This window comes from Amphiura filiformis, chromosome 4 (genome assembly GCF_039555335.1).
Source record: "Amphiura filiformis chromosome 4, Afil_fr2py, whole genome shotgun sequence".
NCBI classification, from domain to species: Eukaryota; Metazoa; Echinodermata; class Ophiuroidea; order Amphilepidida; family Amphiuridae; genus Amphiura; species Amphiura filiformis.
In genome coordinates, this window is record NC_092631.1 from 7,620,674 (window position 1) to 7,692,762 (window position 72,089).

Sequence of the window (72,089 nt, forward strand, 5' to 3'; positions counted from 1 at the left end):
CCTGAAAAGTGGCATCTGTGGAAATGAAACCATCAGGAGCATTAAATGTTATTCATAAATGCATCATCCCTAGGGTTTATGTGTCTGCCAAGGTGTTTACTGGTAACCCGACTCTATATATTACTATGTGACCAAACTATGAGAGATGATACGAGCTATTCATGTCTACTGTCTATGAAAAATTACGCAGCGTGTGTGATGCATCATCAGCTGTTGATGAGGCCCTTGTCAAATTGAGATGAGCTAACCGATACTTAAGGTCAATTTTACCCCTCTTTCTGTATGCGATCCCTAAAAAGGGGACCGACCTGTGTTCAGAGCTTTCAAAGTGATTGGTTCAGACTCTTCTGTGCATGCTGCTGTGGAGGGAATGCTACATCCACACACTCACTAACATCTCCTCGACAGCGAGTCTGTTACCTCCGCCACAGCGAGTCTGTTACCTTCCTGGCATTGAATTAAGCTGGTACCCTTTTGTACACTTGGGTGGCGGAGAGACAATAGGGATGAAGAGCATTGCCAAAGTGCACAACACATTGACACCACTGTGATTTGAACCCACGACCTTCCACTACCTTGCGATTATGAGTAAAAGTCTAAAACTGCTGTGCCACCATGTCCACACGATCCCTAGTATATTATTTTATGTGTAGTAATTTCTTTAGGTAAATCTTGGTAGATGAAAATAAGAAAGCCTCCTGTTCATATTTCTTTGTTCACTTTCCCTTAAAACATCTTCAGCAAACTTAAGCAGAATATAGATTTTGCTCTATGGATTTTACCAAACTATCATAGGGCCAGCATCCACAAATCGAACCTGAAATATTTGAATAATTATTGCTGAAACACATTCAATTGTTTATCATTATGTCAAAATATAAATCTGTCAAAAAGCCTGCAATTTTTCCCAAATGGGCACAATTAAACACATTATTATGTTTTGATGGATCCAAGTTGTGATAATATTGGATCCAAAACATAATAATGATAAAATTGATGCTTTACGCCCAATATTTATTGGTCTCGCTATGAGTTGTAAAATATTGGACTCGACTACGTCTCGTCCAATATTTTAAAACTCATAGCTCGACCAATAAATATGGGCTCAACCGATCCAATTTTATATTATAGGATTGTCATTTGGGTATCAAAATAGTCCAAAACCATTTTGGTCATTACAGGTCTGAAATCAAACAACATTTGGTGTCATACAGCTTATTCATGTTACAAAAGGTTAAACATGTAGCATTAAAGCAATATTATAACATTATCATACAAAATAGATTAGCATTTCTTTGACATAAAATGTTAGTTTTACTGTCAGATATATCCCTTTATTTTTGAGCCGAACAACTACGGCAAAGCAAAGAAAATTGAATTTACTACCAGCGCAGATAAGTCGCCAATATGTCGCACCACTCCTTCGGTCATGTTATGGTACGACCCTTTCTTGTGTAGATCACCACGCCCGACGCCAGATATCGTAGTGTGTTATGAACACATCGTGTATGCGTTCGATTAATAATTCCATCGTAATAATAAGGCGCCGGTTCGGCGCTTTATTCAAAATCTCGGATTTTGACAAAACTACAGCACCTAGAGTCTTGATTTTGCAGGGTATATTGGTTTAATAAAGTGCAATATAATCGTAAAAAATTAATTTTAAAAATCAGTGAGGGCGTCCTCAACAGCAAATGTTATAATATGGCTTTAAGTGCATCATTTTAATGGCCCACGCATATCACAATGAAGCACGCACTTAACTCTCTCCACGCTGGTGTCGACTGCAGACGACAAGTTTAAAAAAAATAATTCAAAATTCAAAAATTTCAGAAATGTAAATTTTCATGACCACATTTAGAATCAGCATGAAAAATGCATTAAAATGAGTACAAACAAGCCTAGTATTGGTTCAGTAGTTCTTAAGATAGCTCTTGATATTTTGAGAAAATATTTCAAAACTTCAACTTTTTCCGTTGAAGCGCATTGCTAGCATGCAGAGCATTAATATCAAAGTTTGTCTGGAGCATGATACACTTTTGTCCACTTCCACAAACAACACACAAGGTCGGTTATGTTTTTTCATAAATCGGGCAACATTTTTGAGACAAACAAATTGAAACTAAGTTTAACTAAAAGCCCTGAGTAGATCCTTGAAGATCTGTATTGGAGTTACAAAACAAATTGTTTTGGCTTGCTCTTGACACTCCGTTGCCTGAATCTTGCATGTGGATTTAACTGTCTGGCTGACAGTATTGACACGATGTAACGCTTTAGACGGGGTCAATAGATTCTGTTCACATTCTGTAACTGGATCAAAATGCCCAAGCCTCTAAATAAGTTATATATTGAAAACATCAAATTGCAGGCTCTGGAAAGCTTGTTTATTTTTGTCAAGTTAAGGAGAAGGAGGAGGAGGAGGTCGCTGTTTTGATCTAGAGTAAATGACACAACTTTAACTAAAAAATTTAGATTGCACTTGAGAACGTGTTGACTTTGAATGGTGTAATAAACTTACAGAATTTTACATGTTACTCAATAAAAGTTGCCATCTTTGTGGAATGAGGGTGGAGTGTTGTGTTATTGGCCAGGATAATACAATCAATGAGAATTTGAGCTTGGCATAGGTAAGGATTCTCTTCTTCTTCCAAAATGTTCAAGATCGGAAGTTCTGCAAATGTGTTCAGTAATCAGAATAAAATAGTAGAATTTCAGGATTGAATCTTCACCGCTCCAAAAAGAGTTTACTCTTATTCCTCCACTCTCATGCATTGGGCTATTCCAGTTGAAATCCATACACCCCCTGTTTGGAAGACATGGTCTTAATCTCCAACTCACAGGGTGTGGATTTCAAATGTACCCAATTTGACATTCACACTTTCTGTTATGACCTTAATGCCACACACAGGGAGTGTAGATTTCAAATGGGATCACCCATTCAGGTAACCCAATTTGAAATTTGCACTCCCTGTGTGGAAGATTAAGATCATGTCTTCCATAGGGGGTGTGTGGATTTCAACCAGAATGTCCAATTCTTCATCTCTTACAAATATCACTTGCAGCTATATGTTTCATGTGTGTGGCCGGGGTGTGTGGATTTCAACTGCAATAGTCCATTTATTTAGAGAGTAACCAATTTTCCCAGGATAGATGTACTAAGATGTTGCTATGGTTATCTATATAATAGTACACTTGTCTGACCATGCTGCATCATCAGACTTGAGATTTTATGTCAAGTATTTGAATTGATTCTCTCAGATCATACTGATGTTTTGACCTAATTATTGCAGCGACTGTGATGGACATGCCACAAGTTGTGAGACGACAAGGGGTTTGCCAGCCAAATGGCTGCCTTCTGCGTTTCAGTGTCTGGATATTTGGACACCTGCTCAAAAATAGTTAAATGCTAACAGTAATAACAGGTATTTGTAGGTATTGTTTGCGATAAAAAAAAGGCTAAAAGCATTAAAAGATTTATACAGGTTAAATCAAGTTTACGGGGGTGGAAATGGCGCACACTTGTATTCTGAGGGGGATATCATACTCATTAAAACAAGTATTTTTGCGCAGTTTCTATAATGCCATAAAGATATATTTTGGTCACATTTACTACCCTTACATAGCAAAAAACAGTCATTATTTTGCAATATTTTGATGTTTCATATTCACAGCCCTTTCAAACATACACATTTTCTGATTTTTGAAATTTTTGACAAAAAAAATAAATATATATGTGCGTATATCGCTTGCCCGTGAAATATTACTCTTTTTACATAGATTTACATGCACCTCAAAATACAAGTAACCCGCAGGAAGAATCAACAGGGACTCTGTGTGCAATACTATGTGGCAGATATAGCATGTATAAACCTCCTATATTCACCCGGCTTACTTCTACCTAATGCATCCCACTACTTTAATGGCTAGCCAAAGCTATCAGTTTTCCTATGGCTACTCCATGATGTATATACAAAATGACAGCCAGACCCTCAAAAATCAAAATTGTTCTACTTGAACGTATCAGAAATATTGCGGTCTGTGGCCGGCCATGATTTTGTTAGTATGGATTGCTATGGCCGGCCACTCCAGTACACAAATTGTATCGGTCAGTCAGAAGTGGCATGCTTCATTTTATGTCAGCATCAATTATGTAAAATTTCTCACAAACTATATTTTATAGGTTAATTAAATATATAAACTGAGCTCAAAAAGAAACTTATAATTTTTCACAAGGTCATATCTTGAAATCCTGTCCATCAAATTGAACCAAAATTACACACTGGTTTGCTTCAATACTCTACTCTTGACACATGTCAGTAACCAAGCAGTTATCCAACTGACACAACAGCAAAATGCACTGACATGGGACAGCTTCCTGGACCACATTCACAGCCCAGCCCTGTTTCATGAAAAAAGTGTATGAAAAGCAGAAAGCAGCACCGTTTTATCATCTGTGCAAGGATCTTGTGTGCATTCTCACAGATTTTTTGTCCTGGGTGCCAAATGTTGGGCTGTGAAAGTGAAGGAAGTCCAGGAAGCTGTCCCATGGCAGTGCATTTTGCTGTTGTGTCAGTTGGACAACTGCTTGGTTACTGACATGTGTTTTGAGTAGAGTATTAAGGTAATCATGTGTGTAATTTTGGTTCATTTTGATTGACAGTATTTTAAGATATGACCTTGGGATTCACAAGTTGTAAAAAATTATAAGTTTCTTTTTGAGGTCAGTTTATATATAATTGTTAATATTTTGCGTAAGATAACTGCATCCAGATGGTCTTGTTTTTAATAATTTCCACATTGCTCCATTAAAGCCATATTGTAATGTTTCCATAAAAATAGATTTATGTATTTCTTATCAGCAAAATGTTTTCACTGTCACATGTCCTTTTTTAATTTTGAGCCAAACAAATGAGGTAACACAAAGAAGTTTGTTATTTAATTCCAACACTGATGTCGCCAATGCATTGGTCATCTTGATATGTTATGAACATCTTGTACACTATGTATGTATGGTGTTATGAACATCACATACATGTTTGACTTAATATTTCGATTGTATGAAATAAATTCCATCGTTTAACTCAAAATCTCAAGATTTTTTCACAAATACACTACCTAAAGCCTTGGGTTTTGCAGTATTTAGTACATTACAATCATGTAAAAAAAAAAATAATAAAAAAAAATCGCAATTTTGAAAAAAAAAAAAACCATTGAGGGCGTCTTCCGCAGCAAATGCATTGCTTTATGGATGTAAGCAACAACTATAAAACAGAAGGAATATGGACACTAGATAAATATGAAAAAAAAACCACCACAAATTGAAAAATATAATTTTCTACACACATAGCGTGAAAAAGAGGTAGCCACGTCAAATATAAATGTGACCCAACCTGGTCAATATGGAGTAAAAAAACAACAAAATACATAAGAAAATAGACATCAAAAACTTCAGAACAAAGTATGCTATACCTTCGGTGTTTTCTGCATATAATAGCTTAATGTTTGTATAAGGTAATAATTATAGTAACTTAATTGTCAAAAATGCCTCCTTTGGCCTCCATGGACCAGATCGTGTCACAAATATACAAAATGTTCATGAAGATTATACAGATGTTTAGAAGTTCCCCTTTAAACCAAAGATAAATGATGATCAACTTGATTGTTTATCACTTCTTCGTTCAAGCTCGTATACGCTCGGCTTGACGCACAGCACACACCACAGTAGAATTAAAAAGATTTATTTGAGGCGATATATCTTTATCAACTTGAAGATGCAATTGCTTTTAAAAGCAAGCTCTCAAAGTGACTCTCTTACAAATTAAGGAATAAAAGAAACAATTAACGAGAACAGTGGGAGAGGTCACTTTCCATAAAATCAAGTTACCAAGTTGGCACCTTGCAGTGAGCCTTGAGGTCACAAGATGGCTGACGATTCCACGTTTAATTGCTTTATGTATCTTAAAGTTACCACCAATTGCTCTATTCCATTTGAATCCATACATCCCTACTATGGAAGACATGACCCTTAGTCTTCCACACAGGGGGTGCAGATTTCAAATGGAGTCATCCATTTAGGCAACCCCATTTGAAATTCACACTCTCTGTGACTGTGTGGAAGATTAAGGTCATGTCATCCATAGGGGGTGTACAGATTTCAAATGGAGTCACTCATTCAGGTAACCAGGCCGGCACGCAGGATTTTTTTGGGGGTGCTGATTTTGAAAAAGTGGACTTTTTTCCAGGGGGGCGATTTTGTGAAAAGTGGACTTTTCCCCCAAATTTTGACCTTTTTTGACCAAAAAAGTGTAAAAAATCTGATTTTTTTGCACGCTACGCTCGCAAATTCGGAAATTTTGGGACTTTTTGTATACTTTTGCAAATTTGGGGAGGTGCGGTCGCACCCCCCGCACCTCACCTGCTTACAGGCCTGCAGGTAACCCCATTTGAAAGTCACACTCTCTGTAAAATGTTGTGACTGTGTGGAAGATTAAGGTCATGTCTACGATAGGGGGTGTATGGATTTCAAATAGAATACCCCATTCTTTGAATCCAGGCTGTTTTCTCAGGGCTTCCACATCAGCAAATTAGCCAATAATTAACCAAAAGTCATCAATTAATTGGGTGGTGAGACCTGTAACAAATACTATGGTAGCAGGCTATTTGTACAGCACCTCCGACTGTACTATCTTCCGTGCCCCATTTGTTGAAGAGGAGGAGGAGATGTTTGCAGTCCAAATAGACCAGAGGTATATATAATTAGGCCTGCTAAGAATACGCAAATTTGGAGGCCAAATTGCGCATTCTTAGCAGTCCTAGATATTATCAATTTCATGCTGCGTACAATGATAGAGGAATCCTATTCTATATTTCAATTTCTAAAAAAGTGTAATTTGTAGATAATTACATTTGGAACTGATATAATGGGGTGTTTTGAACAGTGGCGGCGCCACGGGGGCATGGGGGGAAAATGCCCCCAGTCAGAACTCTTGCCCCCCTGTTGCCCCCAGAAAAAACCCAAAATTACGAAAATTTTCACTTTTTACGGTAATTTTGCGCAAACTTTGTTGATTTTGCCCCCCCTGAAATTCACTTTGCCCCCCTAATGCCCCCCCGAAAAAATTTTCCTGGCGCCGCCACTGGTTTTGAATGTCCTTTAGTCAGTGGCAATACCAGAAATAATTTTTCGGGGCAAGTGAATTTCAGGGGGGCAAAAATCAACAAATCTTGTACAGAAAGTGAAATCTTTTGTAATTTTGGGTTTGATTGAGATGAGAGGCATCGGGGAGGGGGGTGAAAAGGTTGCTAAATAATATTCTTATAATTATATTTATGATACCACAGCTTCTACGGACATGTATCGTAAACTGGAGGTTCTGGGTTTGATTCTCCAAGCAGAGTAGCTTCTTTCCAGTACATGTACATGTTTCATTCATTATTTTAATCCTTATAACAACATAATGTGGCAAAATATCAAAAATGGTGCATTGGCCATTCCATATCCAGTTGAAATTCATACACCCCCTATGGAAGACATTACCTTAATCTCACACACAGGGAGTGTAAATTGCAAATGGAGTTACCTGAATGAATGATTCCATTTGAAATCTACACCACCTGTGTGGAAGATTAAGGTCATGTCTTCCATAGGGGTGTATGGATTTCAACTGGAATAACTCAATTTTCTAAAGGTCAAAACTTGAAGCGATTTTGTAACACAAGTGTCATAAGCTGGGTCCAATGTTTTGCACAGAAAAAAATAAGGCAGTAGTGGCAGGAAATAAGGAAATTGCATGGAGTCATGTAGAAAGTAGAAAATCTATTGTGAAATTGCATCTGAAACATGAAAACATATCTTGTGGATTTTACTTACAGAGCTAATAAAATCCATGAGCACAATGAACGCTTTAAAACATTTTTGTCGCCTTAAGGAAGAACATCGATCCAGGCAAAGCAACATCAAACTGCGTGGGATATTTTACGATGTGGGATTATGTGCCGCAAAAATCGTTGAGCCCAGCTTCTAAACTGTGTGCAATAATCTAAACAGTAGGTTGCGTGGTGCACATCTGGTACGCATTGAAATTGGAAACACGGGCCTTGTTACATAAAGAATATGTAACATGAGAAAATGTGCAATATCCTAGCTTCTAGTTATTATCTCACAATAGACAATGAGAAGCAATATCAGCGCCATGAAAGACTGAATCCTGTTATATGAGTCTGTTGAGCTGCTCCATAGTGTAGGATTGCCACAATTTTTTTTCAGTACAAGAAAGGACATAGTGAGCACTGTGCCAAGGCAGTGGTGGTTGATGCTAGAGTAGCCCAATTTCAACTTTCCGTGGAAAAAAGGCACCTAAAATTGTAAAGATTTGGGTGTTTGAATTGATTTTAGCTGAGAAATGATTCTAAAGAAAAGCAATATGATCCTGATGTACTGTAGAATCCATCTACACACACACATTATGCATCTGAATAAGTGGGGTTTGTTTAGACAAAAGAGATATGAAAGGCAGACACCCTCCATGCACAAAAACATTATTTGGAGTTTGAGCAAACTGATACAGGTGGCTATACAAACATGTGCTATCGGCCATATACTGCGTCTTGAAGACGACGAGCCTGTGAAAGAATATGCCCTTTATGGGAAGAGGAAACCAGGACGGCCGCGCACACTGTACTTACAGTATGTCCAGTACCTCCTGGGGGATACTGAAGCGATGCTGCAACCAAACAAAATTGTTTCGCTTGCCCAAGATCGCAATAGTTAGAGAAAGCTTGTAGTCGCAACCAATCTAATGTTATGTTTTTGTGGAGTGCCTGACTTTTGCCTCTTTCATCAAAAACACTCATTTAGAGGCATTATGCCTGTAGATGGAATTCTATAGTATCTCGATCAGTGATAGAAGCATAAATTGCTTTGTAAAAGTGTTTTGTACAAGTTCACTGGAAAGGCACTATAAAAATGCTGACATACATTCATTCATTCATTCATTCATTCATTCGTTCGTTCACTTATCTATTTATTATATTTATTTAAATCACCCAATTGAGATAATGATCGCTGTTTGACTACACTAGTACACTTCAATTGGGTTATAGCAGTTGCAATCCATCCACCCCCTATATGAGACGTGACCTTAATCTTCCACACAGGGGATGTGAATTTCAGATGGAGTTACTTGAATGGGTGACTCCATTTGAAATCTACACCCCCTGTGTGGGAGATGTTTGACTACACTTCAATTGGGTTATAGCAGTTGCAATCCATCCACCCCCTATATGAGACGTGACCTTAATCTTCCACACAGGGGGTGTGCATTTCAGATGGAGTTACTTAAATGGGTGACTCCATTTGAAATCTACACCCCCTGTGTGGAAGATTAAGGTCACGTCTCATATAGGGGGTGGATAGATTTCAATTGGAATGGACCATTGAAGTGGTTCAAATCATTTGAAAAAGGCAGTTCAGCTCTTTGGCGATTCAACTTTTAAACTCGCCCAAAGAAAAGGAATAAAGCCCTGAAACTTGTAAAAGCAGACATATTTTTAACAAAGTGTAGTGACTTTTCTGAGGAAGCGCTATTTGAAAAGAGCCCAAATGTGCGGTCTTTCTGGCAATCCTGTTCTATGGCTGCTTGATTTGATATGATGTACTGGTGTCACATGGAGCACGGCAAAACTGGCGTAATATAATTTTGAATGTCATGTTCAATGTTACTTCATTTTTTACAAATATATTTATGACCTTGGGCCTAATTTTTATGTTTGAATGATTCTAAAATGCTGTGCAAGGAACATACACATGTTTTATGTGATACGTGAATATTCAATAAGAATAAATAGATAAATTTGTTCATGATATCTGATGTGTTTTTTTTAAAGCAACTCTATTAAACTCCTTCAGCAAATGTCAACAGCATTTCCAAGTGCTGTCTGCTTGCATTTATATGTTAAGCATTCATGGTTTCTAAATCTGTCTGCACTAGCTCAATCGTATTCTTTATTTTACCAATGAAATCGAAAAGTTCTGAATTTGTTAAATACAAAGGGTGTCAGTATATTAAATGTTTGAGAGCCATTTTAATGTTTAGAAAATATGCTAAATGTGTAAACGTAAAAACAAATAGTGACATTTCCTATGATAAATTAAATGCATATTGAAAGTCTCTGTTCACTACATTTTTTCCCCAGCCGTTTCAATGTTTAGCACATTAACGGAACTCAAGTAGCCTTACTCATTACACAGATGAATACCTGGTCAGTGATGGATCACATGGGTCATGTGCACTATACAAGATTTCTATTATGGCTGCCTGAACAGGTACACATCACCAAGGTACCTGACAGGTACACACAGAGTACCTACACAGTACCAATGCTGCTACTGTAGAGTGTCACTGCACTGGTACTACACTGGTACTCCCCTGCTGCTGCACTGTACCAGCAAGTACCTCAAGTTGGCGACAGTGTACGTGTGCAGGATTCACCAGAGTCACCAAATATTAATATACTGCGCCAATAAAGTATCCTTACACTTGGAAAAATAATCACAATTTCAAAACTGAACAATATTGGGGTAAATTTGTTGTTTTAATAGATGCACTATCTAATCCTGCACATTATGACACCACATTGAATCCAATGCGACCTCAAGAAGTAAAGTTACAAGCAATTGAATAGACGAAGGTCCAGTTTTAAAAGTGACAAACTGGCCTATACAAAGCGCAAAAAGATTCCCAACAAGCACAACAAAGAGACAACACGGTTTCTTCAATGAAGCGTTATTTAAAGCAGTTTTATTTCATTTTTACTTCTCTGTACTTTTCATAACTTTCATTTTATTTGTCAGTTCTTTTGTTTCAGTTTTCTTTTGTTCCTTTTGTTTTAAATTAAAGTCAAATGCATAAATTAGCCATTCACCACTCTCAAACCAGATTTGTGGTCTGTGGAGTTTTGAATAGGCTAGTTTGTCACTTTTGAAACGGGACCTTCATCTAATCAAATGCTTGTAACTTTACTTCTTGAAGTCACATTGGATTCAATGTGGTGTCATAATGTGCAGGATTAGATAGTGCATTTATTAAGAAAACAAATTTACTCCAAAATTGTTCAGTTTGGAAATTGTGATTATTTTTCCAAGTGTAAGGATACTTTATTGGCGCAGTATAGTTTATTACTATTAATAATTCAATAGATGGTCACAAGAGTATCAATGAATATATGAATACATCTCCTGGACCACTAACCTTAACCCTAACCCTTGTGCTCCAATAATTACTGTGTGTGCTCTGTTCAGGAGTATTGTGCTCTAGGAGTACTGTGTGTTGCAGTGCTCCAGGAGCACTGCATGTTGACGATAACTCAACTTGGCTATATAGAAATGGGCTTTACCACTGGAGTTCAGGCATGGTGGTTTATTGATGCCCTCAATTCTAATCATGTACCCCTAATGTCTAACCATAAACTACCTTTATTAGTTATAAGTACACACTTACCTAGGTGTTGAACAAAACCAGAAGAATCAGATGATGCCAAGTATTCCATCCATCATGCGTGAGTTAAACAAACAGCAATATGAAAAGGGAACAAAGAGAAAAAACAAGTTGTTAGATAAAATACAAAACACCTCTAAATTTGTTCAAACTATTTTAACTTACAAGAATAAAAACAAACAAACAAACAAACAAAACCATCATAGATGTCATCAGTTAGCTAATTCAATGCTAAATCTGATCATAATATCACACATGTCATTTCCTTACGTGCCATAAGTGGGTAAGTGCAATAGCATGTTTATAGTCTGTATACCTTCCTCGAGTCAGTCAAGTTAAATCAGATTTTGAGATTTTCTCAAAAAAGGTACATTGTTGCAGGAATCTATTATGCTATATTGGATTCCGTACATCATTTCCTTTCTGAAAATGTATAATTTTATATTCTTTTGATCATAACAATTTGAGATACATTAAAGAACAATATCAAAATTACTGACTCGAGGAAGGTATACAGACTATAGCTGCCATGTGTAGATGAGTAGAATATACTGTGTGTAAGTAGCCAAAGATATACAGGGCATTGCATTTTTTTTTGGTTCTTGTTTGTTTGTTGTTTGTTGTTTTTATTTTTATTTTTATTTTTTGCTGGTATGTTTTCTGTTTGGTAACTTTTCTGTTAAAGGGGATTGCTACCTCTGGCCTTACTGGCCTTTCGGCCATCTCCTCCATGATTCTTTGATGGTATTTTGATGTAATGATATTTTAGTGCGTATTTTTATGTGAATTGTGGAAATGAATAAATAAATAAATGAATGAAAAAAAAGAAAAAAGGCAGCTATTGCATTTATACCCACTTCTGGCACCGAACAGTCGACTTATGTATAAAGTAAATAAAGAGGAAAAATAGAGGAAAATTTGGCTAATACGTTCCTTAGAATGTTTTTTTTATCTCACATGCCTGACCACAATTCTTCATCTCTTACAAATCGTTGGTCTGGTCACAACACATAGTGACGTAGAGTGGTTTTCCCAAGTTTTCTGTTTCACATAGTGGGGTAAAGGTTTATCTTATAATAGTTAATCCTTTTTAACTATTAAAGATACAGTTCAATAGATTGAGCCTTAAACTTCAATTTCAAATGGAATCGGGCCACTGAGAGATAACAGTGGAGGAGAATCAACTCCGTTATTAGAAGCATATCCTTCAAACACGTTTTGCTCGGAAACATATTTTGTCCTTTACGTATGCCACTATGTGTTGTGACCAAGGAAATGTCAGTTACAGGGCATCAAACCATGTTTCATATTTGCCCATGATAAATTACCACCCCAGGATAGCATTAGTATTACTCTTCCATATAACTTACAATACATGAAATGCCGCCGGGAAAGGTTGCTATTTTTCATGCCAGACACGACAGGAAAGTTTGCATTTAAGTAATAATTAAACTGTATAATTTTTGATATGTGTTAGATATTATGAGTTAGTATATGTGACGTGTTATGTCAAAACCAGACACTTTTGGGCAGGTTATCAATTTTGAGGTTTTTACATATCATAAATATAGACATATTTTCCTCCACAACGCTGTTTTCCCCAATGAAATCGGACATTTCTAAGCGAAGATATTGAGTTCGTAAGTTATGGTATTATAAAATTGGAAATTGAGATATTAGCCTTTAAAAATATTATTGACAATGTTGAGAGTAGGAATTACCTTTAAAAATGTCTCAAAAAATACAGGATGCCTGTTATATTCTGGTCTGAAACTATCAGACAATATTCTAAACATTAATAACATCACAAATTCGCAACAAACATAAATTTAAAAAAAATCAACCTGGGCAGATTTTTGGCCATTTCTCCATTTACGATCCTGCCCAAAATTGTCTGCTTTTGACATGACACGTCACATATGGACTTTGTGAGATTGTGTCACACTGTATATGCAGGATAAGTTATTTCATGGGAATTGGATATGTCACATCATCAAAATCAGTAAGAAATACGCAATGTAAAGTTTAAAGTCGGCACCAAAAATCTTCAAATACATTGTCTTCAGTCTTTATGCTCCTAAATAAAGCAGTTAGCTTGTCCAAGGAGAAATGTGCTGCTCAAAACACAGGTGCAGATGTGCCAATAGTGCAGGATATGTACAAGATGTGCGAGTAAAATGAACTCTAGATGCTTAGAGAACCTGGTGGACTGCAGAAGGCTGTAAAGCTCTAAGGGACGCACCATTAGATTCTCAGGGGGGCCGTCGAAGGCGGCGGAATTTTTTTTTTTTCGATGTTGGGTGGAAAGTTGACATTTATGAGAACATTAGAACTTAACAAAATAATATGTGATTTGCATTATGAATAAATTCCTATCTAAATGTTAGTTTTCACTGATCACATTGTTCCCTTTCAAAGCTGTTTAGTATCAGTGAATAGATTCATCAGGTTTGTAAATCATATCATTGTGATAAGGGAAAGTGGATCAGATGGTCACATCTGATGAAGTCCTCCGACATGTAGGACGAAATATTAAGAGTAAGTAAAAACTTACTGGTTTTGTCAAGCGAAAATTGCTTATTGCTTTTTAGTATCAAGCCAAACCAATGAAGTAAAATGAAGAAACAGCACCTACAATGTGTGTTTTAACTCGCCTATTGTATTATTATTGAGCAGAGCTTCATAAATGTTGGGATATAAGATGCAAGATGAATAGTTATATGCTCACAATTTATACGTCACTGATTCAATGATACACACATGTATGAGACATCAATTGATCAGTGAACTTGGAATAAAACTGGAGATCTCCAGATTGAATATAAAATCTTAAATTTTACTGTAATTGAAGCACTTCAGGCTTAGTCTTTCACACGGTATTTTAGTACACCATTGGGCATTGCAATCATGTAAAAATTAGAAATTCAAGAAAAATTGATGGCGACGCTGCGAAGCACATCACAATGGTAAATACGGCCCATGGAACAATGTCCTATATTGAAAGTTTGTTTCAGTTCATTCATTTTTGTCTCATTTATTCATTCTTTTCCTTCTTTCATTTGTTCATTCATTCATTCATTCAATCGATCACTGTCATTCATTCATATATTCATTCATTCAATCAGATATTTCTCACTACACCTCTCTACAGAAGGTTATCATTGACTCACTAACAGCAAGACTCACAGCTACTTGCTCAGTAGTATCTCTCCCCAGAGGAGGCTTAAAGGCATTCCTACAATGCACTATGATTGGGAAATTTGATCAATATAACCTAATTTTAAAGGCAAAGTCCCCATTGCCACACACACAAAATGGTAATTTTAAAACTGCAGCCAACGAGCTGACTTTCTTACAGGAAATATTCATATTGTCCCACTGCATTAATTTTATTCATAAGTCTCGATGTTTTGAATGTTAAATAAAAGGACGAAAACACCAGATATTTGCACACAATCCCAATGCAAGGTATGGTCAACTAAACCACATGTGTACAAAAGCCAGACATACTAAGGTCAGAAACCCCATTGGGTTATGGGAATGCCTTTAAACATCCCCTGATCTCTCTCTCCCCAATGTCATTCACACATGCAGGCATTGACCTGCACTCAGCACAGAGTAATCAATAGTGATTCACAAATGCTCAACTTCAACCTTTTTTCCTATCAAATAATATGTTTTCAAGTGATTGATTACGGAATAAATTCAACTATAGAGTCAGTCGATCAGTCCCTAAACCATATGTGTGTATACTCAAGGAGCCAGCGGAGTGTCTTTGCTACGGATTCAAAAATGATGTGCTGGATCTATATCAATTGAATATAGATGGGTTCACTTCTGAAATACGTCCAGGCAAGAGTAACATTCAGTGCAATTTCCGAAAACTATTCAAAAATCATTCATGTTATGTCAAGCTCGTGGATTTCATGAACCATGTATGAACTTGAAAAGCTTTACATGCCTCTGCTTTATTGCTACTTAAGTAAACAGTAGTAACCAAAATATTTGTTATAGCTTCAATTAATATTTGCGTATACCGCGGCTGTTTTCTTTCCATTTGGGAGTCGCATGAATTATTACTTTCTACTGAAGATAGCAATCAATTGGAGCTATTTTCGGTGGATAGTTTTGTGGAGTGTACTCGATGTCTTCAGTATAGATAATAACTTTGGGATTTGACTGTTCACACTTTACTATCTTCAGTAGATAACTGAAAATATTCCTATTACTATTTCAGCAAACTTGCATGCATGTGGAAGTACCAAGTATGCTAATTCACAACATGACAGATTGCGATATGCAGTGAAATATGCTTTTTTCTTTTCAATAAAGTCATTATAGCATACATAGGACTTCAAAATATAACCACAACTCCCACCCCACAAAAAAAAAAAAAAAAGAAAAATATTACAGCACATAGCATTGTTTTAGTTGACATACAAATCACATAGTTTTTCTTGCAATTTTTTTTAAAGTTCTGAGACAAACTCATTTTTACTTTACTTGACCTCACATAACTCGATGCTAGTCAGGCCATCAGTAACCAAGACACGTAGCGCACACATTTACTTCCAAATAATTTGCAATCCAAACCTTGCATCACCATGATGATAAGAAGGAACAAAATGAAAACAAACTCTTAGGTATTTCTGAGAAACCTTAATCCTTGTCCCGTTTTATGATCACACACAGTCTCATACTTTAGGTTCAAAAACAATTCAGTCGTCAGTATTCCATGCATTATGTGTTATGAATATCATTACCATTTTGAGTGTGAAATACTCTCTTTAAGGTCTTGTCAGGGATAAGGCACAAACCAAACGTTCAAAGATTCATCTCAGGTTCAAAGTCAGCCTATAAACAAAAGTCCTTTCTTTGGGGGAGGGGATCAAACAGTCCGATTACAATTGTAAAAAACTACAATCCTGGACATAAGTAGTTCGAACACTTGTAATTGTGTCAAAGTAGGACTGTTTGAGACCGTATTTCTGATATACTTGACATATTAAAATTTCGCATTCTTTGACGTGAAGTCTGAACCATTTCCTACTACTATAACCCTCCCCCTGCCCCACCAATCAATGTTGGATGTTTCTAGGGGTTCATGACCAAAAAACAACCAACAACATTGATCAGGGGAATGGGGGGCATATTCGAAGTACCCATGTTAAAGTGTTCGAACAATTTTGACCGGGATTGTAGATTAAACATCGCTTGAAATACGAAATTAATGAAAATGCCTTGTTGGTCTTCTAAACACGGGAAAGAAAACAGAATTCAGTGTTTTTGTGGAAAACCAGTTTATTTCATATCTTCTTGGAGAATACTTTGTCAGACTAATCAATGTTATTTTAAGCTTTACTTTGCCTTAAACACTCCAAATTCATGCTAACAATAATGGTCTGCCTATAATGAGGGTGCAATTTTGCGATTTGAAAACTGTTGGATACTGGTATTGCAATTCACAAAACGGAAGTTGCTTTTAAGAAAACGGCAAAAGTTGTGCCTCTAACATACAGCATGGTGCCGCTTTAAGAATGACAAAACTACTTTCATAACATGTCGGTCCCAGTAAGACATGACTGGAATGCGTCAAGAGGTGATTAACGTGACGTAGCATCTTGACAAGAAATGTCTGCTAGTTTGGTTGAAGATAGTACAAGTGTCCATATGACAAATGGATTTAATCCATGCATGCAATGCAGGATGTAGGGATACCAGACATAAGCATCAACAATGCAGTAACAATACAAGGCCCCCAGGTTCACATCTTTGCCCACAAATATTTTCAATCTGCATGGTTATTTCTTAGATATTATTACTAAGTGTATAAATAAGCTGCATCTGTCATAAGGGAAAAATGCTCTGAAAATGTGGTACTTTATAGTACTGGCCTTTATGCAGGTGTCATTGTGAATCTTGACCCACCTTCCTCAAGCCACGACAAGCTATACTTTATACTGGCCATTATGCAGGGGTCATTATGAATCTTGGAACCACCCTCCTCAAGCCACGCCAGTCTTCACCATCTTACTGATAGTGAAGCTTGGACTGGTACTTTATACTGGCCTTTATGCAGGCATCATTATGAATCTTGGAACCACCCTCCTCAAGCCACGCCAAGCTTCACCATCTTACTGATGGTGAGGCTTCAACTGGTACTTTATACTGGCCTTTATACAGGTGTCATTATCAATCTTGGGCCCATGCACCCTTCTTAAGCCACACCAAGCTTCACCATCTTACTGATGGTGAAGTTTGGACTTAACAAAATGACTTACTAGGTGAAACTTGTACTAATAAATGAATGGTAAAGGTGAAGCTTAACCTAAGCTTTTAGGCATTATGGGGAACTGATGGTGAAAAAACGAACACATGAATGGTGAGACAAGACAATGGAAAACTATTTGATGCTTGGTCAAGCTTGCAGATTGTTTGGAAAGACTTTATCAGCAAAAGAACACAGTAAACAAGAAATATGAGACATCTGTCCATAACAAAAGTAGAAAGCCTGTTATCTCAAAAAGATACATGACAAAATCTCACATAACATGCCTGCAGACAATGCATTGAAATTGGCCGTACATATCCAATTTCTAACACAGACATGAATGCAAAGACAGGTAAAGTATGTGCTTTTCCAGTCTTGGGTTATTCCAGTTAATATCCATACACCCCCTATGGCAGATATGACCTTAATCTTCCACACAGGGAGTAAGGGAACTCCATTTGAAATCTCCTGTGTTGGAGATAAAGGTCATGACTTCTATAGAGGGGTGTGGATTTCAACCGAAATAGTCCATTTTACACTATCAGACCTGGTGTGCTTAGTTTTGATAATGAGGCAAACACAAGGACCAAAATATTTTAAACAAGATCAATTAAAGAGTTCCAAAGAAGGAAAAAATATCCGTAGGCTACATTTTGAGAACCTTAATACTGAATTTCATATCCCTTGATCAATTGATATAAAATAGCGGTTAACCAGTCTTGACCTTCTTCCACTTTCATCCAGAAGGGAACTCGGTGATCTTGGCTTTTTTCATAGATGCAAGTTGGGCCAATATGATTTAGATGTAGATAAGTTTGTTGTTTTTAAAGGTAAAACCAACAGAACCATCCCACCACTAGGCTCTCTGCGGATCCTCTTATGTGCTGCGGATCCTCTTATGTTATCTTTTCAGAGGTGTAAGACTGAATCCCACATACAATCATACTTCAACCGCATTGTTCCCTTGTGGAACCAGCTGCCTCTGGAAACCAGATTATCCAATTCCATTTCTTTTTTCAAATATCAAGCTCTGGATTTTTTGAAGTCTCAATTTTATTCCAAATTTGTTCCTTCTGATACCTGCACTTGGTTTTCTACTTGCCGATGCCCCAATTGTAGGCCCATTTAAGGTCTTGCTTCTGGCATTCCATTCTTTTTTCCAAATTATTTAGGTCTTTCCTAGGTGGGATGGTTCTAGAGGTGAATTTACACCTGTTTATCCCAGCCTATTCGCTGGTCTTTTAACATGTTTTTTAAAAAAAAAGCTTTTATATTTATATTTGTCAAAATTTTGATGTGCAATAATTATATATGTACCAGTGATGAAGTCTAATAAATAAGTAAATAAAATAGATTGCCAATTTACATCAGTGAGAAGAAACAAGATTTTCTTTTCATTAAAAAAATAACTATACTACTTCAGTGCTTGTTCTTAAAATGCTTTATATGGTGTTTTGGTATATTTGACAAAGGCAATAAGTTTTTACAATTTTGAAATTCAAATGGATATTTGTTAAAGTAATTTATTCATATTATGCTATGTAAGGTATAAAAATATGCAAAACAAATGCATCCATCCCACTAAATCATAATATTTTTCCCAGATACGTCCAGTTTTTAGCAAAATGATACTTGTGTTGTTGTATATAATTATTTGCAGTACAGTCATGCATATATTTATTACTATCTTCAGTAGATAGCACATTTCTGATTTGCCTTTAGTGTTAACATCATACCAGGATTTGTGTTAAGTGACCTTGCCCTTACATATCACAAATGTTATATACAGTTCCAGGGGTTGAAGAACAGGTGTGCTACAAGTCGCACTTCTGGAAATGTTAAGGCAGGCTGTCAGATGTGCTATTAAATTGCACTCTGTAAGAAGTTTAGGAATTGAGGTGTGCTATCAATTACACTCAGACGTGAGATTTAAGGTGTGCGTTTGCACTTGCACACCTTAAAAATCAATCCATGCAGTTCTGGACACTTCAATTATCAAGATTATGTTTTGCTGTTTCCCATAAAATGTCAATAAAACACAAGCTTGTTGTAACACTTCATGAATAAATCCAGATGTGTTGCTTCCTCTTTAATATCAGTAAAAAGTACAGAACAGATAAATATATTATATAATAAAACAGATCACAAATTTGATTACACAACATAAACATTTATGTAGTAAAATTCATAATCTAATCTTGTTCAAGTTTGCAGACTTGTTACATCATGTTGCATCATGCATACATAATAAGTGGTTATTGAAAAAATTCATGCATTGCTGCACTTACGTGCACAAAATATTCATGATCATAATGCACTTTCATAGCTGATCATCATTTAAAGGGATATTAATAGGAAATATTGTAGAATTATGTTAAAATATTTTCCTATTAACTAGTGGAATATAAGTTTGGGGAGTAAGATGTTCTAGGGGACAGAGTTGCCTCATTGGCTATACCATTGCTTCATAAAAACCATAATCCTGGCCTGGAATCTTGGTTTAAATCGTCCACCAAATACAAAACTACATGTAGCAAATAACACAAGGATTTACCAGTGTAGACATGTCGACAGCTCAGTGCCAGAAGTGTGTAAGTGCAATAACTGCCCTGTGTATATTTGGCAATTTACACACAGTATATTGTTCTCATCTACACATTGCACTTACCCACTTTTGGCACTGAGCAGTCGATGTACATTAAGAATTATCACCTCTAAGAGGTCAAAATGTGGGCAAATATTCACAAAATTAGTTAAAATTGTGAATTTCAATTATCATATTGAAAGGAAAAATAGCCTACTAATCCAGTCAGAGTAAAAATAAAGGTGTGAGCAGTATTGAATAATTTCAAACAGGCTTTCACCAATGGGATAAATATCTACCCATATCCATCAGCACAAGTTACTTAATGGCCGTGTTACACCTTCATAAGATCAATGTACCTTGGGCTGCACATTATCGCCAATTCTTAAAAGCTTCACACAGACTTAATCATTGATTATCATGCTTGATAATAACATTAACTTTGTTTTTCTTGTTGGGCATGTCAAAATTGTAACCCTGTAAGCATCGATTAGGTTGATAAATGAGGCATTTTTGTGGCCGTAATGTGTATAGGTAAAGGGACGCAGACCTGTCATGGTCATGTCTGGAATTCATGATCTATTGCCATGCTGGTGTGTTGTAAGTGCGTATGTGGTGGTGTGAAATGAGAGGCACTTAGCTGGCTGCAGACACATTTGAATGATTAACTGTTTGATACAAATTAGATGCAGTTGAGTTTGGAGACAATCTATTTTTTTCCTATACCATTTGGGAAATAAGTCTCAAAAATAAGAACTAAGCCACAACTGAAGCTAATTATTCAAGAAGAAAATTGTACTTGAGAACTAAGAATTTACAGGATAAATGTCCCCCTCCCCACACTTTACAAGATGGATCAATGGCATTGCTCATTTAGTCCAGTTCCTTATGCAGTCAAGTTAGCTAAATCAATAAGGCATTCAACTATGGTATGAGAGGTTGCAGGTTCGAACCCTGACAGTAGTTATCTACGCTCAGATGGAACAATTGAGTTAACATGAAATTCCCCTGGACAAGGAATACTGCTAATTGTTTCATTGTAACCCGTACGAAACTCAGGGAGCTGAACCCGGGAGGTAAATAGCAAGTGGCTGATCCTAGCTGTAAAGGTCAATTATGGAATTCTAGGGTGTGCACTTCTAAGCAGCAAAGTCCCCAAGTTGTTGTTCGATGGTTTATGGAATGATGTGGGGCTGTAGTGGTCAGTGACATCCTGATGTGTGGTGAGGCTTGTGAATCAACATTTAGGCGTTGTGCCTGAGCATAGCGCACTATAAATCGTTGGTCGCAACACATAGTGGCGTAGAGTGATTTTCCAAATTTTCCGTTTCACATAGTGGCGTATAGCTTTAGAGCTAACTATTATCCTATAACAGTTATTCCTTGTTAACTATTAAAGACACAGTTTAATAGTTTGAACCTTAAACTTCAATTTTAAATAGAATCGGGCCACTGAGAGATAAAAGTGGAGAAGTATAGACCCCGTTACTAGTAACATATCCTTCAAAAACGGTTTGCTCAGAAACGTATTTTGTCCTTCACGTACGCCACTATGTGTTGCGACCGACGAAATCATTGCTCTTTTTTTCCAAATAGGTACTTGGTCCAAATCCCATTTAATCCAATAAGGCACTTGGTCCAATTCCCACTTTGTCCATTTCCCTTTTCACCAAATTCCCACATGTCCTATTCCCATTTTGCCATGAATTTGATTCAAGACCAGATATAACTTGTCCTGTTTTCTCCTTTAAAGTATGTTACAACGATGAACATTTGCAGCCATTTAAACTCTCTCTACGCCAATGTTGACTGCAGATGACAAGTTTCAATTTTTTTTAATTCAAAAATTTCAGAATTGTAAATTTTCATGGCCATATTTGGAATCAGCTCTTGATATTTTGAGAAAATATCTCAAACCTTGGGCTTTACTATCTGCTCCGGGATCTGCTCTTGTTACAAATCTTTTAAGATTTGTTAAAACATCTCACCCACAACATAGACTATAATCGTTTCTTGTGTCAAGGTGGAACTAATACCATGCTGGATTTCGCAGTGGCAGATTTGAATTGAGCACTAACCTAATCCTACGGGGTAGGCCTATACACACACATAGATGGGAGATTTGTCCATACGCTGGCAATACAACCATGTAAATGCATTAATTCAAATCTACCATTGTGAAATCCAACATGGCATTACTCTTAACTTGAGAAGATCGAGACACACTATATAGAGCAATTTTGTTTTCTTTCAGGATTGTACTTTTCAAGTCAAATTCGTCTATAAACCTGACATGGATTTCCGGCACAGATTGCTTCTTTTAATTCTGTTGACTGTTTGATGAATAAACAGCCATGGATTATGAATTGTTCGTAGAATTGATGTTGTCAATATCCATATGAAATATGTCTAAACAAATCCAATCTCACATTCTATGAGTCTGTGGAAAACATCTGGCATTGTATAAATGAATTTCAGCCAAGCAGAACTATTTCACCAGAATATATCATCGCATATATTTCCAAGTATTTCGATGAATCATGTATGCAGTTTCAAGGTTGATAAACCTTCTCCGATACCAATATTACAAACACTTATCAGTCCCAGAAGAACGCCAAATATGGATTAAAAGACCTTTGACCTTGGATGTACAACAGCATGTTATGATCTAATGGGAAACTGTGCACATCAACAAACACCATTTCTATCAAAAAGGCAACGGCTCTCTTAAAAGTTTTTAGCCATTTTTCCTGGTAGCATAAGTTCCTAAAAGGAATAATTTTCCCTGTCCCTGAAATGAACAGTTTACCAATTTTGTCATACAGCCAAGGAAGGACAAGAAGTCAATTAGACCAGTCCAGCTTTCCAGGAAGTGACTTTTGCCTGAGGTAATTGGTTGTCAAATGTTGACAGTTGGTAACAGGTGTCATGTTGGAAGCACATTTGGCCATTTTCCCCAGCTATTAAAAACATTGGTATTAAATAGAACCTAATGGATATCTGGGACTTTTAAAATTGCTAATAGAATGGATGATTTGCATAAACATATTACAGAGTTCACTTTAGGTCAATGTATTAAAAAAGAAAGTTGTGTATTTGTCTGTACACTGTCTTGGGAAGGCTTTGTCCAACATTGAATTGGGGGGGGGGCAGAAATCATTCCAAAGAACCAAAAAGTGATGACATTAATAAGAATAACCATTTTGATGATTACAATAAAATTGAGATATGGTGACAATAATATTCAAATTTTTCTTAGCTTGCATTACTTTTTTTTTTAAAGAAGCCACTGTTATGCTATTAAGGGATCTAAAATGAGCGTTTATTGCGTTTCGACAGTATTTTTTGTGGGACATGAGAGCACCTCGGACCTATCGATTGCATTCTGAATACTGAAGCATGTCTTTCTGATATCAAATAATTTTCATTTTTGAAAATCACAATATAATACAAATTTTATGACAAATTATAAAAATTGGATATTTTTCAAATTTTTGATATATAACAGTCCTCAAAGTAAATTATATAAATCTAATGATATATTCTTAAAGTGTATGTAGCAGGGAGGAAAAGCCGACGGTCAATTGAAAATTTTGCTTTCATATTGAAGATATGGATTTTTTCCCAAAAAGACCTAATTTTTGTTGGTGTTTTGGGGAAAAAAATCCATATCTTCAATACGAAAGGTCAAAATTTTCAATTGATCGTCGGCTTTTCATCCCACCTACATGCACTTTAAGTATAAATCATCAGATTTATAAAGTTTACTTCAAGTACTGTTAAATATCAAAAATATCAATTTTAATGATTTGCCATAAAATGTGTATTAAATTGCGAATTTCAAAAATCAAAATTATTTGATATCAGAATGACATTCTTCGTATTCAGAATGCAATTCGATATGTCTGATAATGCTCTGATGTCCCAAAATAAATACTGTCCAAAGGTACATACCCCAGCCCTTAATCTTTTTACCACAATGTTGAAACAATTTGCTTGCTCAGCTGTCTGTGGCCTAGGGGTCATGCCCGGTCTCAGCCCGCCTCTCCTCATCTCCTCCTACTAGCCATGCTAACAACATCTCTCTCAACTGGGTAAGTCTAATCACATGTATTCTAGTTGGAGTAAGCTAAAATTGAAGAGTTGGGCACAAAACCTGATATAATCAAAGGCTGCCTTATTATATATGACAAGCCAAACATGAAAACATTTATGCAGGCTGTATCAAACTGACTGGTTCCCATCAGTTTCCAGTGATAATTGGACATCAAAATGCAACATGAGATCCACTTCATTTGTAAGCTTTTGTAGATTAATTAATGTTATATAAAAAGGTCCACTATAAATTGTGGTCATTTCAAAACGATCCAATGTTGTATATGGATGAACCAGGCTTTGCAGTAAACATGCCAACTGGTGGTTACCAATCATTTTGATACAGTCTGTAATACAGCCTGTCTCAAAAAAAAATTGCACAATTTTTGTTGAGACAGGCTGTAGGTGCCTTTTGCCAGAGTGCCTGAACATGTTGCAATACAAAGCCAACTTCATGATGTATAAGATGGAAGTTATAACAGTTACATATTAGGAAATAAATGAGTCTTAGACAGTTTTTTGAATTTTAAGTCCACTTGGATGACATAAATTTGATGGCAGTGATTTCCACACATGAGAAGCAGTAGCTTAGAAAGCACATTATAGCAAGTTCTCATATTCGGAGGGAAGGAAACATGGAGGGATGTACCGGTACTCCTGAAGACTGCAATTTTGTTGATTTAAATATTGAAGACTGCAATTTTGCGGCACATTTGTTGATTCCCCTGAAATTCACTCCCCTTCCCCGATTCAAAGACAAACAGGCAAACTTTAAGGCAATACATTGAAAAATAGGCAACCAGTATAATTTTTGAAGTAGTGGTGATGTGTTATCTCAACAATATTTTTTCAATAATGTAGTGTTAATCCTATATACATTCAATGAACAAGGCCTTTTAATAATGTAGTCATCGTATAGCTTTAGCATATGGTAGCGCAGTGGTCCAAGACTTCGACTCATATAGTCGCGAGGTAACTCAAGTCTGAGGGGTTAAATTTTAGAGAAAATATCTTAAAACTTTTAATTTTTACGTTTTTGTCTACCACTAGCACGCAGAGCATTTATACCGTACAAAAATACACACAGCAGCCTTTGAACATATTTTCTCTTATCAATTGTACAACATAAGCCTCCTTGTGCCAAGGATTTCTAGCAGGATTGACTAGCAGAGTGTTGTCTTCAGGGAGGATTCAATGATCATATGGCACACACTAGGATCCACAACATGTTCATCTATCAGGGCACAGTTCTTTAACCCCAATATAGTTGCACATTCATTGAATGAACTTTGAAATTTTAGGTTCAAAAACTCATACTCTGCCACTTGAGGTCAAATTTTGCACTATGATTATTTAATTGAGGTTATTGAACTATGGTATTGGGATGAGGCTATTGTGGTCCATAGTGACAGTAAAGCCTTGTGTCTTCACCTATCTGATGACACATACTGAACTGGGACCTAAGAAATATTAGATTGGGTATTGAAACGGGTAATTTTACACATTTTCTAACCATGTTTCAAAACAGAATTGTCTGCTCATATTTCACTGCTGATCTGTATGCTACACCAGGATTTCAAAACAAGCAGTGATAACTGATTTGCTTGACAAAATTAATTGTCAAAATTTTGAATTTTTTAAACAACGGCTCCTTCCTTTTCTTTGCCAGTCAGGCACTTGCACAAAATTGGGGACATTTGAGGATTTTTACATAATTTTCTACTTACAGGATGCAAGACTTTGACTCCTTGATTTGTGAAATCCTGTGCACATATTGGGCTGTTCCATTTGAAATCCATACACCCCTATTGAAGGCATGACCTTAAGGGATCTAGAATGAGCGTTTATGGCGTTTCGACAGTATTTTTGTGGGACATGAGAGCACCTCAGGCGTATCGAATTGCATTCTGAATCTGAAGCATGTCTTTCTGATATCAAATAATTTTCATTTTTGAAATTCACGATATAATACAAATTTTATGACAAATTATCAAAATTTTATATTTTTCAAATTTTTGATATATAACAGTCCTCGACCTCAAAGTAAATTTTATAAATCTAATGATATATTCTTAAAGTGTATGTAGCTGGGAGGAAAAACCGACGATCAATTGAAAATTTTGACCTTTCATATTGAAGATATGGATTTTTTTCCCCAAAAGACCTAATTTTTCTTTGTGTAATTTGGGGGAAAAAATCCATATCTTCAATACGGAAGGTCAAAATTGTCAATTGATCGTCGGCTTTTCATCCCACATACATACACTTTAAGTATAAATCATCAGATTTATAAATTTTACTTCGAGTACTGTTAAATATCAAAAATATCAATTTTTAATGATTTGCCATAAAATGTGTATTACATTGCGAATTTCAAAAAATCAAAATTATTTGATATCAGAAGGACATTCTTTGTATTCAGAATGCAATTCGATATGTCTGATGTGCTCTAATGTCCCACAATAAATACTGTCCAAACGTTCCCTTAATCTCACTCATAAACCCACTCATGTTACTGTCTATGCATGGTCTGGCCTGCTGTTTTCCTGGGAAACGTTGATTTCCAATGTGGGGCTTTAAACACCAGTAAGTACTGAGTAATGGTAATAACTCAATTTTCAAAATGTCCTACATCTATATCTGAGTGGATCATATACACTTGAACTGCATCAAAAACTTAACGAGACACAAACCTACTCTTACGCACAAAAGTAACAAATGTAACATATATCTTAAAACCTTTTTAATTTCTACCTTTCATGCTTCAATTCAATAACACACATCCTTAAAACACTGTTCGTGCAATATATGCTAGCATTTTGTTGCATACATCATCAATTATACCAAATCTGACACCTTTTTTGGCATTAATGCTTCTCATCTATCATGTTTGTGGTATTCTCCGCTTAATTTTTCAGGATCTCGACCTAGTTTATCAGCCCACATATGTAATTCCTGAAACTTTTTTTTTCCTTTAGATGAGTATCTAAAATTATAATGGTTAAAATGTATTGTCCTTCATGCCTGTTGAATTCTTGAACTGACCTGGATTGTATATTATATGTGACCATCCAGCACAACTGAGCCCTGAAGTCGCCAATCATCATTTTTGAGATATTCAACCAAAATATTCTGCTTGAAATTAGCTTTAAAATGATGTAGATCATGTCTATAGTACTTGACATTTAAGTAGTGAAAAATCAATAAAACAGTCAATAAATCCTTTGTTTCCTATTGTTTATTGTTAAGTTCAATGGAGCATATCTCAATAGTGGCACTGGCGACATCCAGGCTCAGTTGTGGAGGATGGTCACATATAGGCTGGGCTGTTACAATGGGCTATTCCAGTTGAAATCCATACACCCCCTATGGAAGACATGTCCTTAATCTCCCACACAGGGAGTGTGAATTTCAAATGGGGTTACCTGAATGGGTAACTCCATTGGAAGTCTACACCCCCTGTGTGGGAGATTAAGGTCATGTCTTCCATAGGGGGTGTATGGATTTCAACTGGAATAGCCCAACTTGTATAATCCAACCTCCTATCATACCTCTTTTATACAGAACTCTCTCTCTCTGTAATCTGGCAAGGGCCAGATTTACCTAGGCCAGGCCAAAATTTGGAGGTCCCAAACTCGCTGTGAGGAAGGCATGTGCACTCAAGTCGCAAATTTCAGACTATTTTAGCCCCAAATGAAGGTGAATTTTGTTAGTTGAGGGGCCAGTGTGTGTGAAGTGCGTGTGAAGCGCGCAAAATTTTACAAAGCTACCTTATTTTGACCCAAAACATGGGTTCAAATAGAAGATGCACAAGGCAATTTGGGGGCCCTGGGCCCAGGCCCATCTGTCCCAATGGTAAATCCGGCCCTGAATCTGGCCATGTGAAACATACTTTGGCACCTTCATTTCATTATCTGCAGCATTTTAGCCAAACAAAAACAAACACAAAATAGATTTGTCTCATGTCCCATGGGAGTTTGAAATCTAATGCAGTATTTATTTTTTATTTTATCAATAAATCAGGTGTTCAGGGGCCCACTATGTTATGCCAATTGTCTTCATTTTTTGAAAATAAAATAAAATTTTATTTTTGAACGTTTTCACCATCAGAAATCCAATGCATTTTGAGCGAGACATGAATACCCTCAGTTTTGTCCCATGTGTGTATCAAGATGGTGGTCGAGTCCTGGTTCTCTGGTTTTAATTCTGTGGGATGTACTTGTAACTTTTTTTTTAATTTGCTGAAACTTTACTACTATGGCATAGAAGTATACAATTTATTGTCTAATTAATTAACTAGAGTGGGTTTTGACACCAACAAATCTCTGGCAACTGATCCTGCTCAAAACCTATATAATGCCACCCACAAACAAAAAAATGGGTATAAATGACAGTTTTGTACAAATTGATTTATTACCTGGCCTGCCCACTCATAGAAATGAAACTACTCAGCTTTGATCCAGAAATCTCAACACCCACTCAAAATTGTATTTTTATGTAAATGTCTTTACAGATTTATCACGTTTTTTGTCAATTATTTTCAAAATGATCTAAATTTCAAAAGGGTTAAATTTATATGGTTTGGGATTATGGGGCATTTTGGACATTGACTATGGGTAGATGGCTGTTTGTCAAGGAGGTGGAAAGGGGTATTATTACAATAAAACCTTGTCTATAAGCATAATAGAGTGTTTTTGATGAAAGCTAAATTAATCCAAGCGCCATCCATCGACAAAATTACAACATTATGGATATTTAGCAAATAAATTACAGATACAAGCTTATACAAACAAGTACTATTGTAAGACCAATCTATTGCATTGGCATATTTATGGCTGCTTCGTTTTAATATAGCCTTCATCAAAATCACTCTATATGCTTGTAGACAAGGTTTTACAGTATATCTTTGAAATTTCTTTTTGAAACAAATCTACATTTTCAAAAATACAATTGATCACTTGACAGAAACCATATTGCAAGCACATTATGCTAGAGATATGGATGATATGTGACATGATCAAGGCGAATGAGTCACATGTCGGCAATTTTCAATTAGAAGTTTTTACATCATTTTCTGGCAGTTTATGAATGCTACATTTTGATGCAAACCCCATCAAAATCAGACATCTGGTTACCGAGTTTTGAGCAATTTATCAAAGGCTGAAAACAATATAAAACAAAAGAATTTGAACACTGTTTTTACCAATATCTCAAAAACAATATTAGCGACATCCGACTCATTCCTCTTGATCATGTCACATAATGCTTTAGTGATATGTTAATTTATACCTGTCTATAAGGCTGCGTTCACATAGAAGTATACTATTCGGGTATACGGTGCACGTTTTACAGGTGCACGCGTATATAGTTCAATCGAGCAAGGCAATTTCATAGTACCGGGTCACATAAGGCTACGATCGCATAGAAGTATACTATTCGGGTATACGATGCACGTTTTGCAGGTGCACGGGTTTAGATTAAATCGAGCAAGGTAATTTCATAGGACCGGGTCACATAAGAGCTATTCGAAAAGGCCGTATACCTGCGTATAGTATAGTATAGTGGGAATCGCGCGTGTTCGATTTTAGTGCAGCGTATACCGTCCAAATTTTAAAAACCTAAACCATATGTGGGCAAATTCATTTTTTTAATAGATGCACTATCTAATTCTGCACATTATGACACCTCACTGAATGCAATGTGACCTCAAGAAGTAAAGTTACAAGCATTTGATAAGACGAAGAAAATGGGTAAACTGACATACTAGCTATTAGCTATATGAATACGCTCATTCGATCAGGCTGAGTTCACATAGTATACTCCTATATGAACTCAGCCTGATCGAATGAGCGTATTTTCGATAGCTTAATACTCTATACCGTATACTTCTATGTGAACTCAGCCTAATGATGGTGCCTTGTAGCTTCCCAGGCAAGTCACTTTTTGGTGTAATAATTCATCTTCATCATAAATCTTCAAATGTCATTTATGTTAATGCGCACAAAACTGATACTACCATTCTGTTTCATTACATACTAATGCAGTCAGTAGCATGATTAGGATTTTCCAGAGGGGGGAGAGTCAACTTTTAACGAGGGGCAAGGTTTGTCGAAAATGGTACAAAATTGTCAGGCTTTTCAATAAACATCAAAATTGATGGGTACCAATCATTTTGATACAGTATATATGGGGTGTATGGATTTCATCTGGAATAGCCCAGCGGCAGCATTTCTGGTGTGATATAATAATTGATGTTAGGCAAAAAAAAACATGTTTGTTTCCTGTAGCAGGTCAAAAAAGTCAAATGCGAAATGTGTTTTTTTTTTAATCCATGTCTTCAAATGACAAAAATATCTTTTTTTGCTGCAAATTGGAATGGGAATTTACAGTGGGTCTCTCCGACACACACAAAACAAATCATATTCAAGAATATTTATGATCTCCTTTCAACCTGCAGATTAAAAAAGGTATTTAAAAAATGTGTGATGTTTTTTCCAGTAGTTTTTCAATATGTTCGTTTGTTGTGTAATGTGCAAATGTTTACTCCAGTAGTGTTTTATATTATTTTTGTGATTTTTCTGGGTTTTTTTTTTGAAAAGTGAAAAAAGAAATTCTAATGCGCAAAATAAGCCTGCGCTACAGGAAACTTTTTTTGCCTTATAAATTCATCTGTATGTTATCAGAATTCATCATCATAGTTCCATAAGACATGCTGGCTCATACAATCCATAATACTTTCACGTAACAAACAAGATGATCTTTCCTTCCTAAAGCCTCCACACGGTAAAATTTAAGTGACAAATATCACACACCCAGAACTCATCAATTCCTACAAAACCCATGTCATCGATGCTTCTTACATGCATTTTTTAGCTTAATTATTTACAATCTTAACAGTTTTTTTTGGCACATTCAGTTGCGAACTGCCTCTACGGCAACACAAATGCTACTTGATCTGCTGACTGTCATCAACTTGGTATCATTTGGTGACACAATTTATTGGGACAGTAATATAACAACTACTGTTTGATCGTTTCTAAACACGATAGGAAATTCTGTAGCAATATTTTGAAAAGGTGGCATAGCACCTCTTTCTAAATGTATTGATTAACAACAAGTCATCACACTTGCTTTTCTTGTACCGAACAAAGTAGTGTTTATGGCAGGTGTGCATCTTGCAGTGAATTGGAACAAGAGCTTAACATGTTAAGCTGACATATCTCTCATCCCAAGGGACACAGTTTCATGACCTATATATGGCTATTACTATGCAGGCAAGCCTTCTCTACTCTGGTTACTGCAATGATAACACTCAATGCAAAAAAGTCTCAAAAGTTGCAGGTACCTCCCGCTGATACCATGTATCAAGTTACAAATGGTACTATCTACTGTTCATAGTATGTTACTCAGGACTTTATCTACAGTTGATACTAGTTACTAATACCAATAGAAAGTAACTGAAGAAAGACTACTTTCTTCAACTATTCATCAATACATGTTATCTACTGCTGATACCGAGCTACCCGGTGCTGTCTACTGCTGATAGCAATCTACCAATTCTATCTACTGCTGATAGCAAGCTCCCAGTGCTATCTACTGCTGATAGCAATCTACCAATGCTATCTACTGCTGATAGTAATCTATCAATGCTATCTACTGCTGATAGCAAGCTACCAGTGCTATGTACTACAAATTGTTAGAGATGTTATTTTACACAGAATCTAGACAGATTTGATTAGATTGAAAAATACAGCATATTGCTTATTATGACAAGTTACCGCTAAATCATCTGCTGATAACAACTTACTAATAAATACCATCTATGTACGACAACTGCAATATCTCATAATCAACACAAAACGTTACTCTACATTGCTCAAGGTCAACTGGCGAGCTCCTCGTGTAATAAAAATAGAATGAAACCATATGTGATGCGATCAAGCAAAATCAGTCGGAACTCGGAAATATTGATTTTGAGATATAGCCAAACAAAGGAGACATTTCCCTTTGTTTCCTCTTGTTTTGGAAACTCTTTAATTGCTCAAATCTTTGGAACTGGTTGTTCAATTTCAATGGGGTTTTCTGCAAAATTCAGCTTTGTAAATGCTTTTTATTATCCTATAAGAAACTGAAAATTTAATATTTCTGAGTTTCGACTGATTTTCCTTGATCACATCACATATGCTAATATGCTATGCATTATTTTGTTGCATCTAATATATACTGTCCTATCACTCATGTGACAATATGTCTTAGAAAATATGTCTTGTTCTCATTGTTCCTTTATTAGTTTTGATTTCTCTCATTAGCCACTGAATAGCCAAAGAAAATGCATTATGGTATCCCACAATGCAATGTTGTTTGTCACAAATTTCATGAATAGAGGTTATACCCTAAATTTAACAACATTTTGTCATTATGATAATTTGGAAGGCATGAATTTTGCAAAAATATCAACACAAACAAAAGTTTTCCATGTTGGAAGTTGCGAGAATATCTTAAAATCATAGTTAAATTACCTGGAATTGAACTTGTGAACATTTATAGTGTAGCAGGTGTTTTTTAATTACTTGACTTGAACTTGGGCTAATTTTATAGTCCAGTACCTTTTATTTCATTGCGGAAATAGTAAAATTCTAATTCAAGGTCTTTGACCATGAATACTATAAGCAATGAAATGATTGTGACTATTTTTGTGAGAGACATAGATTAGCAAAATATTTTTATCATGCAAATACTTCTTTTTCTTTAAGAAATATGTCAATTGTGTTAAAATTAAATGCTACAACAATGATGGTTCTGTTTAAATTGCAAACATTTTGTGCCACAAAAATATTGCACTTTACAGTACTTAATTTGACAGTAAACCAGAGTGAACAATGTCCTATGTATAGATGACAATGACCACTCCGTACCCTGAGGTGTCCAGTAAAGGTTAGACTGGACAGCTACGCACAGCACATGATGTATTGTGGGACGCGATGAACATGGTGCACATCTTAACTGAATAGTCTGTCTCTCAACCAGGACTGGTTTCCTTCCTCTGCAAGTCATCAATAAATTTCTTACATTTTGTGTCTATATTTGTACATTATAGTCCATATGGTAAGGTAAAGGTAAAGGAGGCGATCCTATACAAACAGTGATCGGAGTGCCCATCTTTCTTTCACTGACGATTGGGCCAGACTCCTCCATGTAATGTTGCTGTAGGGGGATCGCTACACCTCCTCCACAGCAAGTCTGTTACCTTCCCAACATTTAAGAATGCCGGTACCCATTTATACACCTGGGTGGAGAGGAGTAATTGAGATAAAGTGCCTTACTCAAGGGCACAACTCGATGGCGTTGCCAAGGCTCGAGCCCACAACCTTTCGATTATGAGTCGGAGCCCGTTTCACTCGGCCACCGTGTTCCCATAATGGACTGACAATGCATTCAATGTATCTTTTTTGTTTGTTCATATATTTCCAGTTTGTGCTTTTGTAGAAATTGCACCAGAGTATATATAATTATTATATGAATAAATCAACTCTTGTCCAAGAAAATTTTTATGTGAACCCAGCCAATATTTTGGCCAAGTCAAACAAAATTTCCAGCTTACTATGCTCACAAAAATGGGTGCACCCTTATTTTTTCAAGCTTATAGAAAAGTGTTTTGAGTAACTCACATGTGTAGTAAAATTGTACATAATTTACAGGATTAAAATTCACAGATCTACATTCATTTAAAGTAATCAATAGCCAATTTACTTGTACTATAAATGGAAATGCACTGTGGAGGACAGTTGTTTTAATAATTGGGCAAAGATCAAGCCTATTTGCAAAATTAAAGGCTTTAATCAACTTAATTGTACTAACACATGATATTGATAGCACTTTTATGATGCAAAGAAAATATTGATATTAAATTTAAATTGTTTTTCCAAGAAATAATCAAGGATCAATGATGATTTTGTAAAATTCAATATTTTTAATTCAAAATATAAGAACACTTCACCAATTAATTGAATTTTTCTGATTACCCTGGCAATTTTTGACTTCAAAACAATATCGTACAAAAAAATAAGATTTTTTCCCCATAAATTGTTTCTGTTTGTTCGTGAAGATGGCGAGTTGATTTGATTCTGCCACTGGATTCAGCTGCCTAATTGATGCAATCTGATTCTGATGATTCACCAGTGGAAGTGAAATTACAGTGCTTTGAATCCCTGGAAAAATTATTCATTTATTATTATTTCACTGTCTGATGTTTCCTCTTTTAGTTTTGAGCCGAACAAATGAGGTAAAACAAAGAAAATCACTATTTAATTCCAATATTGCAAAGGGCAACTATATATATATTGCACTTTATATAGGGCAGCTATTGTAAATGTACAAATGGGACCTTCTTGTCCTAAACCATTGGCTTAGGAAGATTTTTCAACATGGGGGGGCTGAAACCTGAAAAATATTTTGGTGGGCCACCCTGAAGGGTGCCGGGGTGTCAGAAAATTTTGCAAAATATAGGTCGCAAACACCCATTTTCCCTCTATTTTATCACAATTTTTAACTTCACCTAGGATTATTGGGGGGCTGAAAGGTATTCCAGCCCCGGACCAAAATTGTTGAGGGGCCTGAGACCCCCAAGCCCCCGGTTCCTAAGCCTATGCAAACTCTTTACATCCAAGATCTAAGATCCAGCTATAGTGTCCAAAGTTGGATATCTTGCTTGCTTGAGCCTCACACACACATGGTTATAGGCGACGTTGCATCCATGCAACTTGTTAAGTCGGTTTAGTTTACCACTTATCTCATGACGTGAACTACTTTCTTAAAATAAACATGTTATACTCCCTTAATAATACATTCTGAGCCATGTTGATGTGGGTACTATTACTTGACATCATTTCAGTTAGGTGTATCTGGCCATGATTTCTTAATGACAACTCCCTTAAAAGGGAGAGGCCACATTAGTGAATACTGGTGTATTAGACCAAGAAAAAAAAATGTTTGCTTGCCCTCAAATGAATTTTAAAAATTGGGTCGGTCAGTCGGTATTTTTTTAAATTTTTAATTACTTATACACACTAAAAACTACGGGGTTATATTTTCCGTGGTCATTTTGAATTGACCACGTTTGGGGTTGTTTTGACCCCGTAAGGGGGTTGTACTGTTTTAATTTGACCACATTCACGAGGTCATTTTAACCACGATTTAACGTGGTCAAAAACTTAGGGTCATTTTGCGAAGGCCGATACTGTCGCGCATTGATATCAGTTTCAATGTTCAGCTTTGAAAATCTCAATTCATAAATGAGTTTAAACATGAGCTGCAATTAATGTTTTTTGATTACTAAATATAGCTAATTTTTTTACCGACGTTGCCCAATTTTACAACTTTATAATGACTTGCATTTGAACTATTTGCACGACGGTGTGCATTGGCTTCCAGCGTCACATCAGCACCATATTTGTTCTGATTGTGCAGCCTGAGCGGATTGTCGTGTGTCTGCATGATGGAATATGAAAAGTTACTTGGGAAAGTGGGACTGCAAGGATGCATAGACCCATGTCTATGAACGCAGATTCGGACAATTTCATGCTGTCGTGGCCGGATGTCTTGGCTGCAGTTGTTATAAGCTTACATATCAATGATATCATGTAAGCTTATAATGCGTGAACTGTCATGAGGCGTGTCAGAGACACACTTATGTCCTGGTGGGACCAGCAATATCAATACCATCCATCGCATCATACTAAAAAAATCCAAACAACCCCTAAATGTGGTTATTGAGTAACCCTATTATAAACAACCCTTTCAAATGGGTCATTTCATTTGACCCCGAAATGTTGTTATATTTTGACCCCAATGGGGTTACATTTTGAGCAAAATATGTGGTCATTGAAATGACCACAGCCAATGGGGTCAACATTGAATAACCCAAATAAGGCAACCCTTTTTTCATTTGACCCCGAAATGTGGTAATATTTTGACCCCAATGGGGTTACTATTTGACCCAAATACGTAGTCATTGCAATGACCCTGATCAATGGGGTCTAAATGACCCTGTCCGTGGTATGGTGTTTAGTTGATAACTATGCTGGGGTCAAAAATGACCCCGTTTGGGTCATTTTTTGACCCCGTAGTTTTAAGTGTGTAGCAAACTCTACTGTTTGTATTAATTAAGGCTCAAAATATGAAAAAACAGACAATTATGGTGTCAAAATGAATCAACTACAATGTTGAACACAAGCTCTAAAGTACATTTTTTTTACATCTTCAGAATGCAAAAATTTGAAAAAAAACCCTTTTCAGGAATTTCCAAATATAGGGTCGGTATTCTTTTGTACAGTAAATATAAAAAAACACCTTTTTTTCTGATTTCCAAAATTAGGGTCGGTCGGGTTGAGGGCAAGCAAACAACTTTTTTTTTGGCCTTAGTATTGGTCATGATCCCTCAATAACAATTCTTTTAAAAGGGAGAAGCAACAATGAAATATTATTGAATATACTGGATGGTATTGGTCATGATCTCTCAATAACATACTCTCTTAACAGGAAAAGGCAAAAATAAAATGTTCTTGATTATCTTGATGTTAACTTTTATTTTTTTTTAAAGTGTTTTGAATTCCACTAGAAAATTAGTGGGAGTAACATTTGAAATCATTGTCGTAAGTAACTGTTATTGTTAACAGGTAATGAAGGGATGACTTGCAGAGAATGGATTGGAAAGTTGGTGAACAGGTCCTGGGAACAGGTCTTCCTCCTGCAGTGGAGTGATGTAGGAAGAAGAAGTTGTATTTACCCATCACTATTTAGGGAGTCTGAACAAAAGTATTGATGTCAACTGTCTATTTCTGTTAGGGTATCTCTGTATATAGAATTGTATAAGACCTACTCTCTGAATCCCTCTGAACCTTTGTACAGTAGAGTATTATTGCATCTTGTATGCTGCCACTGCAAAGTTGGGAGAAAAACACCCTCATGGGAAAAAACCTATGACCAAGCCAGGTTCATTTATAATTAATTCAAAATTGATCTGTAAAATAAGGTAGTACTTTTGAAGTAGTCCTAAAGAGACTGTCCATTTTTTATGTTCTGTTATTGAGGCCTACCATTAAGACAAATTTGGAGTTGTATCACTCCAACGGTTTTAATATGAGAAGCAAAAACGTGTATAACATTGCCCCATATATGATAGTACATACTTTCGGTTGTGGTACTACACTTTTGTTCTCAACATTTAAACAAAAAATATCTCGGGTGTTAAATTTTACCGGGAAATGAGATAAATATGAGCTTTCTTCTGATATCAAAATCTCAGTTTTTATGAAGAAAAAAATGGGAGACGAGGCAGTCGATCGGGTCAAGGACCTTTAAAAGACATTTCTAATTCAAATTTCTAATTCAAAATTTTATCCTTTCTATAGTTAAATACATGTGACCTACGTAATTACTAACATGGACCTTAATTGACATGTCACATACAATGAAGTACCTCTTAATTAGTTTTCTGAATAATGTTACTATGCACTTGCACACTTTCAGTGTAACTAAATGAACTGTTTTAATCTAATTACTTACATGCAATACACAATTGTATACTATTCATTTCAGAATAGTCACTGCTTAGAGTTGAATTGCTGAAATAATTCCTTGGATATTATGCTATTGTATTTTCAGAGACATTGCTTAGCACTGAGCACCAACAAATTTGGAGAGTTTTTACAAAATGTGTCAATATTGTTTTTGGCTGTTAGTGCTTTCTGGCATTTAAATGTTTTTCTTTTGCATATTACAAATGTTCTAGGCCTATATATTACAATATTGATCAAATTCATCCTCAAGGTTTTAAATATTTGACTAATATTATCTAAAAATGTTATTCAAATTTTATCCTGTACAAATGAATGCATAATGTAAATAAAAATCCCTTACAAATGAATACATAATGTAAATAAAAATCCCTTTAAAAAGACAAGTTCTGCTACGAAGCACATGACACTGATTGATCTTGGCAATCCGACATTCAAGTTAGCATTCCTTATTTTGTTATCAAGGTAGAAATGGATCATCATCAGCAAACAAAGTTAGATGAAAAAATAAAGATTGATTGTTTTGATTTTGTGAAGGCATTTTTGCATTTAAAAAACCCCACACACAAAAACTATTCTAAAGTTTTCTAAAACAAATATTTTTACTACTTTGGATGGCCCCACATGCACTTTCTGCATATATCAACACTTAAAGCTTTATGGCAATATTATATGTATTTTCATGCTTGACCAAATAGTTCCCATAAAATGTAGGCCTATACGGTTACTCTTCAGTGCAAAAGTGGAATATAAAAAAGTGCAAGCTGATACTAAAAATCGAAATTATTTTTAAAAAACCCAGATGTGTGCACCTAATAAAACCTGAAGCTACTGTTTTATTGGATTTAAAAATAAAATTATCTTGACGAAATAGTTCCCATAAAATGTTTTCGGTTATACTTCAGTGCAAAAGTGGGATATAAAAAAGTGCAAGCTGATTCTGAAAATCAAAATTATTAAAAAAAAACCAGATGTGTGCACCTAATAAAACTGTAGCTACCATTTTATTGCATTTAAAAAGAAAAATGACCTTGATTGTAAATTTGTGTGCACCTAATAAAACTGTAGCTACTGTTTTATTGCATTTAAAAAGAAAAATGACCTTGATTGTAAATTTGTGTGCACCTAATAAAACAGTAGCTACCATTTTATTGGCGTTTGTTTTCCATCCTGTTAATAAAATATTTAAAACAAAAATAGGGACGGGGGTCCCAGATAGGTCGTCCAAAGATATGAGACCATTATGTTTTTCATTTTCAGCCTATTTTCAGCCTATTAAAAATCATGCACATGGGGCGGAAATTACAACCTATCAAGTCATGGGATCTCCTTATACATTCCTCTTGTGTGTCAGCTTTATTTGTCTCAATATTAAGTGTAAACAGTAAATACCGCAAGGTCATGCTCCCCTCCCATCCGCCTTAAGGGCTGGGGTATGAACGTTTGGACAGTATTTATTGTGGGACATTAGGGCAAATTCCTAAAACCAAAACAAAACATTGCGACGCAGATCATTCCTGACTTACGCAATTTCATCATCACATCAGTGTCTTTATTATTTGTTTGAAACCTTTCCCAAACGTTTGTGCTATTTATGCATAAAACGGCTAATCTATCTTTACAAAACGCGTCTTTTTTAGTAAACAAAAGGCTAAAGATGGCATTATGAGATTTATCTTTTATCATTACACTCATCCGCTCAACTGCCACGGTGGCGAGTGGTAAAGCGCTAGACGCGTAATCGAAGGAAGTTTAGAATCGCTGGTTCGAGTCCCAACGAAGCCTGTGGAAACTTTTTTTTTTTTCTTCAAAATTCATGATCGCATTCGAAATGAGTCACTTGTCGGTAAATCATGTATCGTATCCTTAAAGACAACAAATTGTAACATCTCTACTGAACTCTCTCCACACAGGGGTCGACTACAGATCGACAAGTTTTAAAAAAAAATTCAAATTCAAATTCAAAATTTTAGAATTATAAAATTTCATGGCCATATTTGGCATCAGCATTAAAATGAGTACAAACAAGTCTAATATTGGTTTAGTGGTTCTTAAGATAGCTCTTGATATTTTGAGAAAATATCTCAAAACTTGGGACTATGGCCAGCAAAAAGAGTATTAATAGGGACATTATCACATGTATTTGAATGAGGCTTCAACTAAATCAATACTGCTGTTTTCCTTGTTTTGTTGCTACATTTTTCCTTAAACAAGGACCGTCGGATCCGTAGCGGTCGCTCATGGGACAAGGAATTCAATTTTGCAGTTATGGTGTCTTTGAAGCAGGTTTAAGTTTGACCCCTATTTTGACCTGTAACCCCTCTGTGAGCTTAACCTTTGAGGGCGCTCATCTTGCCAGAAAGGGTATTTCCATCCACACTAAAAAAAAAATCAAAAATGGTGTTCGAAACCAATTTGGACACTTTTGATGTCCAAAGCGATTTTCGAAATAAGCGTCTTGACATCAAAAGTGTTCGGAAACCGATTCGGACACTTTTGATTTGCAAACAATTGTCGGGGAAAAGCGTCTTGACATCGAAAGTGTTGGGACACCGATTCCGGACACTTTTGATGTCCAAACAATATTTGGGGAAAAAGCGTCTTGACATCAAAAGTGTTCGGAAGCCGATTTCGGACACATTTGATGTCCAAACGATTTTCGGGGAAAAAGCGTCTTGACATCAAAAGTGTTCGGAAACCGATTTCGGACAGTTTTGATGTCCAAACGATTTTCGGGAAAAAAGCGTCTTGACATCGAAAGTGTTCGGAAACCGATTTCGGACACTTTTGATGTCCAAACGATTTTCGAGAAAAAGCGTCTTGACATCAAAAGTGTTCGGCAACCGATTTCGGACACTTTTAATGTCCAAACGATTTCGGGAAGAAAGTGTCTTGACATCAAAAGTGTTCGGAATCCGATTACGGACACTTTTGATGTCCAAACGATTTTCGGGAAAAAAGCGTCTTGACATCGAAAGTGTTCGGAAACCGATTTCGGACACTTTTGATGCCCAAACGATTTTCGGGAAAAAAGCGTCTTGACATCGCAAATAATGCCAGAAGAGTATTTGCATCCAAAAAATCTAAATTTCAAAAATGCAGAAAATTGTTGAAAATCGTGTAATGCCCCTTTAATGACCTAATTAGCATATTTCGGAATGAAACTCTTTTCCAGTATGGGGCCAGTATAGGCCCTCCCCTTCACCAAGTACCATAGCCATGCGACAAACGATGTTGACGTAACAGCATTTTTTAGCGTTTGTTACTAAATTGTTAAAAATCGTGTAATGCCCCTTTAATGACCTAATTAGCATATTTCGGGACGAAACTCTTTTCCAGTATGGGGCGGTATAGGCCCTCCCCTCACCAAGTACCATAGCCATGCGACAAAGCGATGTTGACGTAACAGCATTTTTTAGCGTTTGTTACTAACGGACTAACGGACGGACGGACGGACGGACGGACTAACGGAGAGACATGGTGACTTATAGAGCTGCTACCCGCAGCTAAAAAAAAATTATACCTTGTGACAATTTTAATGACGTATCCTTCAATTTAAACATAATTTTAATGGTGTAACACTTTCGCTGAGATTACATGGGCCTTTTTAGCAAAATCAGTCATTTCTTGTGCGCAATCAATTTTTATTTCACTCATTCAACATTTGTATACATTTCATATGCTGATAATTCCCTGATAAGATTGGAAGCTAATTGATAGCTTGTACTAATCAAAGATTCCAGACATGGAAGTGAAGTCATTTTGATCTAGACACATGACGGTTGTGTGAACCCTGATTTTGGTAGAAATAAATGTGTTTTTGGCATTTTTAAAAATTTTATTATGTGCACTTACCTATTATCATAAGGATGATGTTAGACAATTAGTATTCCAATCACACGATACAGTCAGAGGAATATGCAAAACAAGAAAAGATAAATTTACAAATTATTAGTTCCATGTTTGAGTAGAGATCAGCATAATCATCATTTTATTTGACACACTATACAGATTCATACTAATTTGATGAACAACAAGAAAAATAATGACAGACAAGATGTTTGAATCCATACAAATGCTTGTAGATAGGTAGGTAGATGGGTTGGTAATAGAAGCAATGGGCTATTCCAGTTGAAATCCATACTCCCCCATGGAACACATGACCTTAATCTTCCAAACAGCGAGTGAATGTCAAATTGGGTTACCTGAATGGGTGACTCCATTTGAAATCTACACCCCTTGTGTGGGAGATTAAGGTATAATGTGTTCCACGGGGTGGATGAATTTTAAATGGAACAGCCCAATGTATGCATCTGAGCAATTAAAAAAGTTATAAGAGAGAAGAAATAAAATGATCAAAGTATTCCACTCACACATGAGATCTGGGAATCAAAGAAGGAAAAACAATCCTTGTTTTGGCAGTGTTGACTCCAGAATCCTATGTTTAACTCTCTCCATGCGGGTGTCGACTGCAGACGACAAGTTTCAATTTCTTTTTTAATTCAAACATTTCAGATTGGTAAATTTTCCAAAATTTCAAAAGGACATTGCATTCAGAATGCAATTCCATGCATCTGATGTGCTCTCAGGTCAAACATGGGTGACTGAGGCCGTAAAAAAGGTTTAATTTTGAGACCCAGATCTATCACCTGATATAATACAGTAAATACCAATATTTTCACAAGTTCCACTTAAGATAAAGGTCTCTACTGTGTTATATTAGGCAACAGCTGGGTCTCAAAACAATGCTTTTATTCTCTTAATTCAATCACATTTTTTCTATTGCTGGTAGACTGCATGTAGAATCTTTTCTCAATTATACAGCACCATACTATCATATAATAACACATTGTATATCACATTCTATATTTATTGTTTACACTCATTTAGATCTCATTGTTTGAACTAAACTCAACCCATAAAGTATCGAAACGATTATAGATGGTCAGATATACCGAGAACTAAAATATATAGCAAAAACTTATTTAATGTATATAAAGTGCAGCTTTCTCGTGCGCATTTTGATACCTCTTTTGTTGCTCTACGATATCATTTGGTTGAGTTATGGGCACTTGAGTGGCTTCAAGTCGGATTTTGAAAGTTGCACTTAGCTCCTATTCAAGCCACATGCGTTCGTCGTGTACACACATGAATCCAGGCAGTGATAGACAGTGATGGTGTCCACACCAAGTATTGAGATGTCAGCAGAAAGAGTTCATGAGATAAGTCAGAGATAAGTAAAGGGTAGCAAGTATTGAAGTAGGATGTCAAAGGATTAAAATAAAGTCAAGTTCATGGTTAAGTAAACAGAGGACATCGATGTCCTTTGTCTTGATTTTGTGTGTGTTTGTGTACACGACGAACGCATTTGGCTTGAATAGGAGCTAAGTGCAACTGTCAAAATCTGACTTGAAGCCACTCAAGCGCCAATAACTCGACCAAATGATATCTTAGAGCAACAAAAGAGGTATCAAAATGCGCAGGAGAAAGCTGCGCTTTATATACATTAAATAAGTTTTTGCTATATATTTCAGCTTCTGATATATCTGACCATCTATAATCGTTTCGATACTTTCTGGGTTGGGTTTATATATATGGAAATTTTGTATAGTTAATAATAAAAGGACACAAAGGTCTTGTATAGTTCATAATAAAAGGACACAAAGGACATAGATTGAACTTTGTTAAATAATAATCTTAAAGTTAAAAAGTGAGCTGTTGTAAACTGCTTATCCACAAAAATAGCCTACTTAACTTACTTTGATTTATTGATTATGTCCATTTCTGTATACTGAAAGTGCAAGTTTGTATACTGAAAGTGCAAGTTCGTTTGAGTTATAACCTGCTTGGAATAAAGCCAATATTTTCCTGTTGTATTTTGTATACAATTTGTGTATTAATGTAAGGACAAGCTGTGTTTATGACATGTATGATATACAGTAAACCAAATAATTAAGGTACCAGTGTTGTTCACCCCTTGTATATCCTAAACAAAGACAGATATGTCATAATTGGAACCAACAGCCAATAGCTACATCTTTTAGCTCGAATTTAAGACCTCATTTGTTGAAATTGTTCAAGAAATAAACACACGACGATCCAAAAACCCAAGGAAGATGCCAATTTAAAAGTTGCAGTTTGCTCCATATGATGCCTTATTGATTTGTACACAACACGTTCGCGAACAAGCGCCATGTTTCCATTGATTAGCACGTTAAAACTAGCGTTGTGCTTTCATTGATTAGAACACAAAAGTGCAACTTTTGATTTTGTTTCTTCATTATGTTTTAGATCACTGCTTCTTTAATTCTCAACCAATTTCAACAAATAAGGTCTTAAATCAGAGCTAAAGAATATACAGGTATGACTGCTTGTTTAATGTTTGACATATTTGTCTTTATTTAGGATATACAGGGGTGAACACAACTGGTACCTTAATTTTTTGCCTTACTGTAGTATTAATCAAAGGAGGATGATCTGAAAGAAGAAAATAAGACTATCAACAATTCCAAGATGAGTGCAATAGCTCAAAACACCTGTGTACCATTATAAGCATTAAAGATAAAACGCTACATCGATACTGAACTTGAGCTCTATTTCGCAGAATTCTAATCTTGCATCATATCATATTATCATAACGTTTGCAGCTTTCTAGTCCTAAAAACACCACTACAAAGGACAAAAAGGACATTGTCAACGTCTAGAAACACTAGAGAATCATCAGCATTTCACCAATAATGATGGAGAATGACTTTGAAATATACAGTTCAAAAAGTGAGTGTTGTTGACCAGTTTAAAAGAAATATTTTGAGCTCTATAGTTAATTATTATTAATTATAATTATTTGTTTCAGAGAAATGATTTTTCATTATCTAAATCAATATAGCCTATTATTGAAAAATAACACTTTGACGTTTTGCAAAAGTTCATTCTACAAATCATATACTTTGAAAAGTTGCTTGATTTATTGTTACTAATGAGTTATGTATGTTTTACAAAAGTGTTGTTGTTTCAACCCTCTTTACAACATAACTCAAGAACCACAGGACCTACAAAAGTATATCTGTGATATTTGAATTCTTCTATGTACTGGCTATGAAATGATCAATTCAATTTTTGCCAAAGCTCACTACCATTCGCAAGATGCTGTGAACTACCAACTCGCAAACAGTTTACAATAGTTGCTAACCTGAAATCAGATTTCAATTCAGCGATAAACACCATTATTTCATTGGGTAAATTTGTATTTGCTAACAACTCAATAATTACATATTTTGAAGGAAGAAAAGCTTTAAAAGATTAATGCAAGCACCCTTACAATAACTTGAACAAAATTGTCAAACTGAGTAAGGCAGCATATATACCACTCTGTTTTTAATATTTTTACAAACACACACAATATAAACAAATGTATTGATTTAACTTGATTCATTACATAATAGAGTGAATCGACTGAATAATTTAACCTTTTCAGTAGTTCTTATGACAACATGACCTGATTTATCATCAAGCGAGGGATTATACACTAAGGCTAGTTCTGACATGACCAATGTATTTATTCCAACTTGATGACCACTCCACTACTAATAAACATGATATCCCATTTTATCAGATGCCTCCAAATAACCTTTATTGTAGGATGAGAATATCTTGCTAAATTTATGATAAGGGATAAAGTTGTCATTCTTCTAGGATTTTTTTTTCAATAAAAATGATAGTTTGCAAGACAAGATTATTTCTTATTATTTGCTTTGGATAGCAGTTGTCAAAAATAATGTAAACTGCTATCACTAGGATCCACAACAAAATCACCTACAAGGGACACAGTTCTTTAACCCCAATACATTTGTACATTTATTGAATGACCTTTGAAAATTTGGTACAAAAATTCATACTCTGCAACTTAAGGTCAAATTTTGCACTATAATTGTTTAATTGAGGTTATTAAACTATGTCATTGGGATGAGGCCATTGTGGTCCATAGTGTATGAAATAGATCATCTTATTCATAGAAACTTGAATGAAATGGTGACAGCTTGGTCCAGTCTTAGTGTTGCCATGATGTCTGAATGAGATAACATTACAGTCACTAATGGGGATGTAGTTATATCACTATATGATCTGATGATATTGATGTACATATCTCCGTCTATTGTTTTTCTTATCAGTGTCGTGAATAAGAAGAAGTAAGTATGTTTCATGGGTCATTTGGGCATTTAGGACTGAAATTCTAAAGGCCCTTCCTTGTCATTTGGCTGAATTGGGATAAATATGATAAAAATAAATACATAAAATGTTTTATCAACTCCTACAGCAGTCAACATTAATAGGTAAATTTTCACGGGAAAATTTTCTGGACACGTGACCAATGCGTATCAATGTGAGTGTAACCTCGAGCCTGATCTCTGACCCCCGACAGTGACCTCGCTATTCAAATCTTAGTAATTTTGAATTGGAATAGTATTTTTGACTGCAATTTTGATAGAAATTTGTGCATTGCAAATTTGTTGAATATTATGTTATCTTAATTTTTTCACAATATCATCAAAAGGTAATTTCAAAATTATCTATCTACGGAAAAAAATATTTATCTACGGAAACTCTTACGGTACCATAGCATTATTAACTTGCGACAAGTAACTTATTTTGCCTCAAAGGAGGAATTCTTCCTATTCAAATACATTGGAAGAACACCCGCTGTGCTCGGGGTCACATTCCATAATGCTAATATGTCTGCGCCCATGGGTGTCACGTGTCCAGAAAATTTTCCCGTGAAAATTTACCTATTAATTCTGACTGTACAGTTTAATTGATAAGTCTGAGATTTATGGGATTTTAAAGATGGATTTAAACAGTATTTCAAGGAAACTCAAGTCTCTAATCATGCAAATGTATATTTTAGAAGATGTTAGACTCAGAGATGAACAACAGAAAGGTGGAGTCTCTAACCAGTTTATCCATGCTATACAAAGATATTTGTTGTGATATTCCAGTTGAAATCCTTAAACCCCCAAATGGAAGACATGACCTTAAACTTACACACACAGAGTGAGAAATTCAAATGGGGTTACCTGAATGGGAGACTCCATTTGAAATCTACACCCCCTGTGCGAAAGATTAAGGTCATGTCTTCCATAGGGGGTGTATGGATTTTAACTGGAATAGCCTATTTGGTTTACCTTCCTATGACCACACGTCACTTTGGTCCACTCTGAGTGACACTTATATACAGTTGGGTCTTGCCTTAGAATTGCTAATAAAAACACTTTACCTAAATAATAAATCAATCATCATAACAGGTTTGCATTGCTGTTAGTACTATGGAAAGCTGCAGCTACAAAAACATGTCAGCCAGCAATTACCAGTGTCCCTGCATGGTCAGTGGCAAACCGAGACTGGGTAAACTGCAATGAGAGCCTGTGATATTTGGCTTTCTTATTTGAATACACAACATTTTGGCATTGCATCTGTAGAGCATGACAAATATAAAGCAGTGTAGATGCTAGCATTTGTATACTCATTTTATTAAGGTATCATAAGTATGGTGTGGGTAGATATGTAGCATCTAAATTTCTCCTTTATATATTTTGCCATCTTCAGTGACCTTCAGTTATAAAGTATTGATATTGCCCTGAAAATGTGAAACTTTGTAATTGTTGTTTTTATTGTTATTGTCAGAGCAATAATCGTTGGCCTTGATCCTGACTCCTGGGGGCAGGGGTGAGAATTGTGTATATTAAAATGTCAGGTTTATAAGAATATACTGACATATGGAAGATTAGATAAGCATGGTGTGAACTACGCTTACAGGATCCTCCCTATGACCACCCGTCACTCTGGTCCACTCTTGAGTGACACTTATAAAAGCCTGGTCTTGCCTTAGAATTGCTGATAAAAACACTTTACTATCACCTGCACCTGTATAACATGACAAATAGAAAGCAGTGTAGATGCTAGCATTTGTATACTCATTTTTATTAAGGTATCATAAGTATGGTGATGCAGCATCTAAATTTCTCCTTTATATATGTTGCCATCTTCAGTGACCTTATAAAGTTATTGATATTGCCCTGAAAATGTGAAACTTTGTAATTGTTGTTTTTATTGTTATTGTTATTGTCAGAACAATAATTGTTGGCCTTGGTCCTGACTCCTGGGGGTAGGGGTGAGAATTGTGTATATTAAAATGTCAGGTTTGAAAGAATATACAGACATATGGAAGATTAGATAAGTATGGTGTGAACTACGCTTACAGGATCCTCCCTATGACCACCCGTCACTCTGGTCCACTCTTGAGTGACACTTATAAAAGCCTGGTCTTGCCTTAGAATTGCTAATAAAAACACTTTACCTAAATAAGATCATCAATCATCATAACAGGTTTGCATTGCTGTTAGTACTATGGAAAGCTGCAGTTACAAAAACATGTCAGCCAGCAATTACCAGTGTCCCTGCATGGTCAGTGGCAAACCGAGACTGGATAAATTGCAATGAGAGCCTGCGATATTTGGTTTTCTTATTTGAATACACAACATTTTGGCATATGACAGCCTGGGATATTGGCTTTCTTATTTGAATACACAACATTTTGGCATTGCACCTGTAGAGCATGACAAATGCTATGTGGTGTGGATGCTAGCATTTGTATTCTCATTTTATGGTATGGTGTGGGTGGATGTGCAGCATCTAAATTTCTCCTTTATACATTTTGCTCATTTTGCTATCTTTGGTGACCTTTGACAGTAATATAATAAGTATTGGATTTTCTATTCTCCCTAAAAAGTGAAACTTTGTAATTGTTGCTTTTATTACTTTTATTGTCATTGTTGTGCCATAATTGTTGTCAGAGCAATAATCGTTGGCCTTGATCCTTACTCCTGGGGGTAGGGGTGAGAATTGTGTAGATTAAAATTTCAGATTTGACAGAACATTACAGACATATATGGAAGATTAGATAAGTATGGTGTGAACTAGGCTTACATGATCCTCCCTATGACCACACGTCACTTCGGTCCACTCTGAGTGACACTTATAAAAGTTGGGTCTTGCCGTAGAATTGCTAATAAAAACACTTTGCCTAAAGATCATCAATCATCATAACAGGTTTGCATTGCTGTTAGTACTATGGAAAGCTGCAGTTACAAAAACATGTCAGCCAGCAATTACCAGTGTCCGTGCATGGTCAGTGGCAAACCGAGACTGGGTAAACTGCAATGAGAGCCTGCGATATTTGGTTTTCTTATTTGAATACACAACATTTTGGCATTGCACCTGTATAGCATTACTAATGTAGAGCAGTGTGGATGCTAGCAGTCAGTATACTTCAATTGGTCTACTCATTTTATTAAGTATCATGCAATTAAGCTCTGGAAGAATATGCCATATTTAGATTTATCCATTTTATCTCCAGTGGTTTTTAGCAAAGTAGCATAACTATCAATTTGTTCAAAAATAAATTCTTAGTTGAACTCCTATACTAATACTGTTTGTCGGCTGTCACCATCTTCATTATCTAGGCTGCCAAGCACTGACATGGACCTGGAGGATGAAAGTTCATATTTTTGTATGTATCAAAGATTAGCCCAGTATGTATCAAAGATTAGCCCAGTTTTTAGTCAATGTGGAAGAAGCATATCCCAAAAAATTACACCAGAGAATGTTCTCCAAAAGGGAATTTGTTTGACATATTAACTTTTGAGCCCTAGCAGGGAAGGCAATGTCCCTGCTAACCCTCTTGCCAGTGGGTCTGATCATTGTCATCATCATCAACATTTTAATCACCATCTAAATATTGTCATCAAAATTACTTCACCATTATTCTCACTATCACCATCCTCATCCTACTCCTCCTTATCAACAAAATCATCATTGTTTTCATCATCAGCATCATCCCATGCACTCACTGTCATCATCAGTAACATAATATTTTATCATCATCATCATCTTCTTCATCAACAGAAGAGGTGAAAAGTACAAATCCAAGACTAGTGAGTGCAATAGCAAGTGCAGCATACCTTTGATCACACCATGCCATTGCCAGCCGGGGTTATTAAACCTGCAATTTGGTAGCCCAATTTGGCACCTTGAAAGTGTTGCCATGACTACAGAGGTCTCACAACTTTTGGGCAACTTTGAAGCTTGAGCGGGAAACATTTACTTTTAGCTCATTTTAGCCCTTTTCAGCTTGTCAGTTTTTGAAGAATGATTTTTGAATTATATTGACAAAAAATCATACAATTTTAGACCAATATTGACTCAAAATGCCCTCTAAAAATTGATTAGTATATTTTGGGCGGATTTTTGTCACTTTGTGCAATGTTTCAAGTATTGTGCCCAAAACATTGGCTGTTGTTGGCAACCCTGTTTTGGTTTAAGCATGAGATTTAGGAGTACAGGAAAGGTTCCCTTGGGGAGAAGGAAAAGAGAGTATGCAGGCAATTCTCTTAGTTTTGATTGGAATCAATTAGGAGCCTCTCCGGCTTCAATCCCATCAAAACTCTAAGCAGGTATCTCTTTGTAATGCAACAACATCAGTTCCAATCTCATTTCTTGATAAATCTAGTTTCAATTCCATGCAAATTATCCCCACATATATTTTGACAAATGATTGCATAGGTTATGTATACAACGTCTAATATCACCATATGCTTGGTATTAGCCTATTCTGCACAAGGTTCTCAGAATAATTGACTTCCAAACCAGTGGGGAGGGTGAGCGCTTCCTCAGAAAAATATTTTTGGTTAAAGTTGGGAGGTAAAAAATTGCTCATTCTCTCTAAACTGAACCAAATTTTCAACAACCGGGCCTTTGCCACTCCAAACGATATGGTTGGTTATGCATCTTTTATCTGTAAGTAGAATCTAACATCAATGCAACTAATTAACATACCTGCCATGTCGATATTTTCCATTCAACTCAATTTAGCGAATAAAGCTATTGGCAATGTCATGCAAGCTTCTTACTTCCACACAACTGCTTGCCACACAGCTCTTCTATAATTTATAAACAACACCAAAATGTATTAATATCTTCATTTTCCCCCCAAATACAGCAAGTTATAAATTATTATATCTTCGCTATGGATTAATGCATTTCTTCATTACTAGATATCAATAACATTTCCTGTTGTTTCATAATCTTTAAAACTGTCACTATAGGCACACAACGAAAATTATAAAAATTAGAATAAGGCCAAAAAAAAAACAAGTTTGTTTCCTGTAGCATGCGCATTACATTTTTGATGGCTTATTTTGCGAATTAGAATTTTTTTTTCACTTACAAAGAAAAAAACCCAAAAAAACACTACTGGAGTAAACAATTACACATCACACAACAAATAAGTGTAGTGAAAAATTACGGGAGGAAACATCACACATTTTTTTAAATACATTTTTTAATCTGCAGGCTGAAAAGGGATCATAAATATTCTTGAATATGAAGAAATATGATTTGTTAGTGTGTGTCGGAGAGACCCACTGTAAACTCCCATTCCAATTTGCAGCAAACAAGCGTTTGTTTTTTTCCTTTGAAGACATGGATTTGATAAAAAATAAAAACAAAAATCCGCATTTCGTATTTGACTTTTTTGACCTGCTATAGGAAACAAACATGTCTTTTTTTTGGCCTAAGTTGCCTTTGGAAAAACTATTTTATCCTTCATATTTACGCAATATTACTAAGTGTAGGTATACATAAAATTGCACTTCAAAAGGTGTCATGAAGATAGGCTATGCAGTAATAAACTAATCCATACATTATCATCACTATCTAAGCATTTCCCCCCAAAAAAATTATCATTTCAATAACAAAATAGCAGTGTTAATTTTATTTGTATGTTAATTTTTGTATATATCTCAATAGCGCTGTTTATCTTTACATCAAGTGTTCATTCGTTGCTTTGTTAATTATGTCATTTTATGTAACACTAAGCAAGTTAGCTCAGCTTTTATTTGTATAAGGACCTTGTATAAGGATTTTTATAAGGATCTGTTACAAAACACATAATAGCAGTGTAAAGAGCAACACATTTATATTATTGTTGTCACACATCTTACTGGACTGCATGTTTTCTCTACACTTGATTTCTTCATCTGACCTTAATGCTCTGCATGCTAGCTTCAACACAAGTCAAAGTTTTGAGATATTTTCTCAAAATATCAAGAGCTATCTTAAGAACCACTGAACCAATACTAGGCTTGTTTGTGCTTATTCTAATGCATTTTTCATGCTGATTCCAAATATGGCCATGAAAAGTTATAATTCTGAAATTTTTAAATTTTTTAAAAATATTTGAAACTTGTCGTCTGCAGTACCTGCATGGAGAGAGTAAAACTAGTTGTAAAAAGAACAATTGAGAAGCCCTGAAGTCATGAAGACATTTGAAAAGCACCCTTATTGTACAGTGAGTCAATGGGCAAGCATTGCACACCATGTGTCTATACAGAACTGGCAAGTGCAATGTATAAAATTTCTTGACAAATTCCCAGAACCTGTCAAAAGTTAATGTTAAATCGTCTGTCACATCACAAACTGTTCTATACAAAAACGGATAAAAGTGTTTCACATACAGAGCTATTCAATAGAGGTTATCCGTGTTCTATAAGCTGCATATCCTATCAGCGACTGCTATACCTTGTTCATACATACTCAAGATATAACAACGTTTCTGATTGGATTTGGGACCTTTTTTGCTGGTCATAAATTCCGTTTATGACCAGTACGCAGGGCATAAACAAGCTGCGTCACGCAGCGTTGGAACCCAATTAACACGATCCACAATTTGCCAGTGTTGCATACACGTGCATGTCACCGCGCCCATCTCACGCGGAGCGCAAACGATGACGCGTATCACGCGTTGACTCCCGGCCGTTGACCTCATGAGCCGAGCAGCTCGATCCTGCAAGTAGGCCTACTCATTTTCTTCCAATTTATGAAGGAAAACGGTATGGAAATGTTATTTAAACTTGTAAACCCTTATTATTTTCATCTGTATTGAATTGCTAAGAATGTTGGGTATGTATGAATGGGGTTCATTCATAGGATTGAGGGCATGATCGCTGTTTATGCCCTCAATCCTATGAATGAGCCCCTAATTTAGGGCTTTCAAAAGAAGTACCTGCATGTGCAACCATGACTGTTTCAAAATAGTCCGCCAAAGTCATGCAGGTAACTCCGAGGTCATGCATTGAATTGGTTTGAATGAGGAATACTACGGGAATCAGTGCCTTTTGTTAGAGGTCACACATGAGTAAAGTGGATAACCTCTATACTGGTTTTGGATTTAGCCTCAAACTTACTTATTACTAAATTAATTTCCTCAAAGGGTATGTTTTATAAAGAAGACACTTGAAAGTTTTAATTTTGGTGAATTCTACATGCCAATCACTCGAGTAACATTGTGTAACATGCTGTTAAAGTTATAGCTCTGTAACATGTGAAATGATTTTGTTTAAATTGGTATTAAACTTATAGCTCTGTATGTGATGTGTCCAACAATATGTGTCCTTAAGGACGTACTGTAAATGCAGGATGTACATAGACCTTCAAGGTAATTTAATATCTATCTAACATGATTAGCATTTTCCAAGAAATAAGCAGTATCAGAGTTTTGAAGATGCAATGCATTGTGGGACAATTGACCTCTGACCTATAAGGAAAATTGGCATGATTATTAATTATTCATTTATTATTGTAATAATGTTATCATTACAAATATTTTAAATAATTGATTTTTGAGAAATTACTTAAAGGGGGGTAACCCTATTGGTTTTGGATATGGATTGTCTTTAAAATTACATAATAATATCAAATATCGCCCCCTTTATGCTGCTTTGTGAAAAAACGAGAGCATTTTCGGCGTAAATGTGAATAAATAGCCAAATTTGCAATCCAATACCTTGGTATACGTGAATTGCATTCTGGGTAGGCAAGCAACAACAACCATTTCCGTTCGTATGACGAATTTAATGCTGACATGCTGTAGCCTACAATCAATGCCCGGCCCGTATTGAACGAAAAATATTTGTTTTTTTCGTACCGTTTCAGAAAAAAGGAAACAAAATATATTTCCCTTGCAATATGTACATTTCAAATGAATATAAAAAAGTTTGGGTTAAAAATGGAGAGGAAAAAAACATACCGACACCGGATTTTGAACGGGAATACCTCTTGGTAGAAACATGAAGGCGCTAACCGACTGAGCTAATCGCCCGCTGCCTCCATCGTGGAAATTTTATAATTAAATACGGCACACCGTCTAGACGCGTCTCCTCAGCAGTTAGTGTGGTTCGCTTTTTTTTTTTTATTTGTATGACGCGAAACCAAAGTAGCTGTTGAGGCGACTGATATTACGAGCTATTTCGCTCATAATTCCCGCCCAGAAATCCAAAGTATTTACCATTGTTTACAAACTGGTATACCTGTAAAAGCCGCTGTGTTTCATGATTTCTCCGAAATACATCGACTTGGAGCGCCAAATTTCAGGATAGTAATGAGAAAAATAGTATCTATTATGTGATACCAAAACCTCATCAACAATGAAAAAAATCGGGGATGATGCTGTCGATCGGGTTACGGACCTTTAAACAATACTTTGCAATCACAAAAAAGAATTTAACCGATAGGTCAAAGTTCAGCTTTACCAAAATTTGCCAAACTGTCCCACAATGCATTAGCAATTTAATGGCGATATCGCTTCTTTGCTGCACAGTGAGAAATTAGAATCCCAATTAAGGCTGTTTCCTACAATATGTCAACCATTTATACCATTCCTATATATCACCTGATTCATTGCTTCAATTTGCTGATTGTAATTTTTAATTTAACAATTTACTACCTACAGTTGTAATTAAACAATTTGGTACCCCAAGTTCATTTTGAAGATAGCTGTGATCGCTTTAACTTGACCCTGAAATACTGATATGAATGTTGCTCTGATTAAATTTATAATTGAATTATTATAATTCCTCATATTATATTTCTTTGCTCACATGCTGTGGATCATGTGCTGGAACATATCACACATTTACAATAATAATGTGTAATAATGATACTCAATAATAATCATGCTCTATAGCATACTAATAGCCCCCCTGATATGACTGAGCTCCAGGGGTCAATGAGCAACATGAAATAAACATAGTATATCAACATCAGTAAAGGTGAATTAATAAGAAACCTTTATAACATAAGAGGACATATTGCAGTTACTGTCCGTTTTCCTATACACAATACACAGTGCTCTTACCATTGACGTGTGACCTCTACAAATAGCGTACGTTAGAAGTATGGGGATTTGCCTAGTTAACGTCGCTGTGTGAAAAATAACCGGCCAATATTAAAAGTACTCTTTAAAAATTCTAGAAAATATAGTTTTGTAACATGTCCTAAATTTTTAGCTAATTTAGATGTTTGGAAATATTCGTACTTTGGTGTTTTAGTGTATGTTATAGGTAATAGTACATTGCCTAGTTAACGCCGCTGTGTGAAAAATAACCGCCAATATTAAAAGTACTCTTCTAAAATTCTAGAAAATATAGTTTTGTAACATGTCCTAAATTTTAGATGTTTGGAAATATTCGTACTTTGGTGTTTTAGGAAGGATATGTAAACGACAGATAACACCAAAAAATATGAAGAAATTATTTCCAAACCGTGTTAAGTCTGCAAACCACCATGCTTCTCATTTTCAAGAACGCTGGTTAACAAAAAGCACGTATTGTCTCATTTAGTAAACAAAAGCCTACACAGAATTGTTCTCTAGCGTTCGCTTTATAATCGTTCACCCAACTGAAACTATAATACCAGCTCATTGCTCCATTGTACGTGTAAAGCAGAAACATATGTTGTGTGTATTTAACCAGAGAAGATATGATTTAATCAGTTGAGCTGTTTTCAATGAGTGTTATCTTGGTTTAATAGCTTTTAATGGGGTTTAAGTCCTGCAAAGGTCGTGGTGAATTCTACTGTAGACATGACTGCATCATGATGCATTTTTTTTGCTGAGCTTGAATTATGGCGGGCCCTCACGCCCAAAGCCCGTGAAAATGCCCCTGGCCCTACAATACCCTATCCTGCAGGCCCACAAGGCTCGTGAAATTTTATCATGGAGACTCAATGCTGACTTCAGCATGAATCCATGGCGAAACCTACTGCTGATTGCGAGTCTTAAGTCTTACAAAGTGTCAGATGTGGACTAGTACAGTGCAACATAGGGCTATTCCAGTTGAAATTCATACAGCCCCTATGGAAGACATGTCCTTAATCTCCTACACAGGGGTTAAAGATTTCAAATATAGTCACCCATTCAGGTAACCCCATTTGAAATTTGCACTCCCTGGGTAGAAGATTAAGTTATGTCTTCCATAGGGGTGTGTGAATTTCAACTGGAATGGCCCATTAAAATGTTACAATTTGAGTATGGGCCCGACCCTTAAGAATTTGTGTGGACCTGTAGATTTCGAACTATTGGAGATGTTGGCTTATTTCAAGCACTGATTTCTTCAAATTTACACCCCCTGTGTGGAACATTAATGTTATGTCTTCCATAGGGGTGTATGGATTTCAAATTTAATAGCCCAAGCTACACAGCAGAGAGGAAAAGGAAACTACTTTCCTGCAAGGAAAAGAGTCAAAACATGCGAGACATTAAACCGAGTGTATGCAGCCATAATCGTATGCCGAGCAGTGATCATTTTCTTTCTGGAACAGTAAATTATCTGTGAAATGGTAAAACCGGAGATAGAAATTGGGGCATTGAGATCATCGCTAAGCTTTGTCACCTCTTTGAGGTTTAGACGGGTAAGATTGGATGATGGCATGATGTTGTTTATCATGAAGAGTTAAAATGAATGATTAATTATGTGCATAATAGCACCTGCCAAATACATCTACCTGGATATGTTGTGGATAGGATACATTTTGATGTTATTTATCTGTGCTTCTTATGTAGTCTATCATTGTATAGAGGCCTTTATGCTCCATCGGGGTTTAGCCATGCGGGATTATGATTTGTAGCAAGAAAGAAAACATACTTATGTGGCGACTTTGAGGCTTACTTGGATTCCAAGAAACGTAAACTTCTAACACCTGTTTTGCGGTGGTGTTTCTTCATTGGCTGTTTTAGTCATGTGACAGCCTAAAACTTTCAGTTTTACTACGTATTTTTGTATGTTTTAGAAATCAAGTCATGGTTATAACTTTTATCACTACTAACCCTAACCATACCAAACATCAAAAAACCTCAATTCAGAAAGCTAAGGCACAAGCAGGTGATGCGATTGCGTCATCATGCGAACAGTCATATCACATGACGACGGACAGCTTGGCCGGCCAAGCTACTAGTACTCCCCTGTGGCAAGGTAGGCCCGTGTACAGGCGTGGCACCTGATGGGTCAGGGGCAGTGGCGTAGCCAGTGGGGGGGGGAGGGGGGCCGGTGCCCCCCTCGCTCGTCATGGTCGTGAGTTCATGTAAGGCCGTCGGTAGACGGAAGGTGTTGGTGAAAAAAATTTGGGTTAACAATAGACAATTTTGTACTCAGGGTGACAAAAAAAAGGGGTTAATTATAAAAAAATGAAGGAAAATTGTGAATTGAAGTGAATTATACATAGAAAATTGTGTTTTTATGTTGGTACCGCCTATTATCCTTTTTTTTTTTTTTTTTTTTTTTTTGCTCTTCACTTTTTAAAACCATGCAAAAAATTTTTGGGTCAACAAATCACAGCTTCCGTCGGCAAAAAATATTTCCGTCGGTACATTTACAAGTTGTGCCCCCTCGGTTCCAAAATCCTGGCTACGCCACTGGTCAGGGGCTCAAAACTGCACCCGAGTTTTCTCTTCTTCTTCTGTCTTCCTTCCTTCCTTCCTTCCCCCTCGCCAAAAAGCAACTGGGGCGTTAGGGTTAAGCAATGAATTAAGCAAATATTCTGCAAACAATGAAAGATGAGACATTTGAGAAGCAGAAGTCACTGCATGCTAGCCATATGCGTCAGCATATATAGTTTTGAGAAATGTTTTCAAAATATCACGAGCCATCTCAAGAACCACTGATCCAATACTAGGCTTGTTTGTACTCATTTTAATGTATTTTTCATGATGATTCTAAATATGATCATGAAAATTTAAAATTCTGAAATTTAAAAAAAAAATTTAAATACAAATTTGAAACTTGTCGTCTGCAGTCGACACCCGCGTGGAGGGAGTTAATCAAGCAAAACGATTCAGAAGATCAAACCTTGCCACGTATATCACTTATCTCAGCTTTTTGTTTCTAAAATTGACTTCTTGATATTACCAATAGGTTGCCATCAAATGTGTTGTTTTGATGCAGACATTCATATCTCCGGGATTTGAGCATATTGTTACATATTAAATAACAGAAATACTGAAATGAAAAAATGTACTTTATTAACTTTACTCAACAGATCTTGTCACAATTGCGAATTTCAACTGCTCAGTGCCAGAAGTGGGTAGGCCTAAGTGCAATAGCTGCCATGTGAACACCTGGCAATTTACATGCAGTATATTGTACTCATCAACGCATGGCAGCTACACATGGCAGCTATTTGCACTTACCCACTTCTGGCACTGAGCAGTTGATTTGTAATAGAGCGAAAGTATCTTTATTTCTTCTGGCTGTTCTTATAAATAATCAAAAACAAGACAACTCCATTGTATCACAAACCCAACTCTTTTCAAACTTTTGAACAAAGTATACACCACTTAAAATTGGCATATACCTTATCAAAGCAATAGAATGCATATCTTCAAATGTCAGGCATGAATTAATAATAAAGAAAAAGAGACTTGATAACTCTGTACTTGAAAGATGTATCAACCGACTGCCTGTTTGTAACTTAAGCGTGTTAACACGATCACTATGTCAAGCTAGTGTTAACGATACATGGTAGCAATTCTCTCGCCATGAATAACCAAGTGTCACACGATACGTTTTTTTTTTTTTCCCGTGGAGCGTCCTTACACGGAGGCTAGTACAGTTAAAGCCTTTACCACAAATTTAAGCTAACCCCATTTTTTTTCAGTATCTTCTTTTAAGCTCATCAAGAAGAGTCATTAAGCTCTGCCATGAGTGCACCTCTGAGGTATAGACTCCGTAGCAAATTCCCCCCTTTAACTCAGTACATAAACATTACATTTGACAATTGACAGATGAGCCAGTGCTTACGGAGACTAGGCATTTCCTAGGAAACCGATTGGGTTGTAACCAGGTCTCTGTTATTGCGTATCATATATGTTGGCGGGCCTGTGGTGAAGATTTGTACATTTGTAACAAGAGCTTCGTATAAAATGTGTAAATGTTTGCCTGTGTCGTGTTGTCATGGTAATTTGATGCATTGAGGCCATAAGACGATGACAAAGTTAAATCCTCAGCGAGACTCTACCCCAATCACTTGTGGCTCTTGGTTTTCTCATGCAATTATGTTTTATTTATCTGTTTGCTTTGTTAGTGTTTTACCTGTAGAAAAGTCCTAATCACACAAATGGGGTTTAGCTAATCTATTCTTTTACCTGTTTGGGACATTAACCTAAATGTGCCACATATTTTAACCAAGTAACATTTAAATAGTACTAATTTTAGCATGAATGTGCAGAGTTCTTATTGGTTTTGGTTGTTTCTTAATGTTTCCATGGCTTATTGTTCCAGATAAATGTGCCAAAAGATCTGTGATATCATGAATATGGTTTAACATAATTCGTACTCAGATAAATAAAGATAGTGAGGAAAATTAAACTACTGTTGATAGCAATAACACTGACTGCCATCTACTGCTGATAGCAATAACACTGACTGCTATCTACTGCTGATAGCAATAACACTGACTGCTATCTACTGCTGATAGCAATAACACTGACTGCTATCTACTGCTGATAGCAATAACACTGACTGCTATCTACTGCTGATAGCAATAACACTGACTGCTATCTACTGCTGATAGCAATAACACTGACTGCTATCTACTGCTGATAGCAATAACACTGACTGCTATCTACTGCTGATAGCAATAACACTGACTGCTATCTACTGCTGATAGCAATAACACTGACTGCTATCTACTGCTGATAGCAATAACACTGACTGCCATCTACTGCTGATAGCAATAACACTGACCTCTATCTACTGCTGATAGCAATAACACTGACTGCCATCTACTGCTGATAACATTAACACTGACTGCTATCTACTGCTGATAGCAATAACACTGACTGCTATCTACTGCTGATAGCAATAACACTGACTGCTATCTACTGCTGATAGCAATAACACTGACTGCTATCTACTGCTGATAGCAATAACACTGACTGCTATCTACTGCTGATAGCAATAACACTGACTGCCATCTACTGCTGATAGCAATAACACTGACTGCCATCTACTGCTGATAGCAATAACACTGACTGCTATCTACTGCTGATAGCAATAACACTGACTGCTGTAACTATTGCAAAAGTAATATTGTATAATCAATATGCGGCGTGTACCTTTTTGAGACCATTCTTTGGAAAACTCAACTACATGTAACATAACTCCTCCATGCAGACCTTAGGCTTTTACTAGGCTATTGACTCCTAGTCATATTACTGCTATCATATCATTTGTGTAATGATGACCATGATTACTTGTGCACTGATATCACTTAACTCTTTGAGGAGTTGATCTTTTTGACTGAGTGAGATCATATGTGACACGATCAAGGGAAATGAGTCGGATGTCGCTAATATTGATTTTGAGATATTGGCAAAGAAAGTGTTAAAATTCTTTTGTTTTATATTGTTTTCAGCGATCAACAAATTGACATAACTTTGCAAAGAAAAGTCATATCAACATGGGGTTTTCAGTTTCTGAAAGCTCTAAATGTTCTCCTTAGAAACGTATGTAAAACTCATTTTTGACCAGGGTCGACATGTGACTCATTCCCCTTGATCATGTCACATATGAACCAATATAGAACATGGTCAATATCATGGACATATAATTTTGTTCACCGGAGGGTTTAAGGTCTTCACAAGTAAATGCTACTTCTCACTCATCAAACAGCCAAAATCTTTGTACATTTCATTTTACCATGTGTAAACAGTTTTTGCTTCAATTTGCGTGTGGTAACTGCTTATTTGTGAAAATAAATATCCTGCAAATACAAAATGGACAAATTCACTTGTTCCACACAATAGCCAAACATAACCAAGTTTTCTTAATGTATTAGTCAAATATCTCTTATATATATGTTCTTGGATTACCCACATTTCCAGATAATTTTCAGAACATGGTTTGCAAATTGTGTATATTAATTTGTGGCTCTTTAAAAGTGGACATCATGTATGTGCATTTGTTCAGATTTCACACCACCAAATAATATTACATGGTTAATTGTTTCAATTTCATTTCTCAGAAAAAGTAAGCATTAAAATGAGCAGAAATGTGCATAATTTTGGCCAAATTTGGATTGGTCATGATTAGTAATGTTAAATCCTGCAAGTGTACCACAGATGGGAGAGATCGAGTAATCTTTAATGATTTTAAGCAGCCCTTTTCTTCTGTTTTCTATACGGAAACACCGTGGCATGATTTTGCATGTAAATTAGGTAATTCCCGGACATCATAGTCGTAAAAAATAATGATGGTCAACCTATTATTTATCCCAGTCAGAGGGATCAGGTAAGGCTGATTTCAACCATCATAGCTGTAGATAAGAACTGAGTCGCTTCTGTGAAGAAAAAACAATGTTTTCTGAAGGCAAATTTAGCATATATCTCTATGGGACTATGATTTGGTGGTGTGAAATCTTTAGCTCTATTATTGTTGCATTTCACTTTCTTCAAATGTATTTTATTATTGAAAAATTCAATTCAATGGGGCAATGGAAAGTATCAAAATACAGAGTTTTGCTCAAGAGAATCTAAGACATTGTTTTGATAACAGAGTAATAGCGTTTTAATGCCATATCTCCCGCCTATTGAGACTCTATGAAGAAAGAAAGCCGAGAGATACAAATATGGATTAGTTCTGATTTTGTTTATTTAAATGGGATTTTTTGAGTAAGTAGAAAAAGCCCGGTAAATTGATCTTAGAAAATGATTACAATAATAGTCTGCAGTAGATTGATGGGCCTGGTTTTAGATACAAGCAGATATGAAATACTTGATTGATTGTACAAAATGATATTTTTGTGGTGCAAACTGCAAAAATGTTTGCATTTGCACAAAAAAAAGGGTTAAATTCATTGATGCATGATAGGAAATTTTCTCAGCATACATTCTAAGAGACTGGCAAAATTAAAGGTATGTGATCCGATTGCAACCCGCAATGTTTTCTACTTTACATAACTGCCCACTACCCAAACAAACATTTGCAGGTTTATAGAAGAATAAATTCTAAAATAATACATAACTTTTGGGGTAGTAAAGCTCCAAACTACCACATTTTTGACATTTGCTTAAAAAGTTACCTTTTTCAGAGTCATCATTGAGCAGCGACATAGCTTGCGACACCATCACGGCGTCTTCATTCAGCGTAGTGATGTATTGTTACGTCACTGCTCAATGATGACTCTGAAAAAGGTAACTTTTTAAGCAAATGTCAAACATGACAGAGTCCAATATCAGTATCCATGCTGCTACCACATTTTTGTTCATACGTCTACACAAAACATATTTCACTGAAACATTTCGCTAAGGTTATGAGAAGAAGACAAGCTTTCATCTGCTACCAAAATCTGTATTTTGATAAAGTAGTGTGGGGGATTGGGTCATCCTCCTTTAATATTCAATATTTTATTTTGTATATTCATTCGTAGCGGTAAATGAAAAAAGAAAGCAAAATTAAACTTCTACGCTACTCAAATTTGGTACACTCACCGGAGCACTTTCACCAACAAAACTGGTGTCTTCAGCGGATGTTATTGCTCTGAAGATTTGTTGTTGGTAGAGATGTTGAGAAACCCCCGGGAGAAACACCCGATGACGTCACAGGTGTAGATGACGTCAAACGAGGAGATTTGCTATGTTATTATGTGATTTTATTATTGTCAATATCCACATTATGTCCCTAAAGCACACATTTCAACAAAGTTATTGCTATATCATGGGTTATATAGTAAGCAAAATAATGATTGCATGCAACTAAATGTGAATTTTATATTACTTTTATACCCAACTCCCTGTCATGTCTTTATAAAGTTGTCAAAAACATTGGCAAGAAAACTTGTTTTTCTTGATGATCATGAAAAATTTGCAATGCATTAGGGACTGAGTTTAAGTATTATCTATAAAAATGTGCAATATATATGACTGGGCCCTAGATAATAATAGAAATTACTGTGCCTCTCAATATTCTAGACGATACATTGTCAATGAAACCAAAATGGCTGTCTTAAGAAACCGAACTGGATGAAACTGTTTCTTGTGGTGAGATAATGTAAGTCCCAAAACAACACCAAATCTGATAATTTCGATTTTTTCCCCCCTCAAAAGTAGAATTTTTGCTTCTGGCAGGGAAAAACTAGAGGTAAAACCATTGGGATGCTTACCATGCTCCTGATGTGGCCACTGATTTGTGGTTTATAAATTCATACAATATGTCTCAGCCATTAACTGGCATGTGTGCATGTGATTTTTAGCCAGCAAACTTACCAGCTCAGAATCAAAGCTTATCTCAATTGTAATTCTAAATCTATGCAACTAACTGACTAAAGATTCAACTGATAATGCTGCTATTAACGGCTAAAGATAATTCTGATGATTTTATGGATGCTCAATACAGTCATGCTGTTTGTCAACCTAATATAAAGTTCGCCCACTATACCTAGAGGCTTGATTTTTGTTGATAGTTGTTTGTAGATAGATTTCTGATATCCGGTACTCAATAAGGGCACCATATCATTAGTAAGGTTACTACTCCCTTGATCTATGTGTAGGTAGGTATTATTAGCTAACCACAACATTATCTTATAGGGTAATGAGGGCTTGTCTATTTGATGCTTACAGGGACAAACCACACAGTCACACCTCTACATGCAGCATGAAACAAATCTAAATGTTTTCATCTACATGTCACACTCAAATCATTACAGAACTCAAATTGTTGAATTTTAATTTACCAAATCTTAAATCATATTGCACCTCCTTATTTGAGTTATATTTTCAGTCATGTAAATAATAGCTATAATTTTTGTCAAAGCCAAAGTAATGTAGCTATTCCCCTGCCAAGAAAAGAGTACAAAAAGCACAGTCTGTCATATAGAGGTGCTGTCAGCTGGAATGAACTAGAAAATAATGTCCAAAACTCTGCAACTTTATAATACTTTCAAAAATAATCTTAACCAGTAATTCCTAACCATACATTTATCATTTTGATTTTCTTTTTGTAAATATGTGTAAGCCTAGATAATAAGCTTTTGTAATTGCTTTATTATTTTGTATGTTAATGCACGGCCCCAAGGAAGAACAACTTTAGTTGAATTAGACCTCGGTGCTGAAATAAAGTCTAACATACTATACACTTGAATTTTTGTGCCTAACAGTTGAACTATGGAGAAACTGAAATCATAACTGTTTGGACACAGATCATACAAAATTTAATCTATACTCCAAGGGAGTCTCCGGCAATCATAACATTATCCCTTATATATTAGACAAATAATTATCAAGCACAAATCACATGGTTTTATTTTGAAACACACTCATATTGATCATAAAAACGAATAAAAACTGCCAGCTCTCAATCCGCGATATTCAAAAAACCGGTGCTGAAATTGTCTAAGTGCAATGACGTAATGGTTATTTAATGGTTATTTGTGCTCAATTGTCAGCAGCCTTCATTGTATACTGGGACGTCATTGCACAAGATAATTTCAGCGCCCCGGAATTTTGAATATCGCGTATTGAGAGATGGATGTGTTTATTGGTTTTTATGTCACTATGAATTTGTTTTAAATAAAAACACGTCATTCGTGCTTGATAATTATTTTTCTTACATACAGCATAATGTTGTGATTGCCGGAGACACATACACACCCTGCAATATTGATTATAATTTATAACTAAAAGAGCTAATTTGTATGTTAATACCTGAAAATGACACAAAGCATCCATCATGCTCCTATGTCATAATACAAGTCATAATATTAATAGATGATTCTATTTGGGGCTATTCCATTCAAATCCATACATCCCTATGGAAGACTTGACCTTAATCTTTCACACAAGGAATATAATGTGTTTAAAATTAAGTTACCTGCATTGGTGACTCAATTTAAAATTGACACCCCCTGTGTGGGATTATTAAGGTCATGTCCTCCATCAGGGGTGTATAGAAATCAACTGGAATAGCCCGTTTCAACTCTACACTCAGCAGCATTCATCATTATACAAGGATAATATGGGATTTTGAACGAGAAATGCTCCTCCATCAGCCTGAGGCAGGGAAACGTAGAAGAGCAACAAATGGGCCAAGAGCTAGAGTTGTATGAAATTAAGACGAGAAGAGAAATAATGCTAAAACATGTCCTTGTATTTAGGCTAGGATAATAGGAAAGTCATTGATAGGGGCTTATGCTAGATAAATATTGCTATTTTGCCCTGTAAAACACAGCTTATCTTCCCAAGATGAAGGTGTTGATAAACTACCTGAGGAAAAGATATTCCTTATCATTATGTCTCTACATTCTTGACAGCGTTGCTACTGCTGCAATTTAGTTACAGAACTTGGCTACTTGGAACTTGCCGGGGCTAAACAAAAATCATACCACAGCTTGGGCCATTACCAGGGTGTAGCAGCCTTACTGCATAATTATGTTAAGTTAATTTTGAGTAATTTCAACAAAATATATGAGTATCAGTAAATATCTTTTTATACAAAGAGATTTGAACTCTTCAGGAGTGATCAATGTTGATAATTTCTTGTTGTCTTGTTGACGGATGAAAGCTAAACAATTACTTTACCATCCAATTACATGATTTCAAACAGTTTGCTGCCAAAATGCACCCAAATTTGGGAGATTGGGAGCATTAGTTCACATATCATTCAATATTGGGCTACATGTGAGAGCTTTTGCCACAGCTTATTGCAGCAACTCAGCACTAACAGTTTCTGGCAATACTGGCTTTCAATGCATATAATATTGAAGATAATAGGTTGAAAATTCCCAAAAAAAGATCCTCAATGATAAAAAAAAAATCTTCAGGATAACATTTCAAATTGCAAGATAATATCTGAAATCTGTGCCAACGTGTTCATATGTGTATGTATAATGTTCTGAAAAAAGAATGAATTTCTATACTTTTCTGAAAAAAGAATGAATATTTGGCCGGTGATGGTGATCTTTTGTATGACTAAAGATATAGCAGTGTAAAGAGTGTTGTTATTTTAGGTGCTTATACTTGATAATTACAGTATAATATGAAATATAAATAATTTAACCTAAAATATAAAAACACTTCCAAGTTTTTGAAATAAATCCTAGTAACATGCCAAAAAATGCCAACCCAGATTTAAAAAGTTGACTTTTCTGTAAAAACATTGAAAATCAGTCCTATTTTGAAGCAAAATGCACAAAAGGTCCACTATTTTAGTTATATACAGTGTTCGAATTAAGGAAAAATAAATGGTCGGACAACCAGATTACAATTTCTGGTTGTCCTTCAATGTTTTTGGTTGTCCGTAAAATATTTACACATGTATAAACATGACTATATGCAAACTTCTGTGGGCGGAAATTTCATGATGCAAATATTATCAAATATGCATCACCTTCACTGGCTGCTGGAAACACAACCCAAATTCTCTCATCACTTTTTCAAACAATCATCAAATATTTAGACAAATTTTGAAGAAAATACCATTGTGAAAAGTAAAACGAAACCGATTCAGATTGAAATCAATCCTAGTAACACTGCCCAAAAATGCCAATCCAGATTTAAAAAGTTGACTTTTTCTGTAAAAACATTGAAAATCAGTCCTATTTTGAAGGTAAATGCACAAAAGGTCCACTATTTTTGTTATAAACATTGAAATCAGCCCTTTTTGAAGGAAAAATTCACAAAGGGTCAACTTTTGAACCTGCCACACCCCACAATAACTCTATGCTTCAGGCCTGCGTGCCAATGATGCTCAACATGATACACACTGGATAAGCAAAACATAGTCATATGTAACATAAAGTAGTAATGTAAAATACATGTATAAACGTGACTATATGCAAACTTCTGTGGGCGGAAATTTCATGATGCAAATATTATCAAATATGCATCACCTTCACTGGCTGCTGGAAACACAACCCAAATTCTCTCATCACTTTTTCAAACAATCATCAAATATTTAGACAAATTTTAAAGAAAATACCATTGTGAAAAGTAAAACGAAACCGATTCAGATAAGATTGCAACATCCCAGCTAGTTTTCACTTAAAACGCCTCCATGCATATAAAAGTAATTGGTTTTTATTTACTTGACGCATTAAACAACGTAATTGGACTCAACGATACACCTGTACCTGGATCAAGAATGAATCTTTTAGATGAGATCAGAAACCGATATTTTACGACTTTTATCTTATTTCTCATAGTTCTTAATTAGATGAAATCAATCCTATTTTTTTAGCTCAGTCTATCTATATGTGGCGTGATCTCACGAAATCAGAAAAAGTCGGCGATAATTAAATCGAGATATAGACAAAAACAAAGAGCAAAAATACAACAACATCATACGGAAATGAAAAAATAAAAAAATCCATAACTGTTCAACTAAGTCTGCCAGTGATTTGGGGATTTCAACATTGGTAAGCTTAGGTACTGAGCAAATTAGAATGATAATAAGTCAATTTTCAACATTTCCGACTTTGCTCTGATTGGGTGAGATCATATCACATATGACCTTGTAGCTCCTTATATGAAACAAATTGTGTAATGGGATGAAGTCGTATTTGTGTGAAATTGATTTTCAGAGAAGGCTTAAAGAAGTATTCTTGTATTTATTGTCATCTGCAACTGCAACATAACAATATTCATATCTAGCAAAATTGAAAGATTAATATTAAGATTTTCAGCATATGTATAGCCTGATTAAAATGAGTAACTCGGTAAAAAAAGGTATATTGATTTTGTTACGCAAATGCCTCATCTATGCACCTATGCTCATGTACTAAGCACAAAAATATTCTTGAAATAAAAGCAATTTCTTAGAGACACTGAAACTAAATTATAAAGTAATCGATAGATTGAGAATTTTGTTCTGCATATTTTGATGTCATTCGGAGCAATGTGATTGCAATTTGAATGAAAAAAGATAGCATTTCAGTGGCGTACCGTGGCCGCCCCTTCCCCGGGGGGCTGAAGAAAATCCAATTTGCCGCCCTTCCTCAACAGCCCGAAAAGGTTGCCCCAATTTTTTTTACGGTCGTTTGAAAAAGTGAAGAGCAAAAAGCAACACCGCACCAAAAGCAACACATTTTGATGTATAGTACAATTTTTTCACATTTTCCGCCCTTTTTTCTTTACTAATTCTTTTTTCCGTCCCTTCTTCTTCCGCCGCCCCTCTTTTTTCCGCCCCTTCTTCTTCCCGTCGCCACCTTTGTTTTGGCCGCCCCCTGCTTTGACCCCGGGGGGCTGGCACTAGCCCCCCAAAATACGCGCATGCATTTCTACATTGACTTTCCCCGCAGAACATGCAGATTATGAACACAATAGTGTGAGGGTTTATAATTATGTCACATTGTATTGAGCCCGTAACAAAAGGCAGAAATATCCAAATGTGTCACTTTTGAAATTCTACCTTTTATCATTCAAATGTGTATATTAAACAATAATTTACATCTTTAAGCTTGAGCATTACGAAAGTTTGTGCACTCAGCAGTCAGCACTTCACGTAAATTTTGTACACAACATGTTACATGCAGAACACAAACAACATACTTTGAATTAATGTTTGCCGGGTGCATAGCAAATCATTCATTACATGGCTTCCATGAGCAACATGCTAACATGGTGGAGTCGATACTCTTTGGTTCTTCCTCATTGCGTTAACCCAATATAATAGCAAATGAGAGAGCAGATCCTGGGGGCAGATAGATGTGTAACCATTGCAATCAACTTGTTTCAAATCTCTCCTTCTTGCATTTACCCTCTCACCTGCCCTAATTCATACTAAACCCATCTTGATTAACCTTGCTACATGCAACCTTAATGCCCTGCATGCTAGCTATAGGCTTCAACATAAAAAGTCCAAGTTTTGAGATATTTCCTCAAAATATCAAGAGTTATCTTATGAACCACTGACCCAATACTAGGCTTGTTTGTACTCATTTTAATGCATTTTTCATGCCGATTCCAAATATGGTCATGAAAGCTTACAATTCTGTATTAAATTTTTTTTAAAGACTTGCTGTCTGCAGTCGACACCCGAGTGGAAAGGGCTAATCTGCTTTATCTTGTTAACCTCCCTCAAAAAACATTATCATCCGTTCAATCTAAGGGCTCGTGAGATTTGAAATGGAAGTATTACGTCCAGTATGTAGATCAGACACTCAATTAAGTATTGTTTGTCAAACATCTTTGCTTAACTTAAAGGCTTTATGAGGGATTTCCTGTGCAAAATGGGCTATTCCAGGTGAGTCCAATACATCCCCTATGGAAGACATAACCTTAATTTCCCACACAGGGAGTGTGAATTTCAAATAGGGTTACCTGAATGGGTGACTCCATTTGAAATCTACACTCCCTGTGTGGGAGATTAAGGTCATGTGTTCCATAGGGGGTGTATGGATTTCAACTGGAATAGCCCAATATTTCTCTAACTGCACCATCTAACAATCAACAATTGAATATAGGTCGATTTGATCAAAATATATCATGTCCATTGCATAAAATATGTAACAAAAATATAAAAGAAATTAAAATAAATTTATGCAAATGAGCTACCAAATTAACATATTTTGTGACCAAAACCTAGTTGAATTTGAAGCCACCAATTGCCAACCCTCCACCAAGTCACATCACTATATGTCTCAGCAGTTCTGAGAAATGGAACAAAATAAAAGGTATGTAAATAAGCTACCAAGTTAGCATATTTTGCGATGAAAACCTACTGGAATTTGAAGACCACTAATAATATTGTCACCCCTCCACCAAATCACATCATTATAGATCTTACCAGTTCCAAGAAATTTCACTTGTAACCTAGGACGGACTAACGGATGGAATGACAGACAACCAGGAAAGCAAAAGGTTATTTCATTAATAGTCTTTCTGTGTAAAATTTTGCTGAAAGTTGAGTAATGCCTTACCCCACGCTCAAATTTCAATATTTCACTAAAGTATGTGTCGCTTACACCTCGCGAAAGATTTTATTCAAAAGGTTGTGTAGTTCCTTTTTTAATCAATGCTTAGTGACACTTCCGTTTTGAGTGTATTGCAGTTATACAAACACAAGAAAATGTATTCCTACCCTGGAACTTTCAGTTGAAAGACAATCTTTACCGAGAATACGCAAAGCTGTGACCTTTGACCATTTGAATTTTCCTACGTAAATTTCAGCACTTAGCAGATTATCTCACGTTCTTGCATATACGTGTATATAACACTTGTGATTCAATCGGCTTGTTACCTACCAGCTATGCATTTCAAATAAAGACCTCACAAAAAGCAACTCGGCGCAATAAATCGTCTATAACTATTAATCGTATTTGTTATATGAAAGCACCAGGCGAAAGAAAATTTAATTACGTTAATTTTGACACCTTCTTTGAGCTTGAGGTTTTAGTGTAAGTTTGAAAGTTACATGTCTCCTGTTTTCTTTTTTTTATTAAAATGTATTGATTTGGATTTAGAGTGAGGATGATGGCAGATTTCACATGCCAATATTTGCATTTATTTACCATTAATTGCTGCAATTTTATTTTCATTTTTTCCCTTTAAAAACACTGCTGCGTTGTTAATATTGAACAAAATAAAGTTTTACGGGCAACGCGAAAGTAAAATTGGGTGAATGAGGTATCAAAATGCTTGCAAATCACCACCTTTCTTTCCATGTTATAATATTGTGAAGACTATGAATATATATGAAGCTGAATTACTTTTTGTGAGGAATTTACTTACAACACAGAAAGAGGTTGGTTTCTAGTTAGGTCAATCGATAAGGCGTTCGACTATGGTGCGAGTGGTTGCGGGTTCGAACCCTGGCGGTGCCTAGTACGCTCTCGTGGAAAATTGAATTAGCTTGAAATTCCCTGGACAAGGAACTCACTGCTAATTTGTCTCGTTGTAACCCGTACGAAACTCGGGGAGCTGATCCTGGTTGCGAAGGTTATTTGTGGAATGTCTAGGGTGTGCGCTCTTGAAGCAGCAAAGTCCCTGAATTGTTGTTTAATGGTTAATGGAATGATGTGGGGCCGTAGTGGTCAGCGACAACCTGTAAAGTGTGCTGAGGCTTGTGGATCAATGTCTAGGCGTTGTGCCTGTGCGTAGCGCACTATAAATCACTGCGCTTTTTTCTTCTTTTTTTTCTATACTTTTGGCATTGTTTTAGCAAGGAATATGAAAATTACATTCTTTTTAAACTACAAATTTATGAAAAATTTATAATGAGTCTGTAAGAGAGGCATGTAATCAGCATGCTTGTTGAATATTTTTTTCTTTCCTGATCGGGGTTTAAATAAAGAACTAATTAAACATTAAAGCCATAATGTATGATTTACATCCATTTTAATTTTGCTATTCTTTATTCAAAATGCTGATATAATATTAGTGTCGGGAAAGGTTTCTGTCCATTTTAAGGGATGGGGTATGAACGTTTGGACAGTATTTATTGTGGGACATTAGAGCACATCAGACATATTGAATTGCATTCTGAATACGAAGAATGTCTTTCTGATATCAAATAATTTTCATTTTTTTGTAATTCACGATAAAATATCAAATTTTAATAATTTGTCATAAAATTTGTATTATATCGTGAATTTCAAGAAATGAAAATTATTTGATATTAGAAAGACGTTCTTCGTATTCAGAATGCAATTCGATATGTCTGATGTGCTCTCATGTCCCACAAAAAATACTGTTGAAA